This window comes from Myotis daubentonii, chromosome 1 (assembly GCF_963259705.1).
Source record: "Myotis daubentonii chromosome 1, mMyoDau2.1, whole genome shotgun sequence".
Lineage (NCBI taxonomy): Eukaryota > Metazoa > Chordata > Mammalia > Chiroptera > Vespertilionidae > Myotis > Myotis daubentonii.
Genome location: NC_081840.1, coordinates 122,875,064 through 122,947,152, shown reverse-complemented (window position 1 = coordinate 122,947,152; position 72,089 = coordinate 122,875,064).

The window sequence follows — 72,089 nt, the reverse complement described above, 5'->3', positions numbered from 1 at the left end:
GTTGGAGGGCTTTCTATTTTTTCATTTACTTTCCCTGAATGATTATAATAAGTTGCACAGTTTTAAATAATTAACCGCAAGTTCAAAATATTAATTTTATTTATCCAAATTGCCAAACTCATATATTCAAAATTCGCATGGATAACAAAGGCACCTCAAACTCTAGTACTAGGCTCATTTCTCCCCCCCCCCCACCCCGCACTACACCAATCATTTGCCCTGTGTTGAAAATTCTGTTTAGTTGTGCCACTATCCCTCCAATTACCCAACTCAGGCATGTTATTTTCTGGCACTACCATTCCCCCAACCACCCAAGCAGGACTTCAGACCTCCTTAAATTTCCTAAACTTTCCTTCTCTCTCTTTCCTACAATTACTTAAGTGCAGGCTTTCAAAAATCCCTCTTACAAACCATAGCAGCTGTTTGATATGTTTGTACTACTGCTAGCTGTTCCCCTTTCTCTCCACCTCCAGCTCATACTCCCCAGTGCCACCACAGTAATTTACATGTTCTGTTATTTAGAACACTGTATGGATCTGCACTGACTACAGTACCAGTACTTGTACCTCTTTAGACGTTGGCTAGTCTCTTCATGTCTCAGCGGACTCATGGCCCACACAACTCTGACCCTTATTCTTTTTTTTTTAAACATATTTTATTGATTTTTTACAGAGAGGAAGGGAGAGGGATAGAGAGTTAGAAACATCGACGAGAGAGAAACATTGATCAGCTGCCTCCTGCACACCTCCCACTGGGGATGTGTCTGCAACCAAGGTACATGCCCTTGACCGGAATCGAACCCGGGAACTTTCAGTCCGCAGGCCGACGCTCTATCCACTGAGCCAAACCAGTTAGGGCTGACCCTTATTCTTTACTTCCATATTGAACTATGTACACTGAGTGGCCAGATTATTATGACCACCTGATGTTTGTAGGTAAATTAGCTATAATTTCGCACTGAAGTTGCTAGAGGGCCAGGCCATTATAAATAGGGAAGCAGGTTGTTTACAACGACAGTAGAAGTGATTTTTTTTCTGAAGATATGGGTAAACAACGCGATTTAACAGCTTTTGAACATGGGAGATATATATATATATATATATATATATATATATATATATATATATATATATATATATATATATATATATATGAACTACGTGTTTCTCTGACCAAGCTTTTGAACTTTATGAGCCTAAATTGTCTGAGTGCTTTTTCTTAATCCTCACCTGAGGATATGTTTATCGACAGGAAGTGGGGGAGAGAGAGCGAGAATGGGACAACTCTCCAATCAACTGAGTCACCCAGCCATGGCAAACTCTCTATTTTCTTAATTTTTATTTTTAGTTAGTAGTGAATCAACATTAGTGTAGGGCTTGACTCTAGATACCTCCTCTGGTTGAATGGACTTGTTTATTTATTTATGATGAATTTATAAATCTTAAAAAACATAGCTTTGTGGAGATGCTTTGATCATACTAAGAAAACAAAAACAAACAAAAAACCCACTGCAATTGTAAAGAAGATAAATTAGGAGATAGATATTTTTAATAGAATTCATTAAAGAACAAATGGTGTCTTACTTCATGATTAAACATTCCCGTATTTGGAAAGATATTGTCTTTTCAGCTGGCTCATTTCACCTGTGGGCTTGTCTGAGAGTTAAAGAAAACTCTTGATAATAAGAAAAATAGGTTAATTTAGATTATTAAAGACTTTGGATATAGACAAATCTGAATCTGAAATCTAAATCAAGCACTTCTCTGTGTCAAATAAGCAAAGTAATAATTGTTCTGAGATTCAATTGCATAGAACCTGTCACACAGTAACTATTTTACAAATATTAATTTCTTTGCAGCTTTTATGTATTAGTCCCTTTTATGGTGATACAATATTAGTATCATATCCACAAAAATCCCTTTGTTTAAGTTAAAGGTATTTTCAACAATTTGTATAACATTTTTTAAACCTTATAATCTTATCAATTGATCATATTCTTCTCAATGGGTTACCTTTTGCCTTAAATATTTTCTTAAAAAGCAGGTTGTATAACTAAAGAAAACAACCTAGGTAGGGGTTAACCATAATAAGTATCAATTTATAGATGTTTGTTTTTAATCAATAAAGAAAATGATGAAAGGTGCTATGTTTACCTCATAATATTGACAATTATTATGCAGAGAATATCAATTGAAACCATCAAGCTGCTTTGTCATTTTCTGCCACACTTTTTTTTTGCTAAGCCACATTTATTTTCAATCACTTTGATGCAATTACATTTTTGGACAAAAGCTATCCCTTTTGTAACCTTGTAATTATTTTGATTAAAACTGTCTTGTTAAGTTTGGCCCATCATTTGAGCTTGTCAAGATCTTGGAGCACAATTCTGCCATCATACTCTCAAATTTATATAACTCACACATTTCCTGAGCTTGCCTTGAATATTTTAATGCAAATCACTAATGAAATAAAAGATGAGGCTCTGTGATTTTGTACTGTCATCAAAATGGGCAGTGATTCCATATCAACACTTAAGTATTGTCAGTTAAGCAGTCAATTTACCTAAAGGTACAAATATCAATTGAAATTAAAAGAAGAGACAACAAGTTCCTTGTGTTTATTTGATACTAGAGGCTCGATGCATGAAAATTCATGGATGAGTAGGCCTTCCTTCCCCCAGCTGCTGGCACCTGCTTCCCTCTAGCACCCGGGACCCAGCTTCATCAGGAAGGATGTCTGGAATGACATCTAGAAGACATCTGGTCTAATTAGCATAGTACCCTTTTATTATTATAGATTGGGATTTGGGAGAATGCTAAAGTACTTTGTCTTGGATGTTTCTTCTGTTTATATAAATGGAGACTAAGGCTATACTAATATTGAGCTTAAGTAATGGAAGATCAAGTATTTGAGCTAATGGTATTGAGACCTCTATCTTGTCATCATATTCTGGTAACAAAATAAGCCTCTTCAGAAAGGCTCTTATCTTCTGAACCACCTTCACACCTCTATGCCCCACCCTGGGCATGCATACACGGCTGACATAGCTGCCTTGGTGAAGAAGAACCATAAGAAATCAGTTCTGAAGTAATGGAGCTAAGTCTGGAGAGTCACTATTAATTTCCAAGTCTTGGCTATCTTTAAGCTGCTACTATTTGCCTAAAGCCTTCCTTAATGGATGGAGACTTGAGCTCTGGGTCCGATAGGTCTCTGTGGGATGGTAGTGGTGCAATAAGCCATATCCTGACAACAGCAAAGCAAGCCCAGAGCAAGGAACTTTCTACTCTAATACATGGCTATGGGAATAGAAGAACTGGATCCACTCCTATCTTTTTTTTTTGCCCCCCTATTCAATATGTAGGCTCATCTTATTTTTATTTTAAGACCTCAATTTAAAGAGTCTTAGAAACCTGTAAATAGTCTTATGAGGCTGTCAATTACCAGTGCTGTCCAACAGAAGTTAATCTTCAACAGGCTGACAGAAAAAGTCAGATGTGAACTGCCCAGAGAACACTCAAGATAGTTATTTTTCTGGGGGCATTCATCTTGGTTTTAGCTTTAATACACAACATTAAAAGCTCAATCTTTTTTCCATCTGAACATAAATGAAAGTAGGTCTGCTTTCTGAGGTGCACGGTCATTAACCAGGCTCTCACAACACTGATGTACCTAACAATTGACAAAGAGAATTCTATGAAAAATTCCCAAATACTTGAAATTTTTATCTACATGTTTGCTTTCAATAGAGCACTGTATTCAACAATCTAAATTATAATCAGACAGTTACTCAATGGGCATGGAATATTAATAAAAGGGTGTGAGTTGGAAAAACAGAATTTGTTGACCACCATGCTGATATGGAAAATGTAACATATTTTTCTAATATTCAAGTCTAGTAAAAGTACACTAGAAGAAAACACATCTTTACACTTGATTTAGCAAGTTAATTATAGTTTTTTGATATTCACTAATTTTCTTTGTATATTCACGAGTTCCCCCTTCAACAACTTTCTTTCCTCAACTTATTTGCATTCTTATCTTAGTGTGTTTTTTAATATCCCACCATTTTTATTAATTCTCACCTGAGAATGTTTATTGATTTTTTATTTTTTTTAGAGAGAGAGGAAGGGAGAGAGAGAGAAACATCAATGTGAGAGAGAAACATACATCAGTTGCCTCCCATACCGGCCTCAACCTAGTTAAGTTCCCTGATCCAGAATCGAACACACAGCCTTTTTGGTGTAGCAGATAACTCTCCAACCAACTGAGCCTCCAGCCTGGGCTAGCATCGCACTTTTTTATTTGAAGTTTTTCATTTCCGCTTCCTGCTTCTGTTTGTGTTCTCCATGAGTTTTTCAAAATTACTAGTAGCATTTCAGAGATATTATTTAAGAGTTTTCTCAGTACCCTGAGATATAAGTCATTAAGCCCCTACAAGTTTAACTTATTAATAAAAATTTGTACATTCTCTTCTTTTTGCTGTAATAATTATTTTCCCTATACATTTCAATCTGAAAAATAATTTCCTCAGGGAGAGTGTTACATAACAATAGGGATTGCATTTCTTTTTCACATCTTCCCTTTATGCACCTGACCCCATATCTCTGAAAATCTAGCTTACTTTTGGCCATTTGTGTATTTGTATTCTTAAATATTTCTTGAGAGATTTATGCTATTCATTTATATTAGTCTATAGATATTTGCCTGTTGACATTTTAAAGGAGATGTGTGTTGAGGCATCAAATTGTCATCAAAAAAGTCTGGCTACTAAGATATATCTCTTGAGTTAGTATATATTTAAATATTTTAAGGTTTAGGGCCTCAATACTTACTCGTATAGGTCCATAAAATTAACTGGGCACTCATTATGAGCAGTCACATACAGAAAGACAACTTTTAGAATAATTTATATGAGACCAATACCAATTTGTTAAATGTCCAAGGTAGACAGATAATGTTTTATAGTGACTGGATTTGTCCGCATGCATGACATCTGTGCTCCTAGCATTTATGATTCTAAAGAAATCTGAGTAAGTAAGCAGAGTTCGGGACATTCATTTGCACCAAAGAGAGATGACTTGATAGTATTGAAGGGTATTCTTCCTAAGTAATGGTGAAGCCTAATTAATCCTTTCTGCCTTTCAAGAAAGACTCTCTGACCAGACACTTTTGGATCCCTAGATCATTATCTCTTACTAGAGGCCCAATGCACAAAATTCATGCAAGGGGCTCATGAATTCATGCAAGGGGCTCCAGCTGCTTCAGCCCTCACAGCCCCAGCTTCGTCCACAATGTCGTGGGGATGGCCGTTCTGCTGTTCAGTCTAATTAGCATATTAGTTCTTTATTATATAGGATGTCTGCACAGTTCTGGACAGAATCTACCCATATTCCTACTTGGACTGCTAGATTTTCCAGTTCTTGATAAGGATCACTATCCTTTCTCACAGTGTTTTTTTTTCCCTTTACATGTACTAATGTTAGCAATTATGGATTAAATGCTATTTTGTGGGCTAGGGAGTCATTCTTCATCCAACTTTTCTGTGTTGCCAGTGCTATTTTTTAATTGCTTAGTTGAAACATCATCACACTAAAAATAACTCGCTTCTTGTTTCCTATAGATTCTTTTGAAAATATTAGCTTTTTTCCATGCCAGTGAGGATCAGTTGGTTGAAGCATGGTGTTCTCACACACTGAAAGATTGAGGGTTCCATATCTGGTCAAGGCATATACTCAGGTTGAGGGTTTGATTCCCAGTTGGGGTGTTATGGGAAGGAGCCGATCAATGTTTCTCTCTCACATTGATGTTCTCTCTCTCTCTCTCTCTCTCTCTCTCTCTTTCTCTCTCTCTCTCTCTCCTATCTTTCTCTTTCTCTAAATTCAATAAAAACATATCCTCAGATGAGAATTGATATATCAGCTCTTTGAAGAGATCCCTATAAAGATACATTGACTTAGTAAGGTAACACTTTCTTTTTAACTATTTTGGGTGATTTATTTGGTGTGGTGAGACTGATTTGCTGGTTTAATTTTTTGTGACCTGGTCCCCCGAAATAACTAGTGTTATCTTGTAATTCCAGGAATTTTCAGAGTTGGCTATGATCTTAAATATAGCAAAATAGCTGAACATTAGAAGATGGAAAATAACAGCAAGTGGAGATCTTTTAAATAATCAGGTTATCACTAAATTATTTAAAGAATCCCTATTCAGATTCCTTCCCACATCAATACACCAAAAATGCTCTTTTTTAAAAAAAGTCAGGGATTATTGTCTGTCACAAAAAATATATTCTTATGAGCTCTTTGACTCCTCATTCCATCATTGTGCATTTCTCTATTTCTCCTTTTAGTTACCTAGTAAATTTTGGCTTTATATATTTGGGAGCTCAAATATCAGTTTTGCACACATTCAGAACATCATGATAAAATATTCCTCTTTTTTCAACAAAACCACACTGTGTTCAGTAGCCAGAAAACCTAGGAGTAAACTCTGATATTTCAAGCATACTCATTACAAGTCCAAACTCCATCACCATGTAAATTTTACCTCCTAAATTTTCTAGATCCTGTCTACTTATCTTGCAGTTTATTTCCTGTCTACTTCTCTCCTAACTGGTCTACCTTTACCAGTCTTTCTTCCTTCAGAATGATTTTTATCAAATCTATAACCTGATTACATCAGTTCATAAAGTACCGCCATTATTTTGCATTGTTTTTAATAATCTAAATTTTTTATGGCTGACATGGTCCTGAGTACAGTTATATGGCTATTTCTTTACTTCTTTTTTCTTCTGGCTCATCTAGTCATTCCCTATTTCTTTTCTCTGCTTAAGAAACAGTAACATTCTTATATTCTTTTATTAAAATCTTTATTGTTGAAAGTATTACAAATGTGCCCCCCCCCCACACATACCCTGACTGATTCCCTCCATATTCTTTGTATTCCTTCTAATAATCAAGTATTTGGAGCCACAGGCCATTCCTTTTTCCAAACCACACTCTCAGGTAACAATGCCATGAACCTCTCACTCATATTTGTAATTTTATGTTTATTTTGATATTTGATTAATGCCTATAATAAGATTTAAATATATATATAAATTTATTTCAGAGAGGAAGGGAGAGGGGAAAGAGATAGAAATACCAATGATGAGAGAGAATCATTGATCAGCTGCCTCCTGTACACCCCACACTGTGGATTGAGCCTGCACCCTGGGCATGTATCCTGACTAGGAATCAAACCTTGACTTCCTGGTTCATAGGTCGACACTCAACCATTGAGCTACGCCAGCTGGGCTACAACAGGCTTTTTGAATAGGGACAGTTCTATTTTGCTCAACAAAGTATATATCTCTTGCCATGGATATGGCAACAATTTGGTATCCAAAAAATAGTTGTTGAATGACCAAAGTGAATGAATGAGCAAGAAGTGTTCATGAGCATTTCTAAACTGATTAACATAAAGCAAAATAAGTTTAGAGTTTATTTCAAATTTTTACAGAAAAAATCAGCACAATTTCCCATAAGCATGTAGCTCTCCTATCCTACTCTCTTAAATGGAATTGATGTTTTAACTCTATTTAGTGCTTAAATGATTATTCTTTTTAAAACAATGTAAATAATAGTAACTATACAAATTATAGTATTTTCCTGTAACCCTATATCCAGGTATAATTTTGTAATAATTCTGTAAGATTAAAGCTACTATATTGTTATTTCTTTTAGGTTATGCTGTTAGCAATAGAAATGACAACTTGGAGATTTATTTTCCCTCAATAATGACCAATTTACCTTAGCTGTTGTCACATGCTATCAAAATTCTTAAAGTTCATTACTTTCAGTGAGATGTATGATTTAATTGAATGCCACTTGATTCCTCAATGCATCTTGAATTATTCATGTCTAAGTGTAAACCAGAGATAATTTATTTAGAAAACGGTATATATGAGTTACTTATAACTGCTATTTCTTATTTTATGAGAAAAATATATACAGGGAAGGACATAGCTGTTATACAGCATATGAGGAGCAGAAGACGAACATGGTTTTTCTATATCTATATATGTGTGTGTGCATGCATGAGACTAATTCATTGTAAAGTTTCTAAATATGAAATGAAAAGCTAGGTTATTATGTAGATTAAATGAGATACCTTATTTAGTTTCATTCTTCACACTAAATATGCAGTTGGTACATATTTATATTATTTTTATTGCTTAATTACTAGAGCTATTCTTATTTAAACTTTAAATTATGCCTCCTCATCCTTCTTTTATAAATATTCAATCTTACATAATAAAAGCATAGTATGCAAATTGTTCCCTTGAACGGGAGTTCTTTTGGGAGTTCGACCAGGGGGCAGGGCGGGCTGAGGGAGGGGAGGGAAGCCCTGGCCAGTGGCAGGTGGCTGGGGGAAGGGAGGGAGGCGCTGGCCGGTGGCAGGTGGCCAGAGGAAGGGAAGGAGTACCCAGCCAGCCAGCCGCTGCCAGCCATTAAGGACCCTACCAGTACACGAATTTTGTGCACTGGGCCTCTAGTGTTATAATAAAAGGCTTTCATTGGCTCAGAAATTTTAATGGCCAAGCAATAGGTCATTACAGAGAGTAATATTTTCTTGCTGGTATAATCCCACTGTGCTTAGTCTTTTGATGTCAAAATGTCTAAAATCCACATGAAAACAAAAATATGAAAAACTGAAGAGCTAACAAGATTTTAATACAATACTGAGAGGTAGAAAGTGTGTCACTATTAGGTTGCTAACTCATTTTGAACTAAATTATTGTTTGCTTTAGGTCTCCTTTACTGCAACAAAAAAATATTTCCCAACTTCTAGCACGGTGTATAACATATAACAAATAATAGACATTAATAAATATTTGTTGAATTAATGAATGTAATCTTAAACAATTGTGTATAAAACAGATTATATTGCCCTTTGATTAATATGTCATAGTAATCTGAAAGTTCATTGACAATAATTTCAGAAAATATTAACTTAATATAAGTTAAATTGGCATAATTTTATATGAAAACATTTACTTGTACCTAGAGTAAATTTAAATTATTTGGAAATAGCACTTATGCAGTAAAGAAATACTGCTATGACAGCTAAATTGTTTTAGAATTGTTCATTGTTTTGTTAAATAGTTAACAAAATCATACTAGATTTTGATGATGGAGAACACACCTTATTCAATTTTATATCACATTTTGAAGAATACATTTTTCTATTTATGGTTAGTTTATAATTTTTGGTTTCGCTTTAATCTTATTAATTCCTCATGTTTGCCTCACACACTGTACTTTGCCTTTTGAAGACGGTGGTGTCAAACTGAATCTTAAAGGATAGAATGTAGCCTAAAAATTGAGGATTGGGGTGGCTAGAACTAGTAAGAAGGGAGAGTGTAAACTACAAGCAGAGTGGTAACCAGCACTGCAAATGCATGGAACTGAGGTGGCATTCAATAGCCCGTATGCACTACATGCTCTGAATATATGTCTCAGTACCCACTATGCATGGAAAAACGTTTATTTAAAAAAAGTTTATGTTGTTTTTATCAATTCTATAATTCTTCAATTCTTTAATAGTGTCTTCTTTTTTAAAAGGAACAACGTTTAAACATGAAAAATTACTTTTTCATCACAGTTTTAAATACTATAGGTTTATAGTATTCAAGAGAAGTAGTGATAATACTAGAACATGCTTTCTATTGCTTGCTTTAAATGTTTGTGGGTTGTTTTTTGTTTTGTTTGTTTTTTAATTCTTTATTGTTTAAAGTATTAGATATGTCTCCTTCCCCCCCATTGACCTCTCCCCAGTCGTCTCATCCCCCTTCCCCCAGCACATGCCCTCACCCCCCTACTGTCTGTGTCCATGGGTTATGCTTATATGCATGCATACAAGTCCTTTGGTTGATCTCTCATCTCTCCCCCATCCCCCACCTTCCCTCTGAGGTTGGATTGTCTGTTCAATTAAACATAAAACAGGAAAGCATAAAAATCTCAGAAGACTCCATAGGCAGCAAAGTATCAGACATATGTCATAGCAATATCTTTACTGATATAGCTCCTAGGGCAATGGAAACTAAGAAGAAAATAAATAAATGGTACTACATCAAAATAAAAAGCTTCTGCACAGCAAAAGAAACCATCAACAAAACAACAAGAGAGCCCACTGCATGGGAGAACATATTTGCCAATGTTATATCTGATAAGAGTTTAATCCCCAAAATTTATAGGGAACTCATACAACTTAACCAAAGGAAGATAAACAATCCAATAAAAAAAATGGGCAAAGGACCTAAATAGACACTTTTTGAAAGAGGACATAAGGAAGGCCAAGAGACATATGAAGACATGCTCAAAGTCACTAATCATCCAAGAGATGTAAATCAAAATGACAATGAGGTACCATCTCATACCTGTCAGAATGGCTATCATCAATAAATCAATAAATATAAGTGCTGGCGAGGTTGTGGAGAAAAAGGAACCCTCTTGCACTGCTGGTGGGAATGCAGACTGGTGCAGCCACTGTGGAAAGCAGCATGGAGTTTCCTCAAAAAATTAAAAATGGAACTACCATTTGACCCAGTAATTCCACTTCTGGGACTATATCCCAAGAAACCAGAAACACCAGTCAGAAAGGATATATGTACCCCTATGTTCACAGCAGCACAATTACAATAGATAAGATTTTTTTTTTAATAAATGCAGTTTTTGCCTTCATCTTGAGGCTAGAACCCAGGGTGATGTCTGGAATATTTTAGAGCATTTCCTTGCTCTTGTAGCCTTACAACCTATAAACCCCTAACATGTGTGCATCACAGAAGTAGGAAGAATTCTGGATGATGACTGCTTTTTAAGGTACTTGACATATTTAAGAAAATGTTGACTTGCCATAAAATCATGAATGTTTACATATGTCTCCTTTTCCCCACATTGACCTCTCCCCAGTCATCCATGTAAAAGCTTAACAAACAAAAGTAAAAAGATTATGTGTAGAATCCCACTTATCCTATCTAATAAAAGAGAAAAATGGTAATTGGCGTACGACGATACCCTTTTCATTGGCTAATCAGGGCTATATGCAAATTAACTGCCAACAAGATGGCGGTTAATTTGCATATGTAGGCACAATGCAGGGAGGTGAAAGGGAAAGCAGGAAGAAGCCCTCTGCCACTGACAGTGATCAGAAACCCAGGGGGGAGCTAAGAGCTGGGGGGCAGGGCAAAGGCGGCCCTGGGGCCACCTTTGCCCTGCCCCCCAGCCATGATCGGAGAATCAGGTGCCTTTTCCGCCCTGGCCAGTGATAGCAGGAAGTAGGGGTGGAGCCAGCGATGGGAGCTGGACACGGTCGAAGCTGGCAGTCCCGGGAGCTAGGGGTCCCTTGCCTGGGCCTAAAGCGGAGCCCACGATCGTGGGGCCGCTGCAGCTGCGGGTCCCCACTGCCCAGGCCAGACGCCTAGGCCAGAGGCGTTAGGCCTGGGCAGGGGCGGAGCCTGCAACCATGGGGAGCTGGGTGTCCCCTGCCCAGGCCTGACACCTCTGCCAGAGGCCTCAGGCCTGGTCAAGGGGCCGATCCGGTGGTTGGTGATCGGAGGGTGATGAGGGTCAACTCCTCTGGCCGAGGCGTCAGGCCTGGGTGGGGGGCGGAGCCGGGGATTGGGGGGATATGATGGTCCCCTTGCCCAGGCCTGAATCCTGGGTCAGAGGCATCAGGCTTGGGCGGGGGGTGGAGCAAGCAATCAGAGGGAGATGGGGGTCCCCTGCCCAGGCATGATTCCTGGGCCAGAGGCCTCAGGCCTGGGCGGGGGTCAGAGCCAGTGATCAGGGGCAGATGGGGGTCCCCTGTCCAAGCCTGACACCTCAGGCGGAGGCGTCAGGCCTGGGCAAGGGGCCGATCAGGAGATCGGAGGGTGATGGGGGTCAACGCCTGAGGGCTCCCAGTATGTGAGAGGGGGCAGGCTGGGATGAGGGACACTCCCCTCCCCACACACACCCAGTGCACGAATTTCGTGCACCGGGACCCTAGTATACAATAAGATGAATTTACAGCGTATGCCCTCAGAGAACTTAAGACCTTGCATGAGTAGCTTTCATGTTTACCCGCCCTTTGGTCAGCCCCCCCATCCTGTAATTTACTCTATGTTCCTTTATGACGGAAAAAAAGAATTAATGCACTGTAGTCACCCACTTTATTAAAATACTAATATATTTATATTGTGTTTCTAATCTCTGTTGACTCTTTTTCTAAGTAGGATATGCCTAAATATGCATTCTTCTTGAACCTCCTCTTACAAAGTATATACATAAAATTAAAAATTAGTCATTCAGGCTTCTGATTGACATTCAAGTGATTCTGGCCATAATCACATATCAAATAAAATAGAAAATTATAATATACGGATTCATAAAACACTACCATCCTTTGTTAAGCAGTGTACCAAGCACTTTATTATCTCACTTGAGAACATTATTTTCTGTTTATTTTACAAATGAGTATCAGATAATTTCAGTGATTTATCTAAAATCATGCCATTGGTAATTAAGAGTTTTCCCCAAGATTCTCTACTCTTAATCACCAGAATTTCCTTACTTATTAAAGCTAGACCTTAAGAATTCACCCAAAAGGAATATAGGCATATGGCACATAAATATGAATAACAAACTGAATACTGCTGTATATATGCTGCACTAATGTTAGTATTTATGTTTTGGATTTTTTGTATTGATGATAAAGGAGTATTGATGAAATTGGATTGACTGCAACTACTTTAATATGCATGTTGTATGTATATACACATACATATGAATATTATTCTATACTTAGTAGTAAAGTGTGATATAATTATATAGTCATCCTAATTTCATATTATTTTGTGATTAATTATATAATTAGTCATCCCAATCTCTTATATTTTGTGATGCATGTTACATTTTGGTGGTATTTGTTAGGTTAGGTGGCTCAGGAGGCGGCGCAAGAAATAGAGTCCAGTGAATCAGAAAAGAAAGGAAAGGAAAAGGTTTATTCTGCGTCCCCGGGAGACCCACGTACCCCCAGGACAGGGCACGTGGATTCACGCCAACAGGGAGGGGGGAGCTTTTTTTATACTGCGGTTGGGTGAGGGGCGGGGACATGAGCTGAGGAATTCTCTGCCGCAGGGGATGGGCGGGGGTATTCAGAAGAAGTCCCTATCTGTGTGGGGGTATGTGGATTCAGGGAGAAGAAGCTGGTATCTGTCTGGCACATTGATCTGTGAGAAATCCCAGGGGAAGTCCATTGTCTCATCACATGTATCTGATCCTGGGTTCTCTCCGACCTAACAGTATTTACCATTATAAAAATAGTATTTGGTCAAAACTTAAGTGGCAAATATATGTAGCTATACATATCTGATAAAGTATTCAATGTTTCTTTTCAGAAATTGCCATATTGCAATTTTTTGCAAGTCATATTTTAGCTTTTAGTAAAAAGTTTTCTTTTAGAACATGAAATCCTTTCCTCATTTTTAAAAATTTTTAAAATTAATTTATTTTATTTTCTCTTCTTTCTTTTTAATAATATAGCTTTTGGGTTTACTTCTACAAAATATTTTATGGCAGGATTGAATAAGTACTCATAACAGCCAAGGTCATGAGAAATTGTTACCTGGAGTTTGGGTCGAGTGGAGTCTTCCTGTGGGTTCTTGTCCTACAAAGTTTGAAGAATAAAATTCATGGACTAAAAGGCTTTGTAGTAAAAGTGTAGAAGTTTATTAGAAGCATATACAAATTCCCCTTGGGGTGGCGGTCCCCAATGGAGAAAAACTGCTCTCTCTCTAAAATGGGAAAAAATCAATTCCTCTGCGTCTCTTTGTCTCCAGGTTTAAAAATGCTGCGATCTCTTTGTCTTTTCATGACCCTTTCTACTTGGACCCTTCCTTAAGTCCCCTGTGCTCTGTACTCTCCTAATTGGTCACTGTCCTGCAGGGTATCAGTTTCAAATTTCAAAGTCCCCCCCCCCCCCCCCCCCCGTGCCCCCCTCGTCCTCTTCCCCTTATCTTGTAACATTCCTCTATCCTCTGTGAAAGTAAGATAAGCATTCTGGCAGCTCCCTGCCCATCACATATGCATTCCTCTTCCAGGGACCCCCCCGCCCCTTATTCCCTAACTGCCTGTCCTGTATCTAAAATTCCTGTCAAAAATCAGTCTCCCTAATTTATAGGAAAAAGACAGAGTTCATAGAAGGACTTCAGTACATACATTTTCTGTGATAATAATTAATGAGTGAGAGACTCTAACCAAAATTCACCTTTCTGAATCTGAGACAGAGGGATAATGGTATTTATGTTAGGGAGCATGAATGTATTACTGCCAATATTTTGAAAGGAATTTTTACAATGTTCAACTATGGAAATTATGAGATTATAATATATTAGTATAAAATAACAATATTAGAATGTAACTAATATTGAGTATTTACCATGTGAAATATGTTTCAATACTCATAAAACCATATTGGATGCATTTTGATCACTGTAGTTTTGAAAAAACAGGAAAGAATGGCATAGTCAATAGAAGGTGGACTGAAAATTCTAACATACCCTGTATGGCATGATTTCAGAATCAGAGTTTATAAGCTCTGCTATGGTGGCATTTAAGGTTAGATATCTATGGATAGGGATGTAACATGTGACTGTAAAGTTTAGTTAGCTGGGTGGGCTTTTTTATTTTATTTTTTCAAAGAATGCCCCAAGACAAGTTTTATTCCCAGGCAGTAGCTACAGCATATTGAGATCAAGTAGAGAATGGTCTTGGCATAAAAGTAGGACTTTGTGTAGTTTAACTTTTTTTCTATAAGCTTTAGAGGAGAGATCTTCTGTAGAGATGGGAGACCACACAGGTGAGCCATCAAGGAGGCTCTGCTGCACAGCGATGAACAAGGAAATGGTGGACACTGGAGATGCTTCTTATACATCTTCCTTATCTCTCTGACTCCACAGAAACTTTAATCCTAAGGAATGTGTATTTAGCACATCTGATTTCTATGAATACAGTACATTTTTTCTTTTATATCCATGGACTCATTTTCCCTGGAAGTTGATACAAATTAGTGTCATTTTGATTGTATTCCTGAATTAAGGTTTAATAATATATAACTCATAACAATGCTTACTCAAAATATAACTAGCAATTCTACCTAATATATTTCTGTATTGATCCCGAGAGTTCAATAGATTAAAATTTTGTATAAACATAGAACTTTATTTATTTATGTCAGTGAACACTTTATCACACATTGATGTTTGGTAAATATTAACAGTGTGGATCCTGAAAGAGAAGATACCTACTAAGAAGGGCTCCTGGTGGCTAATGGGTCTCAAATTAAAAACAACACAACAACAGCAACGACAAACAGAGTAAAGCAGTCATTTCTACCTAGGTGCCTCTCACTATACCACAGTCCACACTTCAGGGAGAAGCCTGTACTAAACTTCTTACCTTCTGCACTGAGCTGCCTTCCTGCACTGTTACTGCAACCTGAGCCAGCCCTTATAAAGAAGTTTCTGGAATTCTATTTCAACCAATAGGATTGAGGCTTTCCCTAACCAATTAGAGCTTTGAAGCTATATCCCCATCAATATTTTCACCAACCCATCAGAGCAGCTTCATTCTAACCCATCAGGACAGTGTCTTTTGGACCAATCAAACTGCGAGGATTTGAATTCTTCCTTTTAAAGCAAATGGACTAGTCAGAAACCAGCTCTCCTCTCGCTCTGAGGGCTCACTTTCCTTTTCCACTGAAAACTGAAGACTATATTTCCTCCATTGGAGCTGAATCACCAGAAATAAAACACTGAAGTTGTCTGGCTGTAGCAGAGCAGAGAAGACTGGTGCGAGGCAGCGAGGAGGGGACCAGAGCAGGTGGAGCAGACCAAAGCAGAACACACCAGAGCAAAGCAGTGTGTTTAGCCAGAAAAGGACCTGGTCCCAGGGCCACCTGTCCCCAGGACCACCTCACAGCCAGCAGCGCTTCTTCCTAATGGAGCTGTGACACTATTATGCTGTTTTGCAGCTGTGCTGCTCTCATAGTTGTGAGCAATTTTTGCACTGAATCAAGTTTCTTTCTTCATTGCACCCTAAATTCGGATTCTTAATAGTGTTGAATTGAATTAATGCTGATGACCATAGGTTGACAACCATAATAAAAATTAATAAATACTTATAGCAGCCAATCTGATATCACTCCCAACTTAATTATATATTACATGAAAAAGAATAATCCTATATAATAAAAGAGAAACGTGTAAATTGACCATCCCTCTGCTATGCTCACCAACCAATCAAGAGTGAGTATGCAAATCAACCTGACAAAGATGGCAGATTACTTTGCATACACAGATGCTGGGAGGATAGCAGAGCAGGAGAGCCGGCAGCTTGGGAGGATGTGGCTCCATCAGTTGCTCCCCCAAGCCGCAGGGCGGAGAGCAGAGCAGGAGAGCCGGTGGAGAGTGGAGTGGCTTGGGGAACTTGGCTTCCCAAACCGCCAGATGGAGAGCAGAGAGGGAGAGCTGGCAGCTTGGAGGACTTCGCAGAGTGGGAGGCCAGGGATGGAAACAGAGCAGGAAGGAAAAATCAAGAGCACAGGGAGCACCAGGAATTCTGGGAATTGTAGTTCTGGTGGCAGCCCCAGAACCTTAAGTGGAAGCCCAGAGTGCGGGGAGCACCAGGAATGCTGGGAATCAGAGTTCTGGTGGCAGACGGATCTCCTAGACCAGCCGTGGGCAAACTACGGCCCGCGGGCTGGATCCGGCCTGTTTGAAATGAATAAAACTAAAAAAAAAGACCGTACCCTTTTATGTAATGATGTTTACTTTGAATTTATATTAGTTCACACAAACACTCCATCCATGCTTTTGTTCTGGCCCTCTGGTCCAGTTTAAGAACCCATTGTGGCCCTCAAGTCAAAAAGTTTGCCCACCCCTGTCCTAGACACTAGAGCAAAGTGAACCTGGAGCAAGTTACTATTGCGGTGGGGGATGGAAGGAAAGCAAAGGTGAGAAACATAAGTAAAATCAGAGTGTCCAGGAAAAATTAAAGGGAAGATATCCTAAAAATTCCAGAAAATCTCCACCAATGAAGCAAAGGGAAAAAAAAACCTCTATTATTCTGTGAGCAACAAACCAAACTGGGTTGGGGTCTCAGACAATTTGCTCATATGATTGCAAAGACAGACAGAAACTCCCAGATTAGAGAGGGTGCAGGTCGGGCTGAGGTACCCACCCCCAGTGCATGAATTTTCATGTACCAGGCCCCTCATAACTAAATATTTGACAAAAGGCAAATTGAAAATCTTAGCCAAAAGGTCACACTCGAGTCAGTATCCTCAAAGGGTAAACTCAGAGTTGGAAGAAAATAAAACATTTTACATCTTCTGACAGCATTTAAGTCAAGAATGTTTTCTCTGCTGCTTAGCTTCTGTATAGTTACACCATCTGCCCATACTTAGCTTTGGTTTCTATTTGCTTTCACTTGTGAAGTAACATAAATTGAAATAACACATTAAAAACGTTTTGAGAAATATCACATGTAGACACACAGAAACCTCTCAGTAGCTGCCAATTTTATAGGCTCATAAGTGATCTGTGCGGAAAAGTGTTTTGAAAATTCAGGATTTTGCACTGGCCAGTGTGGCTCAGTTGGTAGAGCGTAGTCCAGTACACCCAAAGGTGGTGGTTTCACCTGGCCAGTTTGACTCAGTTGGTTGGGCATCCTCATCCTCCTGTGAAGCAAAGGATTCCCGTCAGGACACATGGCCCGGTTACAGGCTCAATTCCTGGTAGGCAGTGTGCAGGAGGCAGCATGTCGATGTTTCCCTCTCATTGATGTTTCTCTTGCTCTCATTCTCTCTCTCCCTTCCTCTCTCTAAAATAAAAAAATTAAAAAATAAAATTCAGGATTTTAGTCTGGGCAGTGACGGAGTCTACATTTGCAACACATAAAATGCTCTCAAGTTGATAGTTATGCTGGAGTAGCACATCCATGTGAAGCCTGCTTTATTTTTTTTTAAATATATATTTTATTGATTTTTTCACAGAGAGGAAGGGAGAGGGATAGAGAGTTAGAAACATTGATGAGAGAGAAACATCAATCAGCTGCCTCCTGCACACTCCCCACTGGGGATGTGCCTGCAACCAAGGTACATGCCCTTGACCGGAATCGAACCTGGGACCCCTTGGTCCGCAGGCCGACGCTCTATCCACTGAGCCAAACCGGTTAGGGCATGAAGCCTGCTTTAATTATTCCAACACAAATAGAAAGTTTTTTCTTTGAGTTTTCTATAGCATCTATAATTTTTGAATACTATTTTTCAGCTATTAATTTTCCAAGCATGAAATTTTCTGCACCTCATTAATTGAAGGCAGTGCTCATTATTTTTTAAAGGTATGACAAATATAGAGTGAAGACTACCACTTGTTGACTGCCTCTTTACTACTAGTCTATTGCTGAACATGTAAAGGTTACCTTCTTATTTTACCTTTGAATTTGGCAACAAGGTGCAATAGGTTTAAACTTATGAATATTTTCTCATTACCTACTTGATGTTAGGTTTTATTTAACATTTAAATTTAATTCTTTTCTCTTTGAGACTGAGTATAACTAAGAATTATAGTATTCCAATCTATTAGAGAGTAAGAGAGTTTAGATGATTTTTTGAGGTTACTTGTTAAAAAGTAGTAGCATTCCCAGTACTTGGCACCTGTAGCAGCACTCTGTTAGAATGGAGTGGCACCATACTGACATGTATTGGAATATTAAAGAAAAGATATTTAATAGTTCTCTCCCAATATATTTCATAGGAAGTCTTGTGGCCCCCAAAGTGCCTAATTTTATGTGCCTTTTCAAAAAATTAATGCATCTTCTTTTTATGTGGTGTAGCATTTAACATTAACTGAATTTAGGCAATCTATATTAATGTCCATTAGAAAAAAGAACTTCTTTAATATGATCTACTTCGTGGGTCCTCAATTTTAATACTTTTCAGAAGAGTTTGGTGCTGTGTGAGTTCATACAGCATGTGTCATGTGTGTGGAGTGTGTGTGTTGTGTGTATGTATGTGGTTTGTTCTATTTTAATGTTTTTAATTTGTATTTTCCTTGGTAATAACTATTGTAGTTTAAATATAAATTATTATAAGTGCTATTGCTATGTTATGTGTTTACTCTTTTGAGTGTGGTGGAGAGGTTTTCTGACATGTAATATTCTCAAATATCTTCCCAAGTATATTTAAGTTGAAAAATCTACACTCATAAAAGACAAAGATGCTATTTGACTGTACCTTTGCCATGCCCAAGCCACGCCCACCATCCAATCAGAGTGACTATATGCAAATGAACCCAACCAAGATGGCGGCCGGCAGCCATGGAGCTGGAGCAAGGAGAAGGCTAGGTTGCCCTGCCGATGGAGGAAGCCAAGCTTCCCGCCTGCTCTGGCCAGCTGTGGCATATGCAAAAGGCAACAAAGTTTCAATTATAGAAGCTAAATAAATCCCAGATACCAGCTTCCAACCAGCCTCCACTGGGAGCTTGGGTGGCTGGGGGCTGTGGCCAGCCTGCAAACAGCCATCAGGCCCTCACCCAGGATGGCCACACCCTCATGGGGTGAGGGTCCCTGCTGGGGGGCTTGGCCAGCCTGCAAACAGCCATCAACTCCTCACCCAGACTGGCCAGGGACCCCAGCAGGACCTTCCACCATGAAGGGGCTGTGGCCAGCCTGCAAACAGCCATTAGCCCCTCACCCAGACTGGCCAGGCACCCCAGCAGGGACCCCTACTCTGAAGGGGCTGTGGCCAGCCTGCAAACGGCCCTCAGCCCCTCACCCAGGCTGGCAGGCACCCCAGCAGGACCCCAACCCTGATCCAGGACACCCTTCAGGGCAAACCAGCCGGCCCCCACCCATGCACCAGGCCTCTAGCCTATATAATAAAAGGGTAATATGCAAATTGACCCTAACAGCAGAGCAACTGGGAATCACTGGTCACTATGACACACACTGACTACTAGGGGGCAGATGATCAATGCAGGAGCTACCCCCTGGTGGTCAGTGTGCTCCTACAGGGGGAGCTCTGCTCAGCCACAAGCCCGGGGGGGGGGGGGTGACAGTTGCCAGTACAGCGGTGGTGGTGGGAGCCTCTCCTGCCTCCTCAGCAGCACTAAGGATGTTCGACTGCAGCTAGGTCTGCTCCCCGCTGGCAAGTAGGCTCCCAGGCTTCCAGAGGGATGTCTGACTGCCAGCTTAGGCCCAATCTCCCAGGGAGCGGGCCTAAGCCTGCAGGTGGTCATTCCCTGAGGGGTCCCAGACCACTAGAGGGCAAAGGCTGGGCTGAGGGACCCTCCAGAGTGCACAAATTTTTGTGTACCGGGCCTCTAGTATAATAATAATTGTATGGTAATTTTTAGACATTTTAATATCATGCATAGGACCATTAATTTTACAGCTCAAATACAAATCTCTTTCAATGACAAGTAAAATGGTAAAAGTATTTTCTTATTATATTTGACTTTACATTATGAGTGTTGACATAATCATGCCTATGAATATCAAAGTTAAACAATGCTGCTAGCTGTTGGTAAATGTGAACAACTCATTTTAAGACACTATACTATTTATATTGATCTTTAGTTGTGTAGTCTATGCTACTTTGCATATGGTGGAATCTTTTCATATTTGTGAATCCCCTCCATGATCCCTGTCATGTGTCTTGTCTCTACCATTCTTTTCTGCACACAGAAAAGTTCTGAAGCCGTACAAGGCAGATGTGACTAGATGCAACTTGCTATTTTTCATGATGGCATTGACCAGAGAACGCTGGGATTGAAATGGCCTTTAGGGCATTCAGGAATGGATTGGTTCATTGGTGATTACTGTTCATGTCTATCCTTAGTTCTTAAATTTTAATTGGTAGGGTTACAATGGGGTAGAAGGAATTCTGGGTAAGCAGTCTGTCTTCCAAATCTTCCCTGCCTTGCACCTTTACCAAAACTTTGGAACACTAAAACCACAAAGATTGTGTTCAGGTGCTTGAAAATGGGAAGTGATTTCTATTGCTAGAACATTTACTTCCTATTTAATTATTTTGTTGAATCTGGTAGTGAATGACTAGTGAGGAGAACTTTCAATAAATAAATATATTAGTTTGATGAATTTTAAACGAAAGATGATGAATTCAGTTTTCCAGATTTTTAAATGGAGTCCGGATTTTTCTCCTCTTCAGTTTTGTAGCTGGAATCTTTATTAATTTTCTTATAAATAAAATTTATTCTAGTCTCAAAATACATCCAGAAGTTTGTGAGGCAGAAAAGTATGAATTTCCTGACATTTCAATGACAAGGCTTTACCTTAAACTTTCATTGTTATATTTCTTGAACAAAGTGCACGAAAACACAATCCTGTGGGGAATTTCATTTGCATGTTGCTGAACAGCTTGATGTCATCAGTTGGAGCACAGCAAAGTGCACAGTGGACCACCTGATTTTTTATGGCAGAGACTGAAATAGGAAATTGAAAATAAGGAAGAATTTCATTCCATTCCAGTTATTTGGTTAAAGTTCACTTTGAAAACATGAAATGTCTCATTCAGTTTAATGTATGCAAATAAAGCCCACAGAGGATGGCGGAAATCAAATGGCAAAGACTCAAGTGCTGTAACTGAGAGCAAAGCAGTTTTATACTATTTTTTAGGAGGATTTCACAAAATACTGCTGAAGTGGCTGGAGACTGTATTGAAGATTTTGTAGATGTGGAGGAGCTTAATAATTTAGGATTCAAATTAGCAGAAAGGTGAGTAATTTAGCAAAACACTAGAGTGTTTTTACCTAAGCTAATTTTATTTTTCGTTAAATTGGAAAAAGGAGTTCATGATTATGTGCTTCCTTGATAAATAAGTTTGTATATATAAAGATATTATCCAAATAATTTATCCTATAGAAGTCTTTTGGCTTGAAACACCCAGATAATTGAAGCCAAAATAGAATGTTTGCTCTTTGGCTTTGTTCATTTGAACTATTGCAACATTATCAGCTCATTTTTCTTTTAACATTGTTTATTGCATTTTAAAAATAACTGGTTTGGCTGTTCCTTGAAAACTGTAGTGTATACAGTTTTGGTTGCTACAAGTGGTATTGTTGTTATTCTACTCCTAGGTAAATTCTATACTTGCAGGGCACATGTTATACCTTTCAGTTATGAACAGTCATTGAATATTCAGTTTTGTGACTGTTTTGTCTTTACTTAGAGTTTCTCCTTCATGTGTTTGTTATGCTCTCTGATGGACTCATAACAATGCAGTCTTTGAAGACTTCACTATTTAATACAGAGAAGTTTCTAAATCAATCTCCTAAAGTGTAGCTAAATTTGAAACTCAGGAAGCAATTTAATTCCTTGATTTTTTGGGAGAGATTTATATTTGAATTTATGCTAAATAAAATTTTATTTATTAAAGAAAACTATGCACCTAATTTGAAAGTCAAATAAGTTTTTAAAAAAGGTTTAAACAAAAACATATGTATATGCAATATTATTCAGTAATATACCAGTCCTTTCCATTAGAGATTATAAAGATTTATGCTTCTTTTATTATTAGTTTCCTTTCTGTTTCAAATTATGTATATATTGATATTTCTCAACTTATTAGTTTTACATATTTATCTATTAACTTTTTTAGTAGTTGGATTTTTAGATTTCTTTGACTTCCCTGCTTTTTTCCATTACTATTTCACATTATTTTATTAAGTTACTCTTCAGTATTTGTACTGGTATGATTTTATAGATATACACTACTGAACCAAATGGCATATATCCTTTCTAATAAAGAGGGGATACGCTAATTGACCCTTACGCTGTCACAAAGATGATTGCGCCCACAGCCAATAAGGAGGGAATATGCTAATCTCCCGGACAGTGAGAGGTGGCAGGCCGGTCTGAGGGACTCCCCACCCCCCCTCCAGTGCATGAATTTTCATTAACCAGGCCTCTAGTATTATAAAATATGTAAGTATGTAATATAAACATATATGTACTTTTTTCTTCTATGTATTATTTTCCTAGATTTAGTAGTTGACTTCTTCTGTATTTGCTTAATTTTCTATGGCATTGTACTTTACTTGTCCAAATATTCCAACAGTTTTAAAAACTATTACAATATAATTTTAAAATGCTTAAATTCAATACTCTACCAATTGAGTTATTTTTCCTGCTGATATTTCTCAGACCACTTGGCTGTTTTACTCCCAAAAGGAAGGCTTGCTCTCTAGGCCAGAACGCTCATCTTTGGTATTCCTTCTGTTCCTCTTCTGCGTGAGAAGTTAAATAAATGCCCACTAGAGGCAAGGCCGGTGCAGGGGTGCACAACTTATGCAGAATCCTCTGCTTTTTCCTTTTTCAAAATGACTTCCTTTTGTTCAATCACATTCTCCTGAGACTTTAAATAAATGGCACATAGAAATTAAAGATTTCCAATAAATATATTTATACTTAATTCATGTTTGTTTATAAAACTTCAGGTTGTTCTCAGAATTGTGAAGGCATTTTTGTAATTTCAAGTAGTCTGAAACATTGTTATTGCCAAATGTGGTATCATTCTCATTCTCAATATTTATATTTCGAATAATTTTTTCCTCAGAGAATTTTTAGAATTTCTGTTTATCTTTGATTCTGTACATATTTCCCCCTTTTCCTATTCTAATATTCAATAAGCCCCAGTGTTTACAGATATGAGTTTTAGTTGTGGAAATTTTGCCTATATTATACTTGTAAAATATTATTTCTTCATTTCTTCCTCCCCTGTTAATTATGTGATGTATTGACTGTTGGATTTTCTGGGATATTCTTCTAATAGTTTTAACTCTTCCCCCATTTTTCATTGTTTCATCATCCTATTTTAACTTCTTACTGATTTCCTCAAGCTTTTTTTCAATGCTGTTGTTGAAATTATAATTCAGTTATAATAATTTCATTTTCAAGAGCTCATTGTTTTTTCTGAATCTTTATTTTTATAGTATCACATTCTTGTTCTATTTATGTATTATAGTTCATGGAGCTATTAATTATAGTTTTGTCACATGAAGACATCTTCCTCTTTTCTCTGTGTCATTTTTTCTCTGGGTTTATTTCTATGTTTTGCTTGGTTTTTCTTCTTTCTTCTATATAATAAGCTTTCTCAAATGGTTTTTGACTTTTAGATGTCCATTCATATTTAAAAGTGTGGCATGAAAGAACTTATTAAACTCTTGGTGTTCATAGCCAAGGTTGCCAATATCTGGAAGTCTTTTCTCTTTGGACATTTTTCTCTAGAAAATTGACTTCCGATCAACCCCACTCAATACACGAGGTCCACTGCAAACTGCAAATGCGGAGCTCCTTTGTGAAAAATTAAGAATATCGACAGCAACAGTAGAGCATTAAGTTCAGAGTGTGGTCCTCAGAGACTCAGAAATTGCAAAGCCATGAAGCTCTTCTATCTCTGGTAGACATTTGCCTGACACCCAATATTCTGGGAACTGCAGCTCTCTGCAGTGAACAGATTCCCTCAATTATTCCTAGACTTTCAATTGATTTCTCATTTTTCAGCCCTGTACCTTACTTATAACTTCTGCTTTTTCCTTTGACCTCTGTTTCAAGGCACTTCTCCAATTTCCACTGAGAACAAGGGTATATTTCCTAGGGGTGCAATGGTATGTTTCCCAGTAGAGTGGTGAGAGGCTGGCACCATGGTATTCATCCTCTCTGTGTACAGACGTTTAACCAACCATTCCCATTTCAGCCTACATCTTACATCTTCATTCTGGAACCTTTAAGTTTGAAGCCCCTTGAATGTTTTATTATTATTATTTTTTATTTCTTCATTTAAAGGAATTAGTTCTTACTTTTTCCATTCTGTTAAATAGAATTCACTCATTTTCCACCTTCTTTTAATCTTCCAAAGATTTGTTAGAATCTCTTGCTATGGTTACCTTTTCTACTATTCTTTTGGTTCTTGAGATTTTAGACCTCATTATGCTCCTTTGTCTCATTCACTGTGGTGTAGTGTAGAAGAGGAAGCCATTTTATGTCCAATCTGCCATAATTAAGTAACAATCTTAAAAATATTATTTTAATATTTAAAATAAATACATTAAAAATAAGGAAACTCTTTACCTTAGTAAACCATTTAAGAGTAACATAATATATACTAAAAATAAAACAATAATCAAGAAGAGATGATCAAACTATAGGTATAAATTGAAGAGAATCAGAATTTAAGATTGAGGGAGCATATTAGGAATTAATTGAAATAAATGTCTTTAACCATTTCTCAAAACATGTCAGCTCTGCATCAAGGTTCACACACAAATGAGTTTTGTCTCTCTTCAGTGAAGGCAGAGAATGAATGAATTTTTAGAAATCTTCCAGCTGACTCACACTTAATGTCCTAATTTTCACTGGTCATTAAAGACTCACTGATGTTCTGAGAAAACAAGGGGCAACCAAAACCTTTGCCAAATTTAAGCATGGAAGAGAATAAAAATCAGGAGATGGCATTGTTTAAATTGAACATAAGCCTTGTTTGGTGGTTTGCTCCTCTAAATTTCATTAAGATCAATTTTACTCTTATTTTATACAGCAGAAATACCATATGGCCTGATATTTTAATATACAAGGTATCCCAAAAAATGTGTACACACTCTGAATAATCATTAATTACAGTGGGTTAAATCTGAAAAGAAATAAACATCATTTGAACTATTAGCTGTTAAGTGTGTATACACATTTTTGAACACCCTGTATATTCCTGCACAGACAAAAATTATTTCTTTTTTAAAAATATCCACCTCTGAACCTTTTTATGTTACCATTAGATTGCTATAATATATTTAAATTAAGGGATTTCTTGAAAATAACTTGGAAACATGTCACTTGGAACATGTCACTTTAACTCGGAATGAAAGAGTGCATTGAGTGTATGCAATCACAGTATCTTGCTGGAAGAGGAGAGGTTGCTGGTGAGCATAGAGTTCAGCATCGTCTCTGTGTCAGGGATGCTTTGGCATGAAGGAAACAGGTGACTATGTGAGGATAATAAAATAAAGCCTTAACTTGTTTCAAATCTCCTAATAGAGACCAAGAGAGGTGGCTCAACTTTATGTCTAGCATGTCTTTTTTTCAACTATTCTCCTAATGCATTTTTCCAAATATTCCAAATTATCATGTATCTTTAGACAAATAATAGGCATTTATTTTAGTGAACACTTACATTGCTCTATTCTTAATGTTTTTTTGATATTAGCATAAAGACATGGCAAGGAACAGGATTCCAGTGCTGAAATCAGAAAGACTTGGATCTTCAGTCCTGGCTTACCACTTACTACAAAAGAAACACTGAATAAATAATAAATTTATCTTAAGCCAAATATTTTTCAAAATTATCTGCATATGGAAATTGCCTAGGAATTAAATATATATATATATACATATATATTCATCATTAGTACTCATTGCAGGTCAAATAAATTATATTCACTTGGGTTGTGGCCTCACCCCACAGAGCTTTCTTGGTGACTCTAACATGCAGCAAGGGTTGAGAACTGTTTTTTCTAAGCCTCATTTTCCTCAACTTTAAAATGGGTGCAATAATAGCACCAGTACTGTAGGGTTATTTTAAGAATTAAATGAAGAAAATGCATGTAAAGAACATAGCACAATGCTGGAACATTATAAATAATTCCTCTCCCACTGCCTGCCAGAACTATAAATACAATTAAAGAGGAGGTTGTACACTTCTTGTTTACTTTTGCATGCATAGCACATAGAAAGTGCTTTTTTGTGGGCTCGGTAAATCACTTGCTCTGTCTTGAGAAGGGGGAGAGGCATTGTAGGCTTGGCTGTTGCTCAGCCCCGGAGACCCTTCTGAAGAAACAAACAAAAACATTGGCTAAGTTCTGCTGTAGACTCACTTTTTAGCTAAACCTTTAATTTTTTACTGACTGATACACAACTTTGTCCCAACACATTTCAGTATCTGTCTTCCAATGTAACTATAGAATTATCTTTTTAAATGTCTTCCTCCTTCCTTTTCTCTTTCCCTTACTCCCTCTCTTCCTTCCTCTCATCTTTCTTTCATGCTTTTCCTTTTCTCTTTTTTTCCTTTCCCTTTTTCCCTCTTATCCACCGCCCATACCTCTATTTCTATCTCTGTCTTAGACAATCACTTTTAAAATCTTTGGTTCCAGGATAAATATTTCTTCTTGTAATCTTGCCTGGCTAAGTACCCTGTCCACTGTACTACAGGCAATCATTGTAAATTGGTCTTCAGAGTACCAGTAGTCCCCTTCCTCTTATTTGAGTACCGCATAACAATAATTGAATACTTAGACTTGCAAATGCAAATGCAAATGCAAAAAAAGCAGGTTATAGCTCCAACATTCACATTGTTCTCTTTCCATAGAGACACTTTTAATGTTAATCATTAAATAATGTTTTATGCACTCACTCTACTAATATATTTTGGGTCATTATCATGTATCAGGACTTTTATTGATACTAAACAGAACTGTTAAGGGCATAAACTGGTGGAAGTTTCAACAAATGAGCAAATTATTATTGCACAGTGTGATATGTCTGTAGGGAAATATTAAGTATTCTCCCCATAACTGAGGAATGAAAATGGCAAGGGTCTTCAGTTAGTTTTACGTACTGGGAAGCAGGGCCAGGTGTCATGCCATCTGAGCTGCGGTTTAAAGAAGGAAGGTAGGAGTTTTGTGAGGAGTAAAGAAAGGGTAAATGAGGTAAGATGTAGCTCAGTATTCTGGAGTGTGAGGAGACTGGTTAGATATAGGGCTGGAGAATTTAGGGAATGCAGAGTTTAAGAAGCTTGGGATTTATTCTTGGGACACAGGGCAACCCTTAAAAATAGCTTAAATAATTTGGATAATGCATGATAAAATTTCCTCAAAAATCATATTTTCCTGTCAGTTTGAGAAAAGGTAAAAAAGTCAGCTGATAACAGGCAAGGACAATGCAGAAAAATAGATAAAATGTGCCATCGTTTTTAAGATAACTAAATATAATCTCACCTTTAATACTTGTTTTAATAGCAAAAAATTATTGAATGCCTGCTATGTGCCAGATATTTCTCTAAGAATCATATACCTAATAACCATCAAATAAGGTAGACACTATTATTATGGAATTATTATCATTATTATTATTAAATGTGAGTCATGGTAACTAGCAGTTGTTAACTGCACAGATATGGAGGCCATGCCATTTGAGGTCAAAGCTTCACTCCACCACTTATTTTCTATGTGGCTTTGGACAAATTATTTGCTATGCATAAATATACTCACACATATCTGATAGTATTTTTGTGGTAGCTTAGGCCTTCTTCAACTCATACCTGCCCCTTCTTTGTTCAATGGATTTTAATAAGGTGGTGAAAAGAGGTAAATAAAGCAAGAAAAATGGATGTTCACCATCGGAGTGAAGTCAAACTCTACTGCTTTATCAAAGAAATGAACAAATATTAAACAAAAGTAGATGAGACGAATTGCCAGCAAGCAAGGACTATGGAAGTTGTAGCAGGTTAAAGCAGTAGAATGGAATAGGAGGGAGGGGACATGGGTAGACATATTTCCTGTGCCCTATGTAGGAAGGGAGACTTTATCCTATCTAATAAAGAGGGAATATGCTAATTGACTCTCACACTCTCGCAAAGATGGCAGTGCCCACAGCCACTAAGGAGGAATTATGTTAATTGACTGCCCTACCCTCAAAGATTGTGGCACCCATAGCCAATAAGGAGGGAATATGCTAATTGACTGCCACACCCTCAAAGATGACAGCACCCACAGTCAATAAGGAGGGAATATGCTAATTGACTGTCCCACCCTCAAAGATGGCAGTGCCCACAGCCAATAAGGACGGAATATGCTAATTGACTGCCACACACTCAAAGATGGAGGCGCCCACAGCTACAAGATGGCTGGCAGGGGAGGACAGTTGTGGGTGATCAGGCCAGCAGGGGAGGGCAGTTGGGGGCAATCGGGCTGGCAGGGGGGCAGGTAGGCATCAATCAGGCTGGCAGGGGAATGTTTAGGCGGTGATCAGGCTGACAGGCAGAAGCAGTTAGGGGCACTCAGGCAGGCAGGCAGGTGAGCGGTTGGGAGCCAGCAGTCCCAGATTGTGAGAGGGATGTCCTCCAAGAGGTCCCAGATTAGGGAGGGTGCAGGCTGGGTGAGGGACATCCCCCCCCCGCCCCCCCACAGTGCATGAAATTTGTGCACTGGGCCTCTAGTTTTGATTATAAAACAACTAACTTCATAGATACTACATGTACCTTTTTGGACTCCTATTTTTATTGTATCTCAACTGTATGACTGTGCAGATGACTAAACCTCTTTTTGCCTCAGTTTTCTACTTTAGACCTATATAAATAATAGTATTAAACTCATAAGATGCTGTGAAGATTAAATTAGTTAATCAATATAAAATAATCAGTGCTGGCTCACCATATACTTTATCTATAATCATCATTATCATTTTATCATAACTATTACTATTATTAAAACATCCTTTTTCATTTCATGTAACTGGTATATTTGCTTAATAGTAAGTTGTATATGATTCTAATCTCAAGCTTATAAAATGTTAAGATCATAGGCAAGTGTATACTACCTTTTCTACCTAAACTATTCATATCATCTGCCTTGCTACAATCAAAGTATACTTTGAAATCCAGTCAAGGAGAGCTTGCAAACTGTTTGGTTGGAGAGGGAACCAACCAAAAGAAGTAATAATTGCAGTGGACATCCTTTCTCTGTGGTAGATGGTGGTCATCTCCAGTGGACTCGCTTGGGAAATGTAACATCAAAAATGGATGTTTCAAGCACAACTTAGGTTCATAGGGTTAGAAATGAGCTTCAAGCAGAAATTTATATACATAAAAGCCTAAGTGATTGAAAGGCCCTTGGTGCCCCCTGGTGGTCAGTGTGCTCCCACAGCCAACCTCCTGCGGACCCTGCCCCCCAGCAGGCCACCCTCCCACAGCACAATCAGCCCCAATTGCCAGCCAGGTTGAGGGACCCCACCCATGCTCGAATTCGTTCACCGGGCCTCTAGTATTAAAGAAACAGTGCTCAAGGAAGACGATTCCTATGCTCCTGTTATCTAGCATAGAATATGAACTGAATGGTGATTGTTTTTGTTGGTTGGTTGGTTTATTTTTATTTGTTTCTTTCCTGTAGAAGGGTTTCTGAGTAATATGATTATGATATGACAAAAAGTTTAAGCATTTTTCAGATGTTTGAGAATTGTTCTTGGAAAGATAATTTGGGGCTGCACACATAACGCTCTTGGGGGGAGATGAAAAACTGAAATGCCTTAGAGGTTGAGACACAGAACTGGATAATGCAATGAGAAACCCTTTAAGTTGTAACATGGGGTGATATCTGGGAAGGATTTTGTACCTGTGCTTGAGTGCTGAATTTAGAACAAGTTTTTTGCAGGGCAGAAATGTCTGTGGTACTGTAAAGTTTTCAGCACCCACCAGAGAAAGGATAAAATAACTTGTATTTTCATGAGATTATTTTCAGTATTGTGGTCTGTACTAGAAATATGTGACACAAAATCAAAGATTAAACACATGTTTACATTGAACATAGCTTAGGGCTAGAGAAATGGTAGCCAACTTCAACACACACACACACACACACACAAAATAAAACAAACAAACAAAAAACAACCTGATCTTATTCTAATTTAAGTGCAGGGGAAGCAAGTTGAATAAAAAACATGAAACAAAAAATGAATTGAGAACTAGTGATGAGGTCTTTGACTCACATTCACATCTTCTTATGTAGAGGAGAGTTAGACACAATTGCAACTCTAGAAAAGCTGGGATCAGAAAATTATGATTTTCAAATTAGGTTAGAGTGGGGTGAAACTTTGTAGGACTTGGGAAGTTACCGATGGTACTGATTATTCTCTTCCCATATACAGAAGACTGAGAAACTGCTCTAGAGTCCACCCAACCAAGACATCCTTTCTTATTGTGGTAAAATGTGTGAACATCCATAGAGTGATGGTGATGGGAAGTTGGCAAAGGCTCCAGGAATTAAAAGTGAACACTGAATTTGAGCCCTATCATAGAAGTTCTAAGCACTTTTAAGTTGGTTGAGGATTCAGTAAAAATGTATGAGCAATAATTATGGGAAATTAATGCAAAGTGGTACTAGAGAGTGAATAACAAGTAGTGAATAACTACTGCATTTTACCTTTGGAATGGTGCTTGATCTATGTCTCTATACAGTAACTTACAAAGTTACAGTTCTTTATACTGACTATAAACGGATTCCAATAATCTGTGGAATAGTGTGCTGAATTTTTGCAGAAGAGACTCTGGAGGCTACTCAGTTTTGCCACTTCTACAAAGGTGTGTCCAGAATTGAAAGACATAGCTGAGTAAATGCTATATTTGAGGTCAACTAAAATTTGTTTTTCATGCTGCAACCTATTATTTTGCTGAGGATGGGTAGTGTTTCTCCATACTTGTGATAAGAGCCCTTTGAAAAAACACCAGGAAGTGGTAGACACAGTTTTCTGAAGTATTTATGGCAGATTTGATCTTGAAAATTCCTGAGTCCCTGAGTGTTTTTAAATGGATAGTTATAAGATAGAAGTATTTTTCTATCTTTGTAAAATAGACATGATCTGCTTAAAATGGAAATAGTGCTTAATGAAGTAAAAATAACCCAGCATTTTTTAGAGTGCTGTAGAATGATTGCTTTCTCAAGATCAATTTTTCTAAAGAGTACATAACAAAGGACATAATTAATGCCATTAGCTGGTAGCCTGGCAGGTATTATGGGTCACTGAAAGTGGAAATCATAATAAATCTTATAATATTGAAATGTATGTGGATAAAAGACTACTGAAGAAACAGACTCTTGTTAAGTCTGAGACTGATCACTGCATCATCACAAGCCCAAGGTGCTCTGGGATGGCTTTGCAGCATGGATGGTTTCAGTTTCAGATTTAGAAAGCAGGTACAGCAAGGTAGCCATTGGAAAAGAGGAGGCCTCTCTTCAGAACCCGATATGCATCTTAGAACTGACTGCAGAATGTGATCCTCAATGTTAACATGCAAAAACTGAATTCTTGATATTACCTCCAAAAATGGCTTCTCTGACATCTTCATATCTGTAAATGGCAACTCTGTCCTATTTGCTCAAGTCAAAACTTAGATTGATTCTTGACATCTTAATTTTCTTTCTCATATACCACCCATTAGCAAAACCTACTGGATCATCTTACCACTTCTACAACTTCCCCCTGATCCACACCACAACCATCATATGCCTGAGTTATTTCAGTATCTTTCTACATGGTCTCCCTGAATTAATCCTTGCCCAAGTGCTATTCATTAGGACCTTTTGCTAATGTCACTTCTTTCAGACTGGGCATATAAGGAATCTCCTTTTCTTCCCATTTAAACTATTATTTTGATCATGTGATCTTCTTGGCCACTGAAATGTATCAGAATGTATTCTTTCTGGGTAGTAGCTTTAAGAAGCGGTGATGTTCAAAAAAAGACCCCAAATAGCTGCAGCAAATTTGAGAAAGAAAAACAATGTTGTAGGGATCACAATACCAGTTATCAAGCTATATTACAAAGCCACTGTTTTCAAAACTGCCTGGTACTGGCACAAGAACAGACATTATATATATATATATCCCACGTTCAAAGGCTGTTAAATCGCATTATTTACCCATATCTTCAGAAAAAAATCACTTCTACTGTCATGGTAAACATCCTGCTACCCTATTTATAATGGTCTGGCCCTCTATCAACTTCAGAGCAAAAATTATAGCTAATTTGCCTACAAACGTCAGTGATCATAATAATCTGGCCCCTCAGTTTACAGACCAATGGAACAAATCAGAGAACCCAGAAATCGACCCAAGTCATTATGCTCAATTAATATTTGACAAAGGAGGCAAGAGCAGACAATGGAGTCAAGACAGTCTCTTTAATAAATGGTGTTGGGAAAATTGGGCAGATACACGCAAAAAATGAAACTAGACCACTACCTTACACCATACACAAAATAAACTCAAAATGGATAAAAGACTTAAACATAAAATGGAAAACCATAAAAATCTTAGAAGAAGCCATAGGCAGCAGAATAATAGACATATGTTGTAGCAATATCTTTACTGATACAGCTCCTAGGGCAATGGAAACTAAAGAGAAAATAAGCAAAAGGGACTACATCAAAATAAAAAGCTTCTGCACAGCAAAAGAAACCATCAACAAAACAAGAAAGGCCACTGCATGGGAGAACATATTTGCCATTGTTATCTCAGATAAGGGTTTAATCTCCAAAATATATAGGGAACTCATACAACTTAACAAAAGGAAGATAAACAATCTAATCAAAAAATGGGCAAAGAACCTAAATGGACACTTTTTGAAAGAGGACATAACGAAGGCCAAGAGACATATGAAGACATGCTCAAAGTCACTAATCAAAACTACAATGAGGTATTATCTCACACTTGTCAGAATGGCTATCATTAATAAATCAACAAATGACAAATGCTGGAGAAGATGTGGAGAAAATGGAACCCTCTTGCACTGCTGGTGGGAATGCAGACTGGTGCAGCCACTGTGGAAGCCAGTATGGAGTTTCCTCAAAAAATTAAAAAATGGAACTTCCATTTGACCCAGTGATCCCACTTCTAGGATTATATCCCAAGAAACCAGAAATACCAATCAGAAAGGATTTATGCACCCCTATGTTCCTAGCAGCACAATTTACAATAGCTAAGATTTGGAAACAGCCTAAATGCTCATCAGCAGATGAGTGGATTAAAAAACTGTGGTACATCTACACAATGGAATACTACGCTGCTGTAAAAAGGAAGGGATTTTTACCATTTGCAACAGCATGGATGGAACTGGAGAGCATTATGCTATGTGAAATAAGCCAGTTGGAGAAAGATAAGTATCACATGATCTCACTCATATGTGGAATATAATGAACAACATAAACTGATGAACAAAAATAGATACAGAAACAGCAAAGCATCAAAGGACTGTCAAACTTCAGTGGGAAGGTGGTGGTGGTGGGGTGGTAAGAGGTCAACCAAAGGACTTTGTATGCATACATATAAGCATAACCAATAGACACAGACCCTAGAGGGGTGAGGGCATGTGTAGGGGTGGGGGTCGGTCAGGGGAGGTCAATGGGAGGAAAAGGAAACATATGTGATACTATATGTAATACTTTAAACAAATTTTTTTTAAAGAAGCAACGCTGGAGCAGCCATAAGCCATTCACTAGGGTTCCTATTATGAGCTCCACTTCCTTACAGCTTGGGTAGATACATAGGATAAAAGAAAAATCAATATTGTTGCTTGAAACCACTGAGACATTCAACTTGGCAAAAAGCTTAACTTTGCCTATCTTAACTGATAAAGTTGTTTCAGGATATTCCAGAAAAACAAGAACAAAACCCAAAAACATTTGGCATTGGTTATGGCAATGGGTGGTAGTTGTCAAGGAAATATTATTGGAAGCTGATGGATGATGATTTATGTTATGTGGTGGTAAAATTCTAACCTGTGGTAGCATGACAATTGGGCTTATAGTTTCACACAAGAGAAGAAGCAACAGCATCTATAATGTGAGTATTTTTATTTTATTTTTGACTTCATTTTTACTTGCTACAACAAAAAATAAATTTAAAAATGGTTAATCCATAAGAAGAAATGAAAGGCATTAAATAGAGTTCAGAAATGTTGTGACTTGCAGAATAAAGATGCAGATGATTTCCATTTTTATGCAGTGAAGATTTTTAAAAACAAAGACTAATTAAAATTCAGCCTAGCCACAGCAAGGGCCAAACAAAAGTGTGACCATCGGTCACATTTAAAAATCTTTTAATGAATTACTATTTCACACAGTAAATGTTTTAAGTTGTACCAAAGGTCTACAGAAAACAGGGATGTGCCTATCTCCAGATGTCAAATTTACACTCACAATTAATGTTTCAAAAAGATTGTGGGTGAGATTATTGGCACATGGTACTGACTTAAAATAAATAAAAATGACATGACTATAGCTTTGACAAAATTGCATTGTCAAAAAACCACCAGCTTGTGAATGTGTAACTATTAAAGACGTAAAACAGACTCCTAAAGCATGATATTGAAAGAAATCCAATTTAAAAAATGGGTAGATGACCTGAATAAGTACTTTTCCAAAGAGGACATAGAAATAGCCAACGGTCATACAAAAAGATGTTTAATGTCACTAATCATCAGAGAAATGAAAATGAAAAACAATGAGATATCACCCCACACCTGCCAGGATAGCTATCCTTAATAAGTCAATGAACAAGTGCTTGTGAGGATGTGGGAAAAAATGAGCCCTCCTGCACTGTTGGTGAGAATGTAGATAGGTGCCTCTACTATGAAAAGCATTATGGTGGTTCCTCAAAAAATTAAAAATGAAACTGTCTTATGACCCAGGGATTTCTCTGCTGTGTATATATATCTAAAGAAAGCTAAAACACTAATTCAAAAGAATATATACATCCTTTAATATTTATTATTTATAATGGCCAAGAAATGGAAGCAACCCAAGTGCCTATCAATAGACAATTGGATGAAAAAGAGATGGTGCATATATACAATGGAATATTACTCAGCCATATCATTTGTGAATGTAAGGACCTAGAGGGTATTATGCTAAGTGAAACAATTTAGTCTGAAAAAGAAAAATGCCTTATGATTTCTCTTATATATGGAATTTAAAGCACAAACAAAATAGAAACAGATTCATAGATTCAAAGATCAGGTTGATGGTTGCCAGAGGGGAGGAGGTTGGGGTACTGGTTGAAAAAATGAAGAGATAAAGAAGTATAAATTGGTAGTCATGAAATTGTCATGGAAATGCAAAGTACAGCATAGATAATATAGTTAATAATCCAAATAATAAAAGCCTAATATGCTAAGTGTCTGACCGTTTGTTCAACTGTTTGACCAGTCGCTATGACATCCAGTGACCACCAGGGGGCAGAAGCTCTGCCAGTAGGTAAGCTTGCTGCTGGGGTCCAGCTGATCAGGACTGGACAAGATGGGCTGGACATGCCTTGGAACTCTCCTGCTGTCCCTCCCTGGCCCCGATCATGCACCGGCCCTCTCACAATCCAGGACCCCTGGGGGATGTCAGAAAGCTGGTTTCTGCCTGACCCCCACAGGCCAGGCTGAGGGACTCCACTGGTACACGAATCCATGCACCAGGCCCTAGTATTATAATAACTATTATGTGGTGCAAGGTGTGTACTTAGAACATGGGGAGGATCACATTGTAAAGTAGATGATGGTCTAACCATTTTGCTATACACCTAAAACTAATACAAAATAATATTGAAAGTGCTCTATAATACAAAACAAAAACTAAAATAGTCCTCTGGGCCCCAAACCTTGTAGAGGTAAAGAATTAGCAAGTTGCTCAGGCCTCAATTTTTTTATATCCTTTTCAAATGTAACCAGTGAGGATAATGTGTAGAGGTCAGAGCCAAAGACCCCTGAGAACTGCAGGCTGAAGAATTACTCTCAGGGAGAAAGCCCTCAAAATAGCCACTCAATGGGTGTGTGGAATTTCTATGGTTAAGGTTCCTACTTAACCCCACTCCAAATCTTATCTTCCTGAATAAGAATGTTTATTCAGTCATTCCAGGCCTCTACTGTGAATCCAACTTGGATAGAGTAGGGAGGGGGGTAGATCACATAACATTTTTTGTATTTTTGTATATTTTTACATTTATTATGTCTTTAGAGCAAGAAGTAGCACATCTAGACTTATACAGGATGGGGAAAATTTAGGGTTACAGATGTGAGAATATGAAACAGGTTTTATTCTTGTATTATAACATTAATTATTATATTATTTTCCACACAAACTACTGTAAACCTACTTTTACCCCATCCTGTATAGAAACACTCATTAGATCTTATGCTTTAAAATCTGGACAGGACTTTTGAGTTTTCTCTCTTGGGTTAAGGTATGAGTGTATTTTGTATCTAGGGAAGAGAGTGAACCAAATATTTGTGACCCTAAGGAAATAATGTTGGCCAGTCAGGGTACCAAAAAAAGTCTGGTTATTTTGCTTTAAAAAAACTTTAGAATTGAAATTCTCTACCCAATTGAATGCAGTCAGGGTCATAAGTTTGCATGGGCCAGGGAAATATAAGCAGAAGAGACAATGTCACTCAGAGGGAGACTCTGAAGAGCCAATGCATGGTTTTTCATGCCTTTGTCTTTATACTCTGGTTATGGAAGCAAGCCCATTGGTTTGGGTCTCTGAGTAATTGCCATGAGCGTAATCCCCTTTGTGACCAACAATCTAGATGTAGAACAATGAGAACTAGTTTAATGGTTGTAAATCACTGAGTTTTTTTTAGGATATTTATCATTGTAGCTAACTTACCTTATCCTAATTGCTATAAACCCAAATTCTACCCTCAATTCAGAATCCAGAATTGTCCTTTTAAAACATGTCACATGACTCAGTCCTCTTTATGAACCTTTCCAATGGCTCATAGTAAAAGACAGCCCTAATATATACTTTCTTCTTTTTAACTTTCTGACCTAATTTCCTCTGACTCTATTTCATTCCTTCAGCTGTAGCCACACATTTGTAACCTTGCTCTTCTTAGAAAATGGTAGCACAATGTACACTTTGCCTTTGATGTTCCTTCTACCTGGAACAATTTTATCCCAATTATCCACATGATTTTCTCCTTCATGTGTGCTCAAGTATCACTTGTAATACTTTCCTGACCATCAACACTAATAAAAGAGAAAAATGGTAATTGGCGTACGAGCTAACCTTTTCATTGGCTAATCAGGGCTATATGCAAATTAACTGCCAACTAAGATTGGCAGTTAACTGCCAACAAGATGGCGATTAATTTGCATATGTAGGCACAATGCAGGGAGGCGAAAGGGAAAGGGAAAGCAGGAAGAAGCCCCCTGCCACTGACAGTGATTGGAAACCCAGGGGGGAGCTAAGGCAGCCATGATCGGAGAATCAGGTGCCTTTTCCACCCTGGCCAGTGATAGCAGGAAGTAGGGGTGGAGCCAGCGATGGGAGCTGGGCACAGTCGAAGCTGGCAGTCCCAGGAGCTAGGGGTCCCTTGCCTGGGCCTAAAGCGAAGCCCACGATCGTGGGTCCGCTGCAGCTGTGGGTCCCCGCTGCCCGGGCCGGACGCCTCAGCCAGAGACATCCTGCAGGGGCAGGGGCGGAGCCCGCGCAATCGCAGCACCCCCTGCTGCCACTGCAGGTCCCCTCTGCCCGGGCCGGACGCCTAGGCCAGAGGCGTCAGGCCTGGGCAAGGGGCTGATCCTGCGATTGAAGGGTGATGGGGGTCAACGCCTGAGGGCTCCCAGTATGTGAGAGGGGGCAGGCTGGGCTGAGGGACACTCCCCCCCCCACACACACCCAGTGCACAAATTTTGTGCACCGGGCCCCTAGTCTTTTATAAAATAAAGCAATAATACCTGCTCTTTTATTTCCATTTAAGCTGATTTCCTTTCTTCCAAAACACTTACCACCCACTGATATACTGTATATTTACTGATATGGCACTTCCCCCGCCCCCCCCCCCACTTTCCATATATTGTTACACATTAGAATCATTAGAATCTAAGCTTCATCACAGAAGAGTCATAGTTTTGTTTATTGTTATGGTCCCAAGTCCCATAACACTAACTGACTTAGAACAGTTACTCAATAAATACTGATTGAATAAAACTGAAAGAGAGAAATCAGGCATATGTCTTTTTTTGAGGTATTTGTGTATTTAGATAATATAATTTTGTTTGGAAAAATCTAGGGACTTTGAAAGGGTGCAAGAAGGAATCCAGTTATCTAGAAAAGAGAGGAATGATACTGATACTTGATATACTATAGTTGATTATCTTACATTAAAATAAGTGGAAATAATTATTTCCAAATTGAAGATAAACATGAAAGCATCAATTTTTCTTTCTTGATCCACAGCACAATGGAGAGCTAAAGAATGAATCATTATTACGTAAATTAATGTGCATTTGTACACTTCTGCTGGCCAGCCAGAAGACTGCTCATAAAGGTGCCACACTGGAAGGTTTAGAAGAGAAGCTATATTTAAGAATTAGGAAAATTAAGACTATGACATTTGTGTTGGGTACTGTGAAAAATGCTACAATAAATTTAGGGGTGCATATATTTTTTACAAATAAATGTATTCAAATAAAGAGGCGTTGCTGGATCGTACGTTAACTCTCTTCTTACTTTTAAGAGAAAACTCCAGACTGTTTTTCCATAGTGGCTTACCAGTTTACATTCCCAGGAGTGGTGAATGAGGGTTCCCTTTTCTCCACAACCTCTCTAATACTTGCTATTACTTGTATTGTTGATGATAGCCATTCTAACAAGTGTGAGGTGATATCTCATCATACTTTTGATTTGAATTCACTCACAGCTAGGGAAGTTGAACATTTTTTCATATATTTGTTAGTTATTGGTATGTCTTCTAGGGAGAAGTACCGGTTCGGATCCTCTGCTCATTTGTTAATTGGACTCTTTGTTTTTTGGTGTTGACTTATATGAGTATTAATATATTTTGTGTATTAACCCCTTGTTGGAGGAGTTGTTTGTAAGTTTCTTCCATTCATTTGATTGCCATTTTGCTTTGCTCATAGTTTATTTTGCTGTGTAGAAGCTTTTTAGTTTGATATAGTCCCATTCATTTATTTTTTATTTTACTTCCCTTGCCTTTGAGGTCAAATTCATAAAATCCTCTCTAAAAAACAAAGTGTTCTTTGATAGATGATTGAATAAAGAAGGTGTGGTACATATATACAACGGAATACTACCATACAAAAAGATGAAATGCTGCCATTTGTGACAACACGAATGGATCTTGAGACTATCATGCTAAGTTAAGCGAATCAGATGGAAAAAGTCAAGAACCATGTTTCACTTATATGTGGGATATAAAAGTGAAAACAACAAATGAACAAATAAGACAAACAAACAGAACTCATAGATGGAGATAACCGTGGTTATCAGAGGGAGAGCAGGGTGTGGAGGAGGTAGTAAAGAGTAAAGAGGGTCAAATATATGGTGATGAAAAGAGATCTGACTCTGGATGATAAACAAACAATGCAATATATAGATGATTTATTATAGAATTTTATACTTGAAGCCTACATAATTTTATTAACCAATGTCACCCCAATAAATGTAACAATTTTTTTCAAAAGACTATGACATTTCTCGATTGAGAGGATTATATGTGACCTAACTAGGAATCTTAGTGTTATAATAAAAGCCTTTCATCAATACATTTAAAGAGTATATCTACATGTATGAGGTTCTTTTCCTAAATGGATTGATAATAAGTCTTCCCAACATGTATTGATTATGCTAAATTGTACCATAATAGACAACAGTATGTTGCCTCGATAGCGAACTAAAATTGTGGTCATGTTACCAAACTTGAGATGCAGAGTCTCCGTCCTGCAAATTCCTCAGATCACCTGACTGCTTATCTGGTGAATGGATATGAATGAATGGATGATGAAATCACATTCTCCCCCCCCAAAATAAGTCTTAGATCCATTTCTTAAATTTGGGCGGAGGGCTCACGGCAAGAGTACAAAAGGAGGCTCAGGAAGTAATGTGTTAATATTAAAAATTTTAAGTCAGTCAAACAGACTATTAAAGAAAATATGCTCTAGACACTTTTATTTTAACAAATATATTTTCTTAATGATCCAAGAGGGTGAAATTAAATTTAGAATTTAGAATGCTTAGATTTCTAAGAGTTCCATATTAGAAAATAGTCATGAGCCTCATTCTACCCTCTTCTTCTTTTCACACATCTACTTTCATATTGTATAGGGAAGGCCATATTGTCTATTTCCGCTTAACACCCAAGCTCTATATTCAAACCCAATAAACCTCTGATCTTTTGGTCATTCCTTAGGCCTTGAGATTCATATACATCTTTGGAATGGAAGATCCATGGGAGAGACCAAAACAGGTCTTAAAAAAAAGGTTTGGTCCAATTGTGCAAATAATTCTGAGACCATTAGACATGGATGGTGTAGAATTAGGGTTTATGTTCTTAGAGTGGATACATTCCTTGACCTTGAAGCTCATTTTCCCATGGGAAGTAGGAACTTGGTCAGAGAGTGTTCCAAATAGGACTCCATACTGCAAGGCCCAGAACAGTGGCCTTTTCTGTTCAGGTCTAAAGGCAGTGTCATACTAGTAAGGGTGATCTCCGCAGGCTCTTCCACAGGATGTATCAGCAAGAGCTGAGTATTCATAAACCTAAACCTCTACTATCCGCAGCTCAATGAGCTGTTGACGGTAGTGGAAAACAAACTTTGAGCCTTAAGATGATAGTGTAAGCTTTAACTGAAGACAAGTATTATTAAGGAAATATAGAACATCTACTAGTAATTAATTAATTGGATATTTTATGAAGTAATTTGGAACCTCATAAATCTGCAGTTTAAAGCAATTGGTGCTGGTCCAGAAAATATCCCACCCATAGTGACTTTGAATCCCTGCGGAGGGAATGGAGGCTATCATCGCAAAAGGTGTGTTTTTACTGGCCCATGATTGCAGCACAGTGTTATCTGTACCAAAAATATTCAATGCAAAATGCTGCAGACCATGCTGTTTTCTGTCTACCTATGAGGCATACTAGCCTGTAAACCTCTGGAATTAGTATGCATTAACTTGTGTTCATTAAAGCCGGACATTCGGATGCTGGGAATTTACTGGTGTTAAAAAATCATTTCGTTCTCTGTATGACTGAAATCCTCCTGAGTAGCATGGCTGCATGAGAAAAGTGCTCCTTTTAAAGATAGTATCTGACCCAGTAGGAGATGTTGATTATTGATTGCTACAGGAAACATGTAGAAATGTTTTGGACCATTCCCAATTATATTCAAGGGATCATCCAACACAAAAATATTACAGAACTTTGTTAAACAAGCAAAGAATTATCTTTTCAAAATAAAATAAACAGTGAAATTTCTCCTTGAGTTGTTTAGTTCAGCAATTTTCAAATTTTAGGTCTCAGGCCCCATTATACTGTTGAAATGATTGAGGAGCCCAAAGAGATTTGTTTCTGCTCAGTTATATTGATTGATATTTACCATATTAAAATGTTAAACTGATATTTAAATTTTCTAAACTATACATTTATTTAAATATCATCAGTGCAATACAAATTTTGCAGATATTTTTATAAAATATAATTATATTTTCAAAAAATAGAAACGTGTTATTTTGCACCTTCTATTTTTTTAATGTTTGGCTTAAGAAAAGATAATGAGTTCTTAAATCTATGACTGCATTTATTCTCTTGTATACCACATGTCATGTAGCCTCTGGCAAAGTATGGAAGTAAAATGAGAGTAAACTTAGTGTTTTTATAAAAAACTAAAGGCCTGTTGCATGGATTCATGTACCGGTGGGGTGCCTATTGCAATCTGGGACCCCACTGGTGCAGGGCCAGGGAGGGCTCCTGGGCATGTCTGGCCCGTCTCACCCAGTCTGGATCAGAGCTGATCAGGGCTGGCCAGGGAGGACCACGGGAGGTCTCTAGGGTGTGTCCAGTTCCTCTTGCCCAGTCCCGATTGGCCGGACCCCAGCAACAATCTAACCTACTGGTCAGAACATCTGCCCCTGGTGGTCAGTGCATGTCATAGCTACCACACAAAAGGTCAACTGGTCACTTAGGCTTTTATATATATAGATAGTGTTGATCTTGTGGTCCCCTGAAAAGCTCTAGGAAAGCCTCAGAGGTGCCTAGATCACATTTAGAGAACCACTGTCCTAGTTTGATACCTAAAGTTTCACTGCCAAATAAGGTAAGTAAGAGCCATGGTTAGCTAAGTGCAAATTAATTAAAATTAAATAAAAGGAGAAATTCAGTTTTTTATTTTCACCAGTGGCTTTGGCCAAAAGAAAAAAAGGTGAACTACCACATTTGGACCAGGCAAAAACAGAAAGGTGTGAAAGTTATTACAGGATCTTCATGAAGAGTTCTTTCCAGATCCCGTGTGAAGTAGGCAGGGTCAGGGCTAGTCTGACATATGGAGGAGTTTAACTTAGGCCTCCAGCTACTCTGGTGGCCAGGATGGTCCTTCTGAAGCCTGAGCCGAGGTATTTCCTGGTGTGTGTCTTTTGGCGTGAAAATACATTGGAATAAGCCTTTTTACTACTGTTCACTGGCTGTCAGGAATGCTTAAATGGATTCTATGAGACTCACCACTCAGAGATGAAACGTGTGAAGTTCACAGTCTGGTTTAGGTAATACATTGGCAGCAACTATTTTATTTCAGAGAAAAATCCATCAATTAACAATTGAACATGACAGCTAGAGTGACAGTGTTTCTCTGTGTTCAAAAGTGGTAGTTAAAGAAAAAGGAACACTGGATATCTGAAGAGGAAAACTCACCCCTGGGAAAGAAAGAAGAGCCCCCTGAGAATGTAAAAGGCTCACAAAATAGATCTGTCAGATCCTTTCACACTTTGATGAAAGACAGCGCTTGATATTAGGAAGACGCTGGGCCAAAATAATTCTTCACCTTAGATGAATTCTAAGCTGAACTAAAGACAGAGATTACCATGAAAGGAAAAATGAACCAAGATTTGGAAGAGTTCAGTGCAATGAAGAATAATTTTTCCTACTCCATAATTTGTTTAAGATAAGACTTACCAACCTCCAAATCACTGTTGAAACAACAAAACATGCATTGAGACTTTTTTATATTGTGCATCTGTGTACTCATGCTGACTGCAATACATCTTAGCAAGACCAGCATAAATGTTAATGTATTTGTTCTCAGAAGTTTGTCCCAAAAACTTAATTTAGTTTAACAAACATTTATTGTATGTCTTTTTTGTACAGCAATATGTAGGTGCTCTTTGGCAGTGCAGTGATAAAGACAAAGAACTTGTCTTTATAGAAATTCTAATTGAGTTCAACAGCTATGATGTAGAGGCAATGTGAATTTATTTGAGTGGGTAACATTATTATTTCTAGATCTGTATATTTGCATAATCAATAGAATCCTAAACATAAAATTAATTGAAATAGAAATCTTGCAAATTAATTTTTAGTCTCTCCTTCATGTTAATATTTCAGAAAACATATCAAATAATTAAACATTTGTTCAGTGATTATTTAATTGAAATAATGATGAAAAGAGCTATTGTTTTAGGTTTTCCCCCATTATTTTCTATGAATAGAGAATGTTTAGAATAACTGATTAATTAAAAACCCAACCAGTAGTAGGTCTTTCAAGACACGTCATGTCTCTTTTCTCCTAGTATTCATACCATTGTGTAGTCCCCACCAACTACAAATAGTGCTAGTCTGTGTAAGTATTAGAATATTGAAGAAATAATAATTGTGACTTCGGAGGCAACATTCTAGTTTCTGTGCATTTTAGGCCATTTTGGCTTCTGCCCTGTTCACTGTGGACCACCAGCTCTAGAGAAAGCCTGCAGCTAATGTGAAAACACTCAAGCAGCCCAGCAGAAAGGGCCACATGGCAGTCACTAACATCTCTTAAGGGGAGCCTGCATCAACTTACCAGTCATTTTAATGAGCATCTTGACAATGGATCCTACAGCTGCAATTAAGTTTTCACATGACTGTAGTCCAGGCTAATATGTTGACGACAACCTGTTAAAAACAAGACAACAGGCCCAAAATGAGTTTGTTTATGCAAAGTCTTATGTTGCCAAACCAAGACCTAATTACAATTTTGGCTCTTCAATCCATGGGATCTAAACCAGTCAGTCAGGAATCACCTCATCAGCCTTAATTAGGTAATCTTCCTGGTACACACCTGCCATGCACCCAACGAAAGTAACCTTGCAATAACCAATGTGATTTTTGCCTAGAATAACTCTCATTCCTGCTCCCCTCTACCAATTATAAAAGTCTTCCATTTTATACAACTCCTTGGAGTTCCTTTCTGCTAGATTGAATGCTGCCCAATTCGAATTGAGTTTTGTTCACATAAATTCTTAAAATTTTAAATATATCTGTTTATCTTTTAACTGTTCTGGTGTCAGAGGAGGGAATAAGAGGACACCCCTGTGGACCCCCAGAAGCAAGGAGAAGCTAGGTGGAAGTACCTGTGGAACCACCTCTGGAAGTCATAGTGCCTCTCGGATCCTAGCTCTGCACCTTTTGCATTATGAGCTTCTAGACTTTGAGCATTCCTTGTTCTAGATAGGGTCCAGAAACTGGCCAGTCAGACTGGGTTTGACTTAGAAACAACACTTGGTCCAGGGTCAGACTAGCCTGACTTGGAAACTGGACTGGGGCGAATTTAAAAACCAGAGTGATGCAAGGATGACCTAGGTCCAACTGAGAAACTAGAATGGGCCTAGGGTCTGACTCAGTCAAACTTAAAGTGAACTGTGTCCAGCATGAGGCCTAAGGTAAATAAAATTTTGTTTTCAGGCTAACAAGCAGGTTAACCCTACCAAACATAAGGTTGAATTATGGTAGCCACAGGGGAGGCCCTTTAAACTACATAATCTTATTAATTTACTAGAGGCCTGGTGCACAGATTAGTGCACCGGTGGGGTCCCTCTGCATGGCCTGTGAGGATTGGCCTGAAACAGGCAATCCAATGCCACCTGCCACGCCTGCCACCCCTTAGGCTTGCTGCTCCTCTGCTGTGGGTTCCGGGCTGTGGCAGCCAGCTGTGAGCCCTGCGTCTGTCGCCCGTCAGTCAGCTGAGTGGGCTCCTACTGTGGGAGTGCACTGACCACCAGGGGGCAGCTCCTGCATTGAGCATCTGCCCCCTGATTATTAGTGCATGTCATAGTGATGGGTTGACCAGTCGAATGGTCGACATGTTGAGTGGTTGCTTAGGCTTTTATATATATAGATGAGGTTTCCTAGAGAAAAAGGAGTCTCAGCCAAGCACCACTCTAAAGGGTAGAAAGGAAATTATTTACCCCCTGCCCCTACAGCTTCTGGTGACTAGGTTAAGACCCACTGGGACTCCTACTCTGTCTAGAGCCTGCAAACACAATCCTGGAAAAACTATCAGAGGCAGGCATAGGGTGAGAATTCTTACTGGAGTTAGTTCTTCGAGATCTCTATAGTTCCTGCTTGAGAGAGAAAGGTAAAAATACACATTTTCCTGGCCTTTCCAATTTCAGATTGGCTGGCAAAAAATATTTGTAAGAAATAGATCTTGGAATTTTGACTCATGAATTTGCTTTTAGATACCCACTGATTACCAATCTTTTCTCTCCCCGGGACAACCATCCCCTCTTGTTTGACTCATTTTGTGTCCTGAGAACTTGGTTTGACAACCATCAGGTTAGGGGACTTCAAAATATGGCCAGATAGAAATGTGGGTTGTACTCCATTTGTGGCTAGGGTTCTACTGACTCTTGCTTGCTCTCAAGGGAATTGTCTAAGTCTTTTTTTTTTTCTCTTTTAATTATCTTTGCGATTGTCTGTGGATCTTGTGAGGCTAGTATCATTTGTATCTTCTCTGTAGATGCCTTTTCTGTCCAAGAGACTGTTTAATACTGCCAGGTGTGGGGGACTGTTTCTCTCTTTTCCATGTCCCGCATGGAAAAGGAAACAGTCCATTTGCTGAGTGGAGGAGCTGGGGATTAAGATATTAAAGAAAGACCAAGACGCAGAAATAGAGTTTACGCTGGGGCCAGGTGGGCGCCATCCTCTCTGATGGAGAGGCGGCAAAAAGCAGGCTGAGCCACACAGCAGGTTTATTTTAAAGGCCTAGATTTACGTATCTAGTTCCGCCCCTGCCTGATTAACATGTCCACCCTTATTGGGGAAGCATGTTCCCAGGGCGTGGCTCTGCCTATGCTCTGAGTTCAGTTGACAATAATTATAAGAAAATGCCTAGATGCCTCCCAGGCAGCCCTCTACATCTCCCCCGTTTTTGTTTTTTAAGCTACTATAATAAAAGTAAAATTTTAAACATTAATAGTAGGGCTCTAAAATTAAAACAATTGCAAACAATGCAAATGCAAAAACTAAACTACATACATGTCATCATTTTCAAAATTTGATCGTTAAGAACAAAACTGGCTATTAAATAATAACAAAACAATGCCAATGCAAAACAACAATATGAGAAATCAGAACTATAAACATATTAACATTTTTGCTACTAAATGAAAAAAATAAGTCTCTTTTGCTGCTCAGAGTCCTTGGACTTGGCTGCCGAAGACTTTGCAGAAGACTGGCAGTTAACAGATGCTAGCATGAGCAGGAACATAGTTGAAGAAGTAGCTTCAACTTCTTGCTTTTCCACAATCTGTGCGCTTCAGTCGTTAACTTCTTCAGATGACTCCATATTGGCACAACAGTCCCTAGTGTCTTTCAGTTTTCTTTTTTTTTTTTTTTCTTTTGCTGTCATTAGGGCAGTACTTAGTCCTTTTGAGTGAATGTCTGAGTCAATTGTGGTGACGGATGTAACGCTCTGGCACCCAAATTGGCTGCATTGCTCCTTCTTCCTTGCTCTTGGTCCTGGGCAACCCGCAGCAATGCACAGGTGCTGACTGCTATCATGACAAGGCGTCTTCACCATCTCTATCTTTGAACTGTCTTTCCTGTCTTTGTGGCTGGAGCAATCTGGTCAGTTGGGATCTGTTGTTGCAGGAATCTACATGGTCTCGGAGCTGTTCTTCTGAAAATATACAAATGTATTCTCGACCAAAGGTTAATAAAGAAAACCTTACTTGGGATTTTTTCTTTGAAATGATCTTCTCCTGGCTTTCCCTGACATCATGTGTTTTTTTTTCTGGGTGTGTTGCTGTTAGCATTAAATGAAAAATTTTATCTAAACATAATTTTGTTATAGGATAATTTTCTTTACATGGTATTTTTCCACTATCCCCCCTTTTTTATTTAATTATTAGGAGGCTTTTCAGAAAACTTACAATGCAGTCTAGATAACTTTAAATTCCAACTTTTTGCATAAAATATGTCTGCTTTAGGTTTATAGCATGTTAAGCAATTTTACCATGAAATGAAAATTTTGGTTAATACTTTTTGAATAATTATTTATTTCAAGTTAGCCAAATTTAATTAATTTGAAAACTTAACTATTTTACTGTCAGATTTAATATTTTAACAATAATCTTAAATTTACACTGTAAATATTAATTGAAAGGATCACTTTACGTCCTTGAGGAGGCTTAAGCATTTCTGTTGTAAGGCTAGATTTAAATTTAGAGTCTGTTAAACTAAGCCTTCATTTTTCTGGGTACCATTTTCCGCTGGACCAAGTCTCTTCTGTTATTTGGTTCCTGATCTGGGCTGGACATGGGAAGCAAGAAGCAGCCATGGGGACAGGAGACCTTCCTCAGAAGGAGCGAGTGTTCAAGCCCCTGCACCATTGGGGGGGTGAGGATCTGTGCCCCACCTCTGTTGAACCCCAAGTTTTCTCCTACTGGCCCCCGACTATGCCTGTCTTAGGTCGCCCCACCCTGTGGGGTCTTACCCGTCTTTGACTACCAGCCATCTCTGGGCCAAGTAGGGTGATGTGAGGTTCAGTTTTGTCTCCTTGGTAGCCTATGTCCCTCTGGCCCCCATGCCCAGCAACTGCCTTTGGATCCCCTCGCCTGCTGGCAGGGCCCCGGCATTGATCATAGGGAACCCAGGTTTTTTCTCCAGAGAGGGCCCAACTTACGCCATTGGGCAAGAGACAGATCCATGGTACCAGCTTTTCATGATCTCAGTTTGAACGGAGAGCTCAGATAACAGCTGTAGACAATTGGATTGTGAGAAGAGGAAATCCTCTTGGCAAAAAGGTCAAGAGAGGTCAATACAGAATGCTTAAGTGCCTTCCCAGGGGGCCTTCCACACAGGAAGGGAATAAATCCTTTTATGTCCTTAAATATTAAATTGTTGCCAAACATTCAAAGAATTTGTAAGTTCGTTTGGGATAAATGCATAATATACTGTTGTAAAGCATCAAAATTATTAATGAAACTTGTAGAGTAATACCATGTAAGAATATTCTTTGCTCTAGGTCATAACAATTCAATTTTAAATGGGCTGTCTTGAGGTTTAGAATGAGGAACCTAGTTTGCAAAAAAAAAGCAATTTACAGAAACAGAGACAGCATAACATACAAACTAGTTTTGGGTAAACACATTATCTAGAGTCCTTGGGTAACCCAAGTTAAACTTAGGCATGTTATTTAAATTACAGTTTGGGTCTCCAGAACACTGAGTTGACATATTAACTGGAGCCCTCTAACCTTGGGATAGCTGTGCTGTCCTTCCCAGGTAAAGGAAAAAATGTGCCTTCTAAGACCCATATGAAACTTACAGTTTTTACCTGAGTTAATTGTTGCCATACTTCACTTTACCATTCCCCAGGTGGTCTCTGGGCTGTTGGTTGTCTGGTTTGTCTTCTTCCTGCTGGATTACACTTGGAGAACTTCAACTTAAAAAAGAAAAATCTTTCTCTTTTACACCAAGTAACCTATAGGATTACTTCTTGGATCTTGACTGATAGTGCCGCAAGGCCATGTATTTCAAGTCAAAGTCATTAAACATTTATGGTAACTGTACTTATTTTCAGATTTGATATTTTAACAGCAAATCATTAGATTATCCTATAAATATTAGTGGAAGATATTTCAAAATATTAAAATTTCTCCTTTTTATTAAGTTTAAAATAATATTTTTAAACAGCATTCCCTTTTGGCTTATTTGCATATACAGAGGGATCATGGGAAGCCTTCAGTAACTTTTTAGAAGAATTTTACTTTACTAGGATTCAATTGCTTACAAAGATTAGTAAATTTAGTAATTTTATGTCTGATACATGAGGTGCAAACGCTGCCCCACCTCCAGCCTAATTTAAAATGCAGTGGTGTGGTGCTTTTGTTAGTTTAAATAAAGACATTGCTACTAATAAATCAATTTTTTCTTTTATTTGGCAGAAATTTCTTATGCAACCAAGCATATTATATTTTGAAATATTGCACTTGGGAAAAACTGTCAAATACATATCTAATTAAAAAATTTTCACCATTTAAAAGCAGTTCTCAACATGATAGGATCTAGTCTTGACCATGGAATCAATTACTCTTTATTTGTTTATGATATATGTATAACTATGGTTCCACTGAGAATTTAAGATGACTTAAAAATGTCTCTTATCTACAAGCCTTTTAAGAAATACAAGCTCTATTGTCGGCCCTTATAAAGCCAACTGCTTAAAACATTGGCCTATCATACCACTGAAATTATATTAAGACCATGATTGCTAATTTATTAAGTATTAAAAATATTTTCTTAAAAATAGTATTAAATAAATTCGAGAGGCAAGCACACCTTCTGCCCCATCCGCATTTCCGTAGTAAAACTCCGCCTTAAAGCTCCACCCCTGAAATCCCAGTCTGCCTCAGTGAGCAGACATTCCTTTGGTGATTGACTAAATCAGAGGGAGGGGACTTTACTGTTTCAAGATGGCAGCCCCCAGGGGAGCGGCAGGCCATGCGGCCAACACGGTGGCTGCCAAGTCAGGCAGCTCAAAGTGGCGGCTGTCTACACTGTTCTTTGACAGAGCAAACCAAAACCCCTAAAAGATAGATGACCAACATTATATTGTAGACAAGCAGAAATCCCATTAGCTGTTTATATCCTTTATAATTATCTTAAAGAATATCAATCAAATTTAAACTGGTTTTTGTATTAAAAATTTTTCAGTTGAGTTCATAAAATTAATCCTCATTTTTAAATCAGACCAAGAAGTAACATATTTTGAATTCCTAATCATTTAAGAGAAAACACATTTTATTTTTTTCAAAAACAAGTTACACATTAGATATTTAATTAATTTCTCCCGATTCAATTTGCACTTTAAACTTTCAGAGCTTACAAGTCAAATATTAGCAGTTCTTTGATTAACTACACTTTTATATTTTTAAGAATAAATTTTAAAATCTAATAATTAACTTTAAACCATGTTTTTTCTGCACGGGGAAACTGAGAAGCAAACTTGTAGGTATTACAAAATGACTACTGGCGGAAAGCTGATTTCAAAGGAGCCACCTTTTGGCTGCTTGACCTTTTCTGGGAAGGTCAGCTAGCAAAAGGTGTGGCCAATGAAATGCAAATTAACATTCCTAAAGATGGCTGCTGGCGGGAATTGGATTACCTGAATGCTAGCAGGGGAAGGGCATGTCTACCTCTCCCTCCACCAAAAAAGGGTGTGGCTTTAAACTTTTTTAATGGCAAGAGACTTTTACATTTAAGGATACATTTCAAATAAAATATAAGGCATTTTCAATTAATAGATTAACTTCTATCATCTAGACTTCATACTAGGCATATTCAGATCAACATTTCAGTATTATAAATCTCAATACTTTTAAATGATTTGAACTTAAAAGTTAAGTTTCCAGCCAATAAGCCTGGCATAGCTGCTAAATTACAAAATGCTCACAATTTTCCTGCTGGGGAAGTCAAGAAATTTCAAAAGAGGTACTTTAAATTGCCTTGAGAAACCAGCCTGTATTTCTTTCTCAGGTTCATCTCCGCCATTTTTAAGGCCAAAACAGTCTCAGGTTTTTATTCTGTACACAGAAAAAGGTCAAGTTCAGCTCAAAACTATGCGCACTCGTTTTTAAACTGGCCTTCTCCCTTTACATGTGCACAGAAATCCCAGATGCATTTATGAATTTGTAAAAGCTTTAAGTCATTAGCTGGAAAAAAAAAGGATAAAGATGGCGAAGATGAGGCGAAGAAGTGGCTTTCTTGGGGAATGACGTCCATATTGGATGACCACGTGAGCTTCCCCCACCTCCTTGTTTCTTAGGGGAAGATTCAGTAATGGTCTGGCATTTACTCTTTTTATTTTATTATATTTTTCAATTTTTATTTATTTTATTTTTTTAAGGAAATAAAAGATTTTTTAAGATAAAGAATCATCGGCAGTTGCTGAAAAATTCCTTTAATCCTTTTCTACTTGGTTACAAGTAGTTTACACGTGGAGGCAGAGGAGGTGCAGATGGTATTCTCAGAGACTCACACCCTTCAACTCCAGGCTGTAAGGCCATGGCTGCACCCCACTTAGACATTCTTAAACTCTCCTGTGCTGAATCAAGGCCATCACCAATTAAAATAGGAATTTTCTCTGGACTTTTTGCTGAGTATTGGTCACACAACTGCTTTCTAACCTTTTCCCAGGTTTCATCAACAAAGCTTAAGAAAGAAATCGAGAATTTGACTACAATTAACAGAGCATAGTTCAAAGCATTTTTTGAGGATTACCCACGTTTTACACCTGGCTATTTCATATCAATTCACAACAATACACTCCCCTTACCTTATTCCTTTGAATCTGTGTGCACACGCTTCTGGGAGTGACCCCCTCGCTTTCTTCTCTTGCCTCCGTACTCAGTCCCTGTTCGGGGGCGCCAAATGTGGGGGGCTGTTTCTCTCTTTTCCATGTCCCGCATGGAAAAGGAAACAGTCCATTTGCTGAGTGGAGGAGCTGGGGATTAAGAAATTAAAGAAAGACCAAGACGCAGAAATAGAGTTTACGCTGGGGCCAGGTGGGCGCCATCCTCTCTGATGGAGAGGCGGCACAAAGCGGGCTGAGCCACACAGCAGGTTTATTTTAAAGGCCTAGATTTACGTATCTAGTTCCGCCCCTGCCTGATTAACATGTCCACCCTTATTGGGGAAGCATGTTCCCAGGGCTTGGCTCTGCCTATGCTCTGAGTTCAGCTGACAATAATTATAAGAAAATGCCTAGATGCCTCCCAGGCAGCCCTCTACAGCCAGGAATATTTATCCCAGCTGAAATCTGACAAGATATATGTAAGGATATATTTTTTTTAATATTAGTTCTATTGTCATAAATTGTTCAAATTAGAAGCTGATATTAAGAGCCTGATAGGAACATTTTTAGGCTTTCTCCGCTAAGTTAAAACAAAACAATGTATCTAGAAAGAAACAAGAACATTCTGAAGCCATGGTGGATGGATTTTCTAAAATATTCTAGGGACATACAGCACTGAATCTAAACCATAGGAATCCTTTTATTTCTGACTTAGTTGAAGATCTCTCAGATGTAAAAAAGCAATTTAAGGATAATGTAGTTGGATGGGTTGTGAGCTTCTTGATATCATTCAGGTTGCAACATAATTTTTTGAGGAATTAGAAACAATTACTTGTCTTACCTATTATAAATCTTACAAGCTATAAGATCTCTACTTGCAATCTGTCTTTATGTCCATGTATGTATGTGGAGTTGCATATTTTTTATCTCTAGATGATATTGCCAAAATTAATTTGTAACTTCCATTTAATTAGCTTAAATTATGTATATGCTCAGAAATACAGAAACCACCCAAATGTTTTCCAAGTTCATGTGATCTAGGATAATCATAAGTAAAAGCTAAAAATGTCCTTGATATTTTTACAATATTCAGATAAGGTATTTTATTACCCACATATAGTTTAAATATGGCAGAATATATTGTGTTTAGAGAAACTATGTGAGCATATTTTATTTTCAAAGGTTCAGTGTTGCCTTGTTTAATAAATCTTTTCTATATCCCAAGTATAATAATACAATTGAGATGAACACCGTTTTCATATTCTTATAAATCTATCTTAATTTTGACCTTCCAAAGCTGGATTATCTGATTTTATGTAGCATGACTATAAGCCAAAATATAAATTAATATTTGATTTAAAAGTACATCAGTTTATTCAAAATCAAATATTGGACACTAGTGTCTGTATAAATTACTGAATTAGTTATCCTATCTAATAATAGACAAACATGGTAATTAACCATAGCTCGGACACGCTTCCCATTGGCTAATCAGGGCTATATGCAAATTAACTGCCAACCAAGATGGCGGTTAACCGCCAACAAAGATAGCGGTTAATTTGCATACTCGCAATGATGGGAGGCGAAAGGGGAAGGATGGAAGACAGTGATCAGAAACCCAGGCACAGGCAAGAGCAAGGGAGCAGGGCAAAGGTCAGCCCTGGAGGCCACCTTTGCCCTGCAACCAGCAGGTGATTGGAGAAGCCTGGGGGGTGGGGCAGGGAAGCAGACACAGACAGCGACTGTGACCACAGAAGCCGGGTGCAGGGGTCAGGGAAGCACAAAGAAGAAGAAGCCGCCCACCTTTGGTCCTGGCGCCAGCGCCTGGGGCTGGCTGCAGCCCAGAAGATGGACAAGCTACCAGCCAGGGGTCCCAGGCTGCAGCCACCTGGAGAAGCTGCCAGCCCTGTGGTCCAGGGCGCCAGGCCTGTGGCCAGGGAAACAAGTTCCCTCTTCTCCTACTGTAGTCATTACTTCAATATTCCCCTTCTGAATTTCTCTCCTGTGCTGCAACCCAACTCCACTTTTCATCGGAAAGATACAGAACAGAGAGAGCAGTGTTAAAAGCTTACATTTTTAAGCCAGTAAGGTTGGTACTTAGACATATAAATGGAAAACTAGAGTCCTTAAGGTGACAAAGGCTACAAAGGGAGGGGACAGCCCACGACCTATTATATCCAGCAATCCATATGGGGACTGAAAACTTTGCAATGATGACAATTACTGAAGATATGAATCAACTAAAATAGTTGACAGGAACAATTCTTCCATCTTTGAAAATATCTACATCAAATCTGTTTAAATAGATTTTCATCTGCATAATATAACACATTCTGACAAGACCACCACCACCACCAATGTGGTCAGTATTGTGCTGTAAAATGTTTAATAACTGAAGGACCCCCCCCACCCCAGTACACAAATTTTGTGCACTGGGCTACTAGTTACTTTATAATAGTTGAAGACATTGTGTGTGTGTGTGTGTAGCTTTTATCTTACCATCTGAGTTGTATGTTACCAAAGGCTGAGAAGATTTTGAAATTTTACTTGTTACTCTGAGTTAATTTAAATGCTTGGAAATGGCAGAGCATTTCAAATTTATATTATCCTAGGGGCCCGGTGCATGAAATTCGTGCACTGGGTGTGTGTGGGAGGGTGTCCCTCAGCCCAGCCTGCCCCCTCTCACATACTGGGAACCCTCAGTCGTTGACCCCCATCACCCTCCAATCGCAGGATCGGCCCCTTGCCCAGGCCTGACACCTCTGACAGAGGTGTCAGGCCTGGGCATGGGACCCTCATTTCCCCCCATCACTGGTTCTGCCCCCAGCCCAGGCCTGATGCCTCTGGCCCAGGCATCAGGCCTGGGCAGGGGACCCCCAGACCCCTCCGATTGCTGGCTCTGCCCCTTGCCCAGGCCGGATGCCTCAGCCAGAGGCGTAGACCCCCATCACCCTCTGATCACCTGATCGGCCCCTTGCCCAGGCCTGACGCCTCCGCCAGAGGTGTCAGGCTTGGACAGGGGACCCCCATCTCCCTCTGATCGCTTGCTCCACCCCCCGCCCAGGCCTGATGCCTCTGACCCAGGCTTCAGGCCTGGGCAAGGGGACCATCATATCCCCCCAATCCCTGGCTCCGCCCCCCACCCAGGCCTGATGCCTCGGCCAGAGGAGTTGACCCTCATCACCCTCCGATCACCAATCACCAGATCGGCCCCTTGACCAGGCCTGAGGCCTCTGGCAGAGGTGTCAGGCCTGGGCAGGGGACCCCCAGCTCCCCACGGTTGCAGGCTCCGCCCCTGCCCAGGCCTAACGCCTCTGGCCTAGGCGTCTGGCTCGGGCAGCGGGGACCCGCAGCTGCAGCGGCCCCGCGATCATGGGCTCCACTTTAGGCCCAGGCAAGGGACCCCTAGCTCCCGGGATTGCCAGCTTCGACCGTGTCCAGCTCCCATCGCTGGCTCCACCCCTACTTCCTGCTATCACTGGCCAGGGCGGCAAAGGCATCTGATTCTCTGATCATGGCTGGGGGCAGGGCAAAGGCGGCCCCAGGGCCGCCTTTGCCCTACCCCCCAGCTCTTAGCTCCCCCCTGGGTTTCCAATCACTGTCAGTGGCAGGGGACTTCTTCCTGCTTTCCCTTTCGCCTCCCTGCATTGTGCCTACATATGCAAATTAACTGCCATCTTGTTTGCAGTTAACTGCCAATCTTAGTTGGCAGTTAACTGCCAATCATAGTTGGCAGTTAATTTGCATATAGCCCTGATTAGCCAATGAAAAGGGTATCATCGTACGCCAATTACCATTTTTCTCTTTTATTAGTGTAGATGTAATTATTTTTAATATTTTCTTCCCCAAATATGTTTTAGTAAACTTAGTATATTTTAATTGGTATAAATGTGAGAAACAATTTCAACAAAAATAAAAGCAAAATATAAAAAGCAGAATTAATTTTTTAACATATAAAGTTAAGAAATGAACAAAAATATTCTATTAGTTTATGGCTACAAATGCTAAATTGAACCTGTAAATTTTGCTATGAAGCTCTGTTAGAATATTCATTTGTTTAAAGCAACATTTCTTTTTATTCAAATTATGCAGATGTTTGTTTAATTCGTTCACTTTAGTTAGCATGTTTAAGCATGGATTTACTCCCCAGTGTTGGAGGGTGGAAACATAATTTAGTCCCACTGAAGCTAATGGAGTGAGAGTGCTATGCTCTATTATTCTCCCAAAGGTCCATTTATATGCCCTGTTCTCCAGTCCAAAAAATAAATCTTGCAGTTCAAATTGCCATATGCTCTGAATTTTAGCACAGGTGAGCACAGTAAGACCAGCTGCTGTTGCTCTAAATAACAATATCATGTAAACAAGAGACAGTATCTTTTGAAAATTAATACATATCACTTTTACAGATTTGAAAAAAAGAAACATTTGAAAAAAAAATGACTACAGGAAAAAGTCCATTATTTTTTTAACTTTGTTTTTTTTTTAATTTTTGACACTATTACATATGTCCCCATCCCACCCTTTGCCCACCTCCACCCAGCCCTGCTCTCCACTTTCCCTCTGACCATCACACATTGTTGTCTGTGTAGATGGATTATGCATATATGTTCTTTGTCTAATCCCTTCACCTTCTCTCATCCAGTCCTCACCACTGGCCCCCCTCTGACATCTGTCAGTCTATTCCATGTATCCATGCCTCTGGTTCTATTTTGTTCATCAGTTTATTTTGTTCATTAGATTACACATATAAATGAAATCATATGGTATTTATCTTTCTCTGACTGGCTTAAATCCTAACCCGTTTTAAATATATACTTTTCTACATTTATAAAAAGGGTTTCTCTCTGACTTATGTTGGTTGGTTTGGCTTTCATAATTTATGTATTTTATTTATAATGAAATAACATATATTTTATTATATATGGGATTTAAAAATAATAGTGACACTGCTGAAACTGAACTTATAAGAATTTCTGTGGAATAGAAAAGAAATAGATTATAATACATATAGAAATTTACTATATGACAAAGTTAGTAACTGAAATCACTGGGCTCTGTAGGAAATGATATTGGGGTATCTGGGTAACCATTTGAAAAAAAATACATATATATGTTTAGTTCCATGCTTCACACCATGCACAAGAATAATTCTAAATGTATTAGGTATGTGAATGTTGGTTTAAAATAAATCAATAAATCACTACAAGAAAACATGGGTGAATGCTTTTTAAATATTTTTATATGTTTTTATTGATTTCTGAGAGAGGAAGGAAGAGGAAGATAAAGATTGAAACATCAGTGGTGAGAGAAAATCATTGATCGGCTGCACTCCCCTTACTGTTGGTGGAGCCCACAGCTCAGGCACGTGCCCTGACTGGGAACCAAACCATGACCTCCTGGTTCATGGCCCAATGCTCAACCACTGAACCACACCAGCTGGAAAAGTGAATGCTTCTTTATGTGTGACTCAAATCCAAACATTTTAAGAATAATTGATCACACAAAAAATACATGGCAAAATAATAACAAAACCATTCTAAACAAGGCAAAAAATACATGGTAAAATAATAACAAAACCATTCTAAACAAGGACAAAAGACACCTAGTCAATTGAGAGAAAATATTTGCAATAGATGGTATAGAAAGGGCACTAATATCTTTAGCACATGAAGAACTCTTAAATACTAAGGAACAAAGGATCAAAAAACAGAGTAAAACTCATGAAAATACAATATAACGAAATATATAACAGGGACCAATACATAAAAAAATCCAAAGTCATAATTACAAAAAATGCATATCAAACAATATTGATGTGCCCTTTCTCACCTATAAAATAGTGGAAATTTTAAAAATTGTGAAAATACATTTTGTTGGGGGAAAACCCTGCTTCCCTCATTGCTTGTTAGAATACAAAATAATATAATTTGGCAATAGCTGAGACACCTACATAGTCATTTATCTCTAACAGAGCAATTCATTTATAGGAATCCATCCTAATGATAAATCTTCCACAATAGGCACATAAACATGATCCAAAAAGGTTATTCATTAGAACATTTTTTGGCTTGGGGGGAAAGGGAGTGGGAGAGGGCAATGGGGAAAAAGGGGGACATATATGACACTTTCAACAATAAAGATTTATAAAAAAACAAAAAGAACACTAAAAGTAAATTCAAAATATACTGAGCCAAGGAAATAAAAACAGTAAGAGTGAAAGTTAATAAAAGAAGATATGGACGGAGAACCAAGATGGCGGCATAGGTTAACGCAGGAGTTTGCTGCTTTGAACAACTACTTCAAAAGTGAAACCAAAAAAAGGAAGGGACATCACCCAGAACCACAGGAACGCTGGCTGAGTGGACGTCCTACAACTAGGAGGAAAGAGAAACGCACACGGACACTCAGAGGAGGCGCAGTGGTGAAGTCAAATTCTGAGGTGCGGAGTGCGCAGAGCGGGCTGGCGGCGGAGGGCGCGGTTGGCGTTTTCAATCAGGAGGGAGTCGCAGACTCTGAGCTCCAGATCCGGGCGAGTCTTTAGGGACCCAGACTCAGGCGGGAGAGGCGGGACTGTCTGGCTTCGGTCAGAGCGAGTGCAGCTTTCTCTCCCAGCTTTGCAGCGGGTGCTGGGACTCAGAGAGGCAGAGCCCCTGGGGACAGGACTGAGAGCCGCCATAACTGCTCTCTCCGGCCCACCCTGTTGATCCTGTGCGACCCGCCCCGCCCAAGCCCTGCACAGAGGCATTTGCCGGATAGCCTCAGGCAAAGGCTAGATTAGCACCTCCCTAGAGGACAGAAGTTCTCTCACTGCTGACACAGCTGATTCTCATAGCCACTTGGCCTGGAGGTCAAACCCTCCCTGGAATTAGCTACAACAATCAAGATTTAACTATAAGACTGCGAACAAAGACCACTAGGGGGTGCACCAAGGAAGCATAACAGAATGCGGAGACAAAGAAACAGGACAAAATTGTCAATGGAAGATATAGAGTTCAGAACTACACTTTTAAGGTCTCTCAAGAACTGTTTAGAAGCTGCCGATAAACTTAATGAGATCTACACGAAAACTAATAAGACCCTCGATCTTATATTGGGGAACCAACTAGAAATTAAGCATACACGGAATGAAATGACGAATATTATACAGACGCCCGACAGCAGACCAGAGGAGCGCAAGAATCAAGTCAATGATTTGAAATGTGAGGAAGCAAAAAACATCCAACCGGAAAAGCAAAATGAAAAAAGAATCCAAAAATGCGAGGATAGTGTAAGGAGCCTCTGTGACAGCTTCAAGCGTACCAACATCAGAATTATAGGGGTGCCAGAAGATGAGAGAGAGCAAGATATTGAAAACCTATTTGAAGAAATAATGACAGAAAACTTCCCCCACCTGGTGAAAGAAATGGACTTACAGGTCCAAGAAGCCCGGAGAACCCCAAACAAAAGGAATCCAAAGAGGACCACACCAAGACACATCATCATTAAAATGCCAAGAGCAAAAGATAAAGAGAGAATCTTAAAAACAGCAAGAGAAAGAAACTCAGTTATCTACAAGGGAATACCCATACGACTGTCAGCTGATTTCTCAACAGAAACTTTGCAGGCCAGAAGGGAGTGGCAAGAAATATTCAAAGTGATGAATACCAAGAACCTACAACCAAGATTACTTTATCCAGCAAAGCTATCATTCAGAATTGAAGGTCAGATAAAGAGCTTCACAGCTAAGGAAAAGCTAAAGGAGTTCATCACCACCAAACCAGGATTATATGAAATGCTGAAAGGTATCCTTTAAGAAGAGGAAGAGGAAGAAAAAGGTAAAGATACAAATTATGAACAACAAATATGCATCTATCAACAAGTGAATCTAAGAATCAAGTGAATAAATAATCTGATGAACAGAATGAACTGTTGATTATAATAGAGTCAGGGACATAGAAAGGGAATGGACTGACTATTCTTGGGGGGGGAAGGGGTGTGGGAGATGTGGGAAGAGACTGGACAAAAATCGTGCACCTATGGATGAGGACAGTGGGTGGGGAGTGAGGGCGGAGGATGGGGCGGGAACTGGGAGGAGAGGAGTTATGGGGGGGAAAAAAAGAGGAACAAATGTAATAATCTGAACAATAAAGATTTAATTAAAAAAAAAAAAGAAGATATGGACAAACAGAATATTAGCAGTAGTAGAAACTGTGTCGTAGGCTCCATCCCCAGTAGGGGGCGAGCAGGAGGCAGTCGATCAATGATTCTTTCTCATGGACATTTCTATCTCTCTATCCTTCTCCCTTCCTCTCTAAAATCAATAAAAACATATTATATATATATTTCTAGCTGGACAGTCAAGAAAAAAGGATCAAAATTAATATTATTATAAACTAGGGGCCCGGTGCACGAAATTCGTGCACTGGGTGTGTGTGGGGAGGGGAGTGTCCCTCAGCCCAGCCTGCCCCCTCTCACATACTGGGAGCCCTCAAGCGTTGACCCCCATCACCCTCCAATCGCAGGATCAGCCCCTCGCCCAGGCCTGATGCCTCGGCCAGAGGCGTAGACCCCCATCACCCTCCGATCGCCTGATCGGCCCCTTGCCCAGCCCTGACGCCTCCGCCAGAGGCGTCAGGCTTGGACAGGGGACCCCCATCTCCCCCCGATCACTGGCTCTGGCCCCCGCCCAGGCCTGAGGCCTCTGGCCCAGGAATCATGCCTGGGCAGGGGACCCCCATCTCCCTCTGATCGCTTGCTCCACCCCCCGCCCAAGCCTGACGCCTCTGACCCAGGCTTCAGGCCTGGGCAAGGGGACCATCATATCCCCGGCTCCACTCCCCACCCAGGCCTGATGCCTCAGCCAGAGGAGTTGACCCTCATCACCCTCCGATCACCAATCACCAGATCGGCCCCTTGACCAGGCCTGAGGCCTCTGGCAGAGGTGTCAGGCCTGGGCAGGGGACCCCCAGCTCCCCGCGGTTGCAGGCTCCGCCCCTGCCCAGGCCTAACGCCTCTGGCCTAGGCGTCCGGCTCGGGCAGCTGGGACCCGCAGCTGCAGCAGCCCCACGACCGTGGGCTTCGCTTTAGGCCCAGGCAAGGGACCCCTAGCTCCTGGGACTGCCAGCTTCGACCGTGCCCAGCTCCCATTGCTGGCTCCACCCCTACTTCCTGCTATCACTGGCCAGGGCGGCAAAGGCGCCTGATTCTCCGATCAGGGCTGGGGGGCAGGGCAAAGGCGGCCCCAGGGCCGCCTTTGCCCTGCCCCCCAGCTCTTAGCTCCCCCCTGGGTTTCCGATCACTGTCAGTGGCAGGGGGCTGCTTCCTGCTTTCCCTTTCGCCTCCCTGCATTGTGCCTACATATGCAAATTAACCGCCATCTTGTTGGCAGTTAACTGCCAATCATAGTTGGCAGTTAACTGCCAATCATAGTTGGCAGTTAACTGCCAATCACAGTTGTCAGTTAATTTGCATATAGCCCTGATTAGCCAATGAAAAGTGTATCATCGTATGCCAATTACCATTTTTCTCTTTTATTAGATAGGATGAATGGGGAGATTTTATTATATATTACTCATAAAGTAAAAGAATAAGAATTAGTTGAACACTAGGGCCCAGAGCATGATTTCAGGCATCTTTAAAGGAACTGTGGGCCGCGAGGCTGTGGTGGACACAGGGGTGGGTCTCGGCCCATCTTCCACGCCCCTGCCCGGCCCCTCCCACCATAGCCCCTGGTCCCCTGTCTGCTGGCAGCCCCACTCCCGCTGCCACTGCTGCTGCTGCCACCCCCACTAACTGATGGCACCGGCCTCACTTGCACCCACTAATGGCACAGAGCGATTGGGGCCAGCGCTAGCAGTGGGTGCAAGCAGGGCCGGCAGCAGGTGTGAGTGCTGGGCAGGACTGTGATGCACAAGAGCAAAAAATTTCAATAACCACCAGAGGCTTACCCCGATGACAGCGACCTGGAGCCCCAATGTGGTCTGGTGCTCCCGTTCATCTGCTCCACCATTTCTCTGTGGCCGAAGCCCACCATGATTCCCACACTCTGCTGCCTGCTGCCTGCTGCCCACGCATGCCATGTTCCGCCTGCACCCCCTGGTGGTCAGTGTACGTCACAGTGACTGGTTGTTCGGTTGTTCCTCCATTCAGTCTATTTGCATATTAGGGTTTTATATAGAGAGATAATTATGTTAATGAATTCCAGTATTAAGAGAATAATGTAGAAAATTATATAATCTCCATATGTATATAGAAAATCACTTAATAAAGTCAACATTTTTTAAAATATATTTTATTGATATTTTTTACAGAGAGAAAGGGAGAGGGATAGAGAGTTAGAAACATCGATGAGAGAGAAACATCGATCAGCTGCCTCCTGCACACTCTCCACTGGGTATGTGTCTGCAACCAAGGTACATGTCCTTGACCGGAATCGAACCTGGGACCCTTGAGTCCTCAGGCCGGCCCTCTATCCACTGAGCCAAACTGGTTAGGGCAAAGTCAACATTTTTAATGATTAAAATCTCTCAGCAAGTTAAAAATAAAATCTGATTTAAAAAAAAGGTATATACAAAAAAGAGTAGCAAACCAAATACTTAGTGATAAAAACAATTGAGTGATTTTTGTAAAAAATATGAAACAAGGCAAGTTTGATCTTTTGATTTCTATTCAACCTTTTCATTGAAAGCCTAACCAGTTTAATAAGGCAACTGAATAAATAAAATAATAAAATAAAATAAAGTAAAAAATAAAATAAAAGTGTATATATTTAAAACAAAGTATAACTCTGAGGTTATAATCTTGAGCACAGAAAATCCTAGTGAATATACAAAAAAACTACTTAGGCCCTAGCTAGTGTGCTCATTGGTTAGAGAGTCAACCTGTGCACCAAAGGATCATGGGTTTGATTCCTCAAGGACTCATAACTGGGTTGCAGGTTGCATCCCCAGCCCCTGTCTGGGTATATGCAGGAGGCAACCAATGGATGTCTCTCTCTCTCTCTCTCTCTCTCTCTCCCTTTCCTTCCTCCTCCTTCCATTTTACTCTCTAAAAATCAATGGAAAAAATATCCTCAGGTGAGAATTAACAACAACAAAAAAATTATTTAAAACTAGTAGATGAATTTAACATTTTGCATGATAAATATCAATACACAAAAATCAACTGAATTTTTACATATTACTGTACTGTAACCTCTGTATTTCTACTTATTCATGCTATTGTACTAACAATGAGTCATTAATTAAATGATGAAACTTAAAACTATTATTTACAATAGCATGAAATACTTAGGAAATACTTTAGAACAATATATACAAAATTTTTTATATGAAACATTGCTAGAGGAAATAAAAAATATACCAATGTATTGAGAGAGATACAATGATTATGAATTGGAAAACTAAATGTTGCCAAGATGTCAGTTCTCCTTAAATTGAACCATAGATCAATTTTTTTTTTAATGGAAATAAACAGGCATCAATGCAAATGACAATTTGGAATTCAATATTTCTTATAAAGCTACAATAATCAATTCATTTTGGCAGCGTTATAAATATAGAACAATGAAACAGAAAAAAAAAGTGTTCAAAGTGGGTTCCCACATATATTTTTAATTGATTTTTGACAAAATAGTCAAAGAAATTAAATACCAAAGGGCAGTGTTTTAAAAAAATGGAATATCTGGATACCAATATGGGAAGAATAAGCTCATATTTTACTGCACACATAAAAATTAACATAAAGTGCACTATACACCTAAATATAAAGCCAACACTATAAATCTCATAAGAGGGAATATATGTGACTTTATGATAAGCACATATTTCATAAGCAGGACCCCAAAAAGAATAATTATTTTTAAAAGTTACATTAAACTTGATCAATCTGTAAAGTCTTGTTTTTAAGATACTGCTATGAAAAATGTATCTATATTTCACATTTGATATTTTCATATACTATATTATGTATTTAACATTAATTTTATATTTATTATATAAATCATTTCCACTCAAATATCATAAGAACTTTTATAATTCAATAAGAAAAGACATAACTTGATTATAAATGGTTAAATGTCTATACATATACTTCTTAAAAGAAGATATGAAACACATAAAAGTTGATTAGCTTCAATAGTCTAGAAAAATTCAAATTAAAACTCAAATGAGATACTTCTAAATATGTACTAGATTTCCTAAAATTAAAAGGGACTGATGATAACAAGCATTGTTGAAGCTATGAAGCAACTGAGACTCCTATTTTTTGTAAAACATTTTTGAAAGCTACTTATATAATTTAGCATGAACTTACCATGAGCCAACAATTCCAGTCCTCAGAATAATTATTATCTAAGACAAATTAAAAGTATTAGTCCAGAAAATGTCTTGCAAACTTCTTCTAGCAGCTCTATTAATTTATTTACAAGACCTCAACACTGAGAAAAACTCCAATATCCATTAAGAGGTGAATGAATAAACAAACTATGGTACAGTCAATAATATATATATATATATATATATATATATATATATATATATATATTTAAAATTTTAAAATTGACCTACTTACATATGATACTGTAGTGAGGTATTTAAAAATATCATGCTAAATGAAAAAAATTTAGACACAAAAGAGTATATATTGTGTGCTCAATTGATGTGGAATTCTAGAAGGCAAACTAACTTTAGAGACAAAAAAAAAAAAAGATCAATGGTGTCCTGTGGTCAGAGATAGGAAACAGGCCCTCTGAAAAGGGTCCTGGGGAAACATCTTGAATAGATGGAAATATAAAGCTTTGGAGTGGAAGTTTTAAATAGGTATTTTACATTCATCAAATTGTGACTCTATGTGAGACTTTAATAAATTAATTGACAATGCAAAAATATTACTAACTGTAATTTCACTATTAATTCATTGTACTCTTACTCTTTTTTGTATATTTTATGGAAAATTTTATTTATATGAACACTTATTGAAGTACATGCATGCTCCATGTATTTTCTCTTTATCTTTAGAGTTCTGAAATTATACTTCGATATAGCAAAATGAGTATTTATTGTTATTTCTATTTGATTTGTAAGGGGTCCTTTTGGTCTTTTGTAGCATCTGAGTATTTTCTTCTTAAACTATTTCTTTTTTTATTTTATTTATTTATTTATTTATTTATTTATTTATTTATTTATTTATTATATATTTTATTGATTCTTCACAGAGAGGAAGGGAGAGAGACAGAGAGTCAGAAACATTGATGAGAGAGAAACATCAATCAGCTGCCTCCTGCACATCCCCAACTGGGGAAGTGCCTGCAACCCAGGTACATGCCCTTGACCGGAATCGAACCTGGGACCTTTCAGTCCGCAGGCCGACGCTCCATCCACTGAGCCAAACCGTTTTCGGCAACTATTTCTTTTTTTAATATCCTCTGTCAATTGTATTTTCTTTCTCTTGAGAACTACTAATAGAAAGTGTATTGGAATTTTAGGCTTTATGTGCCATGGTTAGAAACACTTATTCCACACGTCCCTCTCTTTTTGCATTCTTGCAAAATTCTTAACTTTGAGTTTTACTTTTCTTTACACATTTTATTTTTAAATGTTCAGCTCTATTATTTATTATTTATTTATTTATTGTTTAAAGTATTACAAATAGCACAACATATGTCTCCTTTTTCCCTTTTGACCTCCCCCTGGACTCCCCCACCTACCTGGCACATGCCCTCAGCCCCCTAGTGTCTGTGTCCATTGGTTATGCTTATATGCATGCATACAAGTCATTTTGTTGATCTCTTACCCCCCACAACCCTCCCCTGCCTTCCCGCTGAAGTTTGACTGTCTGTTTGATGCTTCTTTGTCTCTGTGTCTATTTTTGTTCCTCGGTTTATGTTGTTCATTATATTCCACAAATGAGTGAGATCACATGATGTTTATCTTTCTCTGACTGGCTTATTTTGCTTAGCATAATGCTCTCCAGTTCCATCCATGCTGTTGCAAATGGTAAGAATTCTTTCTTTTTTATAGCAGCAGAGTATTCCATTGTGTAGATGTACCACAGCTTTCAAATCCACTCATCTGCTGATGGGTACTTAGACTGTTTCTAAATCTTAGCTATTGTAAATTGTGCTGCTATGAATATAGGGGTGCATATTTCCTAAACTCAAAATGGATAAAGGACTTAAATGTAAAATGAGAAATCATAACAATGTTAGAAGAAGCCATAGGCAGAAAAATAGCACTTATGTTGTAACGATATCTTTACTGATATAAATCCTAGGGCAATGGAAACTGAGGAGAAAATAAATAAATGGGACTACATCAAAATAAAAACCTTCTGCACAGCAAAATAAACCATCAACAAAACAACAAGAAAGCCCACTGCATGGGAGAACATATTTGCCAATGTTATCACTGATAAATGTTTAACCTCCAAAATTTACAGGGAACTCATACAACTTAACAAAAGGAAGATAAACAACCTGATCAAAAAAATGGGCAAACGACCTAAATTGATACTTTTTGAAAGTGGACAAACAGAAGGCTAAGAGACAATGAAAACATGCTCAAAGTCACTAATCATCTGAGAGATGCAAGTAAAAACAACAATGAAGTACCATCTCAGACCTGTCAGAATGGCTACCATCAACCAATCAACAAAGGACAAGTGCTGGTGAGGATGCTGAGAAAAAGGAACCCTCATACACTGCTGGTGGGGATGCAGACTGGTGCAGCCACTGTGGAGAACAGTATGGAGTTTCCTCAGAAAATTAAAAATGGAACTTGACCCAGTAATCCCACTTCTAGAAATATAGCCCATGCTCTATTATTTATTAGAGTTAGACTATTTTTAAAAGAATGCTACTTTCTTAATTTTAACAATTATACTTTTAGTTTCCAAAGCTACACTATTCATTCTTCTGAGATTTTACTTGCTTTTTTTTTTCCTTTTTCTTTTTTAATCTTCACTCGAGGATATTTTTCCATTGATTTTTAGGGAGAGTGGAAGAGAGAGGGAAAGACAGAGAGAAACACTGATGTGAGAGAAACACATGGATTGGTTGCCTCCTCCGTGAGCCACCACGGCCTGGGCCGGGGAGCAGCCTGCAACCAAGGATGTGCCCTTGACCAGAAGCAAACCATGGACCCTTTGGTCCGCAGGCCGATGCTCCATCCACTGAACTTAACCGGCTAAGGCTTCTGAGAAAATTTTTCCATTTATGGGTATGCTGGTTACTTGAAAGTCTCTGAGAACATTAATTAGTAATTATAATTATTTTAGCATTTTCTCCTGTTTTCTGATTTATCCTTTTGCCTTGAGAATGACAACTATGTATAGAGTTTGTGGCCTTTCTTTCTAATTGTTTGTTTTTATTGTACGCATTATTGGAGAACACAGTACTTCCTTAACTCACCTGGGAATGTCTGGGAACACAGATTTTGATTACAGGGTCCTTGGCTCCAGTGGGTTAGCAGGGAAAGTAAGACTCCAAACCTGCAGACTGGTGGGTTTTTCTTAGGGAGCTCAAGTACCTATTGTCTGGAAGAAGATTCTCCTCATTCCTTGCTAGAGGCATTATTTTGCTTTCAATGCTGGAATTAATTTGTTTTTCTTTTTTCTTTTTTCTTTTTTACTTTATGGAAGGAGTATTCACATGTTCAATCAGTCATCTTGAACCGGAATTACTATTTAGTAACCATACTTTCCTTAACAATATAAGGTTTATGTTTTACCACAATTAATGTTCTTCTCTGCATTATTTTATCACATTATCACATTTCATCAATGTACCTGCGATAATGCCTTCACTAATACCTTTCCATATTTCCTTACTAAACCAAATTCCTGATGTTGAATGCAATTTATGCATTTTAGCATCAAAACCTGCAACTCTAAGAAATTCTGAGAAAGCATTTTTAACCACACATATGTATTTACTTCATGTTCTCTTCATTCATAGTTCCTAAATTTAGAGAAATTGGTTGCCCATTGTATACACAATTCCCATTCCATTGACAAAGATACTTGATATATACTATACTTGAGGCAACCATTAGTCTAAGTTATGATCAAATCATTAAAACAAACATGGACAATAAAAGAATTCTATCCTTTAATGCATCAACTTTGAAGTTCTACTTCACATAATTTCCACCACAATTGTTTTTCTCGGAACAGACTTCCAAGGATATTAAAGTAATGCTTGGGAAAACACTTAAAGGAGAGAAAGTCTTTAAAAAGTCAATGCTAAGAGTAAGATGAACAAAAACTACAATGCAAGTGGAAAGTAAATGAAGTTCTCTTGATATATGAACTGGAGTTGAAACCTTGACACCTTCCCATATAAAAATCCCCCAAAGCTTATCACATATGACTTTTAGGATAAATTTTGATTAGTTTTTTTCTGGTTTTTCATGAATCATAATAAACAAAGTCTTTATTCTTGCTAGTCAGCCTTAAAATTTGCTTTATTTGCAGTTACTCTTGCTATAATCCAAATATAATAGTACATCAATTAGTTTTAAAAAATCAATATAATGATGCTCTAATATCAAATCTCTAAAGCAAAACACGACCTCAGATTCAGAAATAATAACATTTGAAAGGTAAGCACAATGTTACTGGACAAAATTTAGAAATAGCTTCTCATGAAAATGCCTCTGGCATGTATATTAGAATTAAAACACTTCATGTAGCCAAGAACTGACTAAATTAATCAACATTAGGATAATCTAAAGAACTTCAGACCTCATCCAAAGCTGAAGCTGTAAAGGTTAGGTCAGTTACTTGTGGTTATTTTTAGGTCCTGTACTTTTTTCTCATTACTCTACTCATGTGAGATTTTATCTAGTCTCATGACTTTAACTGTCACCTCTTTACAGATGACTTGCATCTCAGAGCCCCTAGGTAGGAGCTTTGGAACTATACTTCCAATTGCACAATTGGATAGCAACATATTCTGTTCAAATTGTACTTTAGACTGAACTTGTTCTTTCCCAAGTGTTTCTACATCAATCAGCTGTGCTACCATTCTTATAATCATCCAGATTAGAAATACAATTTAAGTTATCTTTAATTTCTTCAATTTCTTTACATTGTCTATCAAAATTTTTTTATTTTAATTTTTGCACTATTGGTAATTTAATTATTTAATATTCATTTATTTAAGTAATACATTTGACCTTATTTCTATATATTTTATTGTTATTTTTAAAAGAATCCTCTTCTGTACTTGCCTTTGTATAACTCTATCCTATTTTTCCATGTAAAATTCTCTTTTGATTGGCATACAAAATATAATATAATATCATGTATTTTCACATTTATAGTTATATATCTAACATTGAATATAATTTCTCCTATTATCTTCTCTCTCTGATTTTGGTAGTGGTGTTTTAATTGAAGAGAAATAATGATGGTTTAAACTTGTCTACTTTATAATAATTTGTGTATTTGGATTTGTTTAAGCATTCTGATTAAGACTAGATATTTTTGCATTCACTTTTCAATAAACATTATAATTTTATCTTTCACATTAGGTCATTGATCAATCTATACAGTTCAGTCTTATCTGTGGTATTAGATAGGTGTTTACCTTTATCTCCATGAAATGAGTCAGGTTTTCAAACTCCAAGTTTTGAGCAGTCTATACATTTACGACTTAATTGTTGGGTCATTTTATCATATATTAAGGCCCATTCTTTCAGGTATATATTTGTTCTTTTAGATAACTTTATATTTGTACACCAGTACCATATAATTTTTTTTATTATCATGGCTCTGCAGTATGCTGTAATGTTTGGAAGAGAAATTCATCCTGTTGCTCTTTTCCTTTTTAAGGTTAAGTTAGCTATTTGTGGATCTTAATTTTTTGAATAAATTTTATATTAACGTTATTTAAATACTTAAAAATATAAAATCTCAATCTGCAATATTGAGTGGGATTGCCCCAAACCAAGTATAATTTAGAAAACATATCTATGTGTTGATATTTTTGCCTCTGTAATATTAGAGCCTCTTTCTATTATTTTTTCATTATATTTCACATCCTTTTAGAATTTTTTAAGATCTTTTAACATCTCTATAGCTAATATGCGAAATACTATTTTCTACTTTGTTATTTATGGTAAAAATACTATAAGATTTTATGAGTTGATTTTATTTATAAAAACCTTGCAAAAATATCAATAATAAAAATAAGTTGTTGAATATTGATTTCTATAAAGATTCTCAAATCATTTGTAAATAAATTACATTTATTTACCAATCTTCACACATTTACATATCAATGATATATAAATCAAGGAAAATGAGATTATACTAAGCAATAGTAATGATTCTAGACTAGACATATCATATCTTTTATGTTCTTGTTTAGTAAATACGCTTACCAACATGCTTTACTAATTTTAGTTGTTAAGAATTTTCATCATAAATATGTGTTGAAGCATATAAAATACCTTTTCCACATTATTGATATAGTCATATGCTTTTCATCTTTAATAATTGGTACATTATAATTAGATTTATTCTGATCTTGAGGTGTCCTTGCATTTTAAAGACATAGCTACTAAATCCTGATGGGTATTTTTGAGAACATTAAATTGAGTTGGCTAATATTTAAGATTTTAATTAATATTTTTATTTAAAATAATTACTCTAAATTTTAGTTATGATTTTTGAGTTACGGTTCAAAAATGAAGTAGGTCTATAATATTCTTTGTATTGTACTTATATGATATTAGTATTAAGATTATACTAGCCTTACCATAAAATGAGCTTGGCTTATATAATTTTCTTCTCTTTTCTCTATAAAATAATTTTTTACCACAGTCCTACAGAAAAAGACAGTATCATTCCCAATTTATATTTGAGGATCAGAAATATTATAATTTTCCCAAAGACATATAGCAGAGCCAAACTTGCAACCAATATCTGTATAACTATGAATTGCCTTATAGTTTCCAATAACTAGTAGATACCCGATAAATATTTTAATAATGTATTCAAAGCTAGCTCTGGTCTGGAGCTAGGCTGCCATGCCTGTACCTTGACTGTGCCACCTGTAGCCTGAGTTACCTTAATTACTATATTAGACTGAGCCAAATGAAATTGGTGATATTTGGATTTTTAAATTTACAAAATGACAATAACATATGGTTCATTTAATCAGTTGTTTTCCTCAATTTTCTCATATGTGCTAGTATATTAGTAGTTTGTTGTCCTAATTTTTTAAGAATTAAAGAGCAATGCAGGTTGGTTCTTAGAACAGTGTTCCACTTCTTGGGAACTTACGCACAGTTGACCCAAGGCGCCTCATTTAGATATACCAATACAGACGTCAAAGGGTACTTACTATTAATTAATATGGCCGAGCTTAACCAAAAACTAAGAAGAGAGAAGACACAGGGAACAAACTATGCAAGAAATCACACAGGTTTATTACCAGAGAGCTGATGGGTTTCAGTCCTTGGCAGGCCACCCGGAGACACTCGCTGACAGAGACACACGGAGGTCGCCCAATATCCCCCGGCAAGGAGCTCAGTCCCTTGACTCGAAGAGGGGCCTCTAACAGTCTGGGCTCAAAGGCAGAGCAGTAATGGCACTTGGCAGTTTCCAGGGGGGAGGAGAACGTCTGGCTGTGGAGGAGC